Here is a 72,089-nt window from a genome sequence, read left to right on the forward strand (position 1 = left end):
TGTACGGGAGAGGGATGAGGGTATAGGAGTTCAGTCCCAATCGGGTGAGGAGGTCCAGGCGCATTTGACAGAGGTGCAGGTGGTTAAAGGGATAGTGGTGTCTGGGAGTGGGGGAACAAAAGGGAGTACGTGGAGAAGATTAGCAGAGGAGACAAACAAAAACAGAGGCCATCGGGTTAAGGGAAAGGACATGGTGGTATGTGGGGCTAAGAGGAGTAGAGGTCCAGAAGTAGGAGAGGAAGAAAATGTTTTTAAGAAGGCAAACATTATCATAGATGTATGTTCACCTGAGGCGGAGGTTGAGGACTCTCAACCCCGTCGGGCATTATGAATCTTTTGAGCCTTAACTGCAGGGGACTGGCTTGAGGAATTTGCTTCGTTAAGAGGCTGTTAGTATAGTTGTTTTGTGTGAAACTAAGTTAAGTAATAGGGAGATGCAGAAGGTGTGGAATAAGCTTGATGAGTTCGATGGGGTTACGGGGGATAGTGTTGGGAGGTCAAGTGGGTTAGCTTTTCAAAGGTGTAGTTATAATACCCGGATATTTGGGACCCACAAGGACCTCGGAACACGTGAGGGGACCCACGTGTACTCGGAAGTAAGGGATGACTGTTCATTAGATCAAGTAAGACCTAAACTAGACCTAATAGACTTCCAGTGGACGGAGTAGAACCTCCAGCGGATCTAGTGGCTGGCACTCGGTCGAGTAAGACATATACTTGACCGAGTGAGTGACACTCAGTCGAGTGAACCGGCCACTTGGTCGAGTGGCACTGTGCAGTAACGGATAAATGATATTTCGGGATTTCACATTAACCAAAACCTCTTATCCCTTTCATTCTTCTTCTCCTTCCTTCTTACTCTAAACACTCTCCCCTCTCTCTAGATGCTCCATGAACCTTCAAGCTTGGATTGAAGATGGGACATCCCTCCTAATTCCTTATCTACCTTTGTAAGTCGAAATCCCACCTTTCTCCTTTACCTTATGTTAATCTCAATTTGGGGCTTTTACTAGGGGAGATTAATTAGTAATTAACTTATGTAATTTGGGTAATTAGTGACTAATAATAAAGGGTTTCATATTATTATAGTGTAAAATGCATTGTGATAGTATTGTATGATTTGTTTAGGATGAGACGGTTTTATGAGATGGAATCGAGTCAGATTCGAGTAATTTGTGAAGAATGCAAAAAGGTAGGTTAGCCTACTCGGTTTCAATATTTTGTATCCATATTTGTGTGGCTTTCCTCACTATTGCATTTGTGAGTCGGTTGGTATATCATGTTGGTATTTGAGGGATGTTTATTCATAACATGTTGGGATTTAATTCATGATTTGCTCATATGCTTAGTGTTATTCTCCATTTGTCATATGTGGTCATGGTTGTATTGTGTGAAGGTCATTGGTGGTGGTACTTGGTTGTTGAGGAGAAGTAAGACGGTTGAGAAACCGTCTTACGCTCGGGTCGCCCCTTGGAGCTTCCCACTCCAAGGGGGATGTGTACATTAATGGCTTGAGTTAGGAGGGACTCGTGTGGGTGAGACACGATGTCTGGCAGGGGATCCGGTTGGCTTCCGGACCCGGTATGTCTGGGCGTGACCTTGTACCTTATGGTGAGGCGTGGTGTTGTGGGCGTGTCCTTGACACCGATGGATATGGGTATGTCTGGGCGTGTCCCCGTACCGACATGGTATTTGTATCTCATTTACATCTTAGCATGTTGCATAAATTTATTTACTATGTTGTGTCCCATATTAAAGCATTGAAACTGACGTGTTGTGTGTCTGTGTATTTGTCACCTATTTTTGGGATGGTCTGTGTCGATTCATTTGATATTTCCGATCATATGGGGAGCAGGTTGAGTACAGGTTGAGGTGGTGTCACGTGGGAGACGGGTCGAGCTTTGGACTTGGAGCTGAGTGTCATCTCATTAGAGTAGTATAGTAGTCTCGAGTTATATCGTTTATTTCATTTATTCTCTTATGATTATGTGATCCATTAAATACTTTATTTATATTAATTATTTCTTCATTGCAACTTCGAATTCACCGCCTCGGAAAATCAAGATGGTAACATCTCCCAATTACCTCGACGAGGTAAGAAAGGGGAGTTACAATAGTAACATCAAATGTCAGCTTTGATTAGCAACGGTGCATTATATGGATTTTGATGTGAAGTTTGGTGGAGGTAAGTGTCGTTTTACCGGCTTTTATGGATGACCGGCTATACAGGATAAGCATCTTTCGTGGCAGCAGCTCCGTATCCTTCCAGGGCAGTCCAGTGACCCGTGGCTATGTGTGGGTGATTTCTGTTAGAAATGTTAATCTCATTAATTTACATATTCATATATGTGACATTTTAATTTAGTCATAAAATTAAAACTAGATCTTATGCATGCAATCAAAAATAAGATAAGAGAAGAAATCGTCAATCTTACATTGAGGTTTCGGATATTAGGGCACAAATGAGTTCTCCTTCTCACTTGTTCTTGAGCTTTCCTAATAATGGATGAATAAAGGGATCCAAAATAGAATCCCTCCCAAAAGTTTATACCCAAGGTAACCTATTAAAAGACAAATATTATTAGATCTAGAACAATATTAATCTTACTAAAATGACCCAAAATATTTGTTTTGGTCTCTTGTTATTCGGCCAAGAGAGGAAGGAAGAAGGAGTAATTATCTCTCTAAAATTTCTATAAGTTTTAGATGATAAAAGAATGAATAAATCTCACACTAGTAATTGTAGTGTATATTAGAAAAATAGAGTAAAAACCCTTGGCTTTTACCATGCAAAAACCGGTTGGAGGGGAGGAGGATGCCCAATGCATGAGCAAGTTTTTCTACTCAAGAAATCATAGGTATGCATGGCTATATTAGGTTGCAATCATCATGTTTTCCACTTAAAGATAGTTAACACAATTTAAACCTAATACTCCCTCCATTTTCGGCACTTATATAAAATGGGAGGTCCATTTTATATTTGTCATTTGTCAGTTGTCACATGTTACTAGTCATGTGTAATTGTAATGTATTTCTAACATATTAAAAATCAACGTATTAATAAAAATACGTCATGTACAAAATCGACTTAGTAATTCATAATTACTTGTACCAAAACGGTTTATCAATTATAAATCACAACGTCTTGTATTTATAATAAATTATTCATTCAGTTTCAATTGTTTCGTAAACAATAATTTTATCTAAGTAATAAAACAATTTGATTACTTATACCGTATCTTATTTAATCGAATTACAATAAGACACGTCAATAATACTCACAAAATCGTCCGTCAATTTTAAGCAATTTAATTAACCCGCATCGACATACGATCAATTAAATAATCAATTAAGAGTGTCACCCTTTAGGTATGACCTAAGGGGATCAACGATCACCACCATGCCGCACGACAAAGTAATGTCAAACTCTAGTCAGCCAATCATTACCGATATGTGTGGACCAGTTGACTGTAAAATATTACATCCCACATGTATTCTTAAAATGAGATTTAAACATTTGATCATCATGATCAACAGTTGTGATCGCATTATTGTCGGAGGACACATATTCCAACAATCTCCCACTTGTCCTCGACAAGTGTGCGTCACCAATTCTCTTGTCCTATTACTATCTCCCACTCAATGCAAGGTGTCTTTCAGGTCGTACTTGCAAGTGATCATATCGAGAGTGGTTTCCTCGATCTGGAGAATAACTGATTGACCGGAATTATCTACCATAGATACCTTCCGAGCGTGGCCACGCATTTCCAGTTCATTACTCCTCGAGTGGCCCTGAGATATTGTTATAACCCTGACAAGGGGTGGACAATTTCTATCGCACTTATTCCCTTCGACTACCCACAACCATCATAACCCAAAATATGCCCATTTGACCCCATTTACGAAGGTCGTAGTAATATAAATCAAAGTTAATCTGAAACTGTGCCACCTTAGGCGAACAGTCTTTAGTCAAAAGAATCGACTCACTAGAATACTATAGTAGCTCTCGCCACGACCAGGCTATATAAAAATTTGCCAGAACTCTATAAGCGGTCATTAGCCCGACAAAGTGTTCCTAACAGTCTGCCTATGTGATCGACTAGTCATCTCACATGACTCCATGGCACTTGAACTTGCCATCAATCGCATCACACTCTAGTCACTTCCAGACGTCACCTCATGTAAGTGACTATGGGCGAATACAATGCTAATCCATGTTCACTTTAACGGGGTTCAATTGTCTCTACAACCCGTTTGGATGTAACAAGGTACCAGTTGAGTTAATAATAACTCAAACGACAAATGTCGACATCACATTCAGGTAGTCAATACCATATTACAACCTTGTGATGTATATCGTAAGTGTGTAAACACTAGTCGTTTGCAACATGAGTTTAACACACCATGTGTCCATGTGTTCAAACTCTTGAATTGCATTTTCCTTTATTTTCATGTTTGTCTCACATAGCATGAATCATACCAAGTACATATCTAGTTTCCCAAACCAGGTACAGGTTCTTTACTTGAGAGAACTTTCTTGTTGTTTATCACATAACAAACGAATTATGGTGGTCGACATAACTCACATTAGTCAATTGTTCTTCCAACTCATAATGTACCAGGTATATGTTTTGTAGGATCTTGCAATAATTGTCAAGATGATTAGCCTAGTACTTCTCATAAGTCCTAGCAAATTTTGAAAATACTAGTTTTGAGTAACTTCTTACTATAACAAGTATCTTTTCAAACTTCTTATTTCTCTTTTTAGCTTGAATAGCTTAGGATTTTCATAAATCCTTACGCGTTTTCGAACTTCAATATGTGCAACTTCTTGTCACATATCAGAGTATTCTTCTAAACACTAGAATAGCTCATCAGTTCTCCTCGAGAATTCATGACGATTCATATGTGGCTCACCAATGACTCATCTTGCTCTTAAGCATATGATTCATTATAGGACATGTGCATTATTATTCTAATGGTGGAAACATTAGTGATCTTAATCATATAATCAACCATTCTTAGGTTCAATGAATGACCATGACTGCTTATGGAAATTCCATTTTCATCGATATGAATAACCTACGTTTCTCGTTGATTTGATGTGTATATCTCAATACCTATCCAACATCCCATGATGTGATTGGATTCATCATAGTCCATTTTCATCCAGAATTGAAAACTCAAATACTTCTTTGTGAAAGAGTAATGAGTTATAAATTTTACAAGATGATTGCTCCCACTAAATTTCATGTCTTCACATGATAATTTCAAACTCCCACTCAATTCCACATGTTTCGTAATTGACTACTCAATCGAAACATTTCAAGAATTGAAATACATTTTGCTTTGCCAAGTTATTAAGATAAAACCATATATGTTCCCAACATATCTTTTCAAAATACCTATTTTGAAAAGATTTCAATCTTAAACTTATAGAAAGAGATTTTAATCTCTAACTCATTCATTTTTATAATGATGCGTAGCAATGTCATTATTTAAAGGTGAAAACCTTTTTAATATATGTCCTTCTCAAAATACCCTTTTCGGAAGGAGGTTTAACCATTTCATTTTCATAATGAGGTTAAGTAATAACACTAGCGTGGTTAACAATTAACTTGGCTCTTGTAGACATCGGCATATCTTTCTTTGCAACTTTTAGTCATAAATCTCATTTATTTTCAAGGATGCAACTTTGTTTCATTTAGGCTCTTAAGTAAATATCAATATTGAAACTCTATTCTCATAAACTAGCAAAATCTTTTGTTGAGACTTTTCTTTAGTCATATTCTTACAAAACTTTCTTTCAAAACTTTCTTTTGGTCTCCTCGTGTAGTTATCTTAAGAACATATTCTTTTGATTACTTCAGTTGGTCTCTTTTGTCATGTAGATCTCATCTACTCAAGACCATAGATCTCATCTATTCATGTATACTATCTATATTGGTATACAAATCATTCTTCCTTTTGTAGATCACATTTACTTAAGCATACAAATTATTCTTTGTATTATTTGTGTCTTCATTTTTCTTCCACTCTATCTTTAGAATAAATACACTAGATATTCAAAGATAGCTTATGAGACACAAATAATGATTTTGTAGTAGAAGGAGGATTATCTCATAGATTGACTAATAGTATTTAGATTTGATGGGCGTACTTGGTAATTGACATTCCTTTAGGAGAGTTCATCAACTCAACATCACTTTATAATTGATCATACACAAGCCTTAAGCTTGTGGACATATAATGAATCCCATCATTATAGTTGTCTATTGGATCAATCCTCGTGTAATTTTTTGTAAGGCTAAGTCTCAATTGTTTATTTAAGCGAGAGGTCATGTCAATTTATTATCTATCACGTTTTAAATGAACTAAAGCGGCGAACTACGATAATTGTAATTGACACGGTCAATTTACTCGATTTAAAATGCATGTTTAGTTATGGCGATTTAGCGATGCATGCAACATATAAACAAAATGCAAAGCATAAAAATAAAATCCTAGTATGGCCTTCCTAAAATAGTAAATCTAATAAACTATTACAAATTCGGAAACCAACTCCTTTGGTCCCTTGAACTTCGGTCTTGACACGCATTTCAAGGCAACACTTTCTTTGATGGATCGCCATCTCGAGTGGCACCGTCTTCAAGGTACTCCGGAATAAATGAATTACATAATTTCCTATTATACATTTGTAATTAAAATAAAATAAATCTACTAAATTACAAAACGGTGATACGAGATCATAATAATTACAACCGAATCGATATTCCCATACATTTCGGATAATACCAATTAAAAACTAAGGCCATACTAAGTAAAATTACATAATTCAAAAATTACATAAAAATTAAAATATGACAATCATAAATAAAATGCAGCATTATAATATGTATGAACATGCTCGATTTTATGCTAAATCGCCTTTAAAGAGCCAATATCGTATATTAATCGGTTTTTACGGATTTGCGTGATTTAACCTTTTAAAAATCACAATAATTACATAAATTCATATTTATGTACAAGTTAATTACCCTAACCATCTTAGGACTCAAAATTAGTCTCCACTAACATTTTGACAATAATTAAACTTATTTTCTTAATATTATTCATAAATGGACCTAAAATACAAAATTATGCTATAAACTTCAAATTAAATTATAAAAATTTCAAATAAATTCGAAATTTGAAATTTAAACTCATGAACATTCTGGAAAAATACCATGACACTCATAATGTTCAAAACTTAGGTTAAAAATTTCGAAAATTTATCGAGAAAAACAATGTTGCGGTTTATCGATTTTAACAATTATGACCCTAAAAATATGAGAAAAATTATATTCATCAACTTTTCACTTTTAGATCTGAAATATATAATAAAATGCAACATGTGACGTTTTTCCTTAGTCATGAAGTATGTTTTAGCATTATTACTAATTATAGTCACTATTTATGTGATTTTTCATCAAAAATTCATAAATCATGCATAAAGACTTCATTATAGCCAAATATTTTACACAAATCTTGTAAAATTGCATGTGACAACATACTAAATTTCCATGACCATATTCGAAATATAACTCATATTAACCTATTTACCCATTTAAATACGATTTTAACTTGAAAAATCCATATTTCGAGCAATACAACTCATTTTATCATGAAAATTTACAGGCCATCAGTAGATAATATATGTGAAAACATATCCAAAAACCACTGAAAAAATCGAATTTAGCTATTTTTCGTCCAAAAATGACATTTTTATCATAAAAATCACATTTTAATGTCAATATTATATAAAATGAACAATAAAATCCATAAATAAACCAAAATATCCTAAAAATCACTTAGGACCAGAAACTTTTAACATGCAAATTTATTTTAAGGTTTATCTTCATAAATCCAAATTAATTACTTTTGTATGTTAATCATATAACTCGGAAAAACTATAAACCGATTTGCATGCAAATAACCTAAGGCTCTGATACCACTTGTTAGAAATGTTAATCTCATTAATTTACATATTCATATATGTGACATTTTAATTTAGTCATAAAATTAAAACTAGATCTTATGCATGCAAACAAAAATAAGATAAGAGAAGAAATCGTCAATCTTACATTGAGGTTTCGGATATTAGGGCACAAATGAGTTCTCCTTCTCACTTGTTCTTGAGCTTTCCTAATAATGGATGAACAAAAGGATCCAAAATAGAATCCCTCCCAAAAGTTTATACCCAAGGTAACCTCTTAAAAGACTAATATTATTAGATCTAGAACAATGTTAATCTTACTAAAATGACCCAAAATATTTATTTTGGTCTCTTGTTATTCGGCCAAGAGAGGAAGGAAGAAAGAGTAATTATCTCTCTAAAATTTCTATAAGTTTTAGATGATAAAAGAATGAATAAATCTCACACTAGTAATTGTAGTGTATATTAGAAAAATAGAGTAAAAACCCTTGGCTTTTACCATGCAAAAACCGGTTGGAGTGGAGGAGGATGCCCAATGCATGAGCAAGTTTTTCTACCCAAGAAATCATAGGTATGCATGGCTATATTAGGTTGCAATCATCATGTTTTCCACTTAAAGATAGTTAACACAATTTAAACCTAATACTCCCTCCATTTTCGGCACTTATATAAAATGGGAGGTCCATTTTATATTTGTCATTTGTCAGTTGTCACATGTTACTAGTCATGTGTAATTGTAATGTATTTCTAACATATTAAAAATCAACGTATTAATAAAAATACGTCATGTACAAAATCGACTTAGTAATTCATAATTACTTGTACCAAAACGGTTTATCAATTATAAATCACAACGTCTTGTATTTATAATAAATTATTCATTCAGTTTCAATTGTTTCGTAAACAATAATTTTATCTAAGTAATAAAACAATTTGATTATATAGACCGTATCTTATTTAATCGAATTACAATAAGACACGTCAATAATACTCACAAAATCGTCCGTCAATTTTAAGCAATTTAATTAACATGCATCGACATGCGATCAATTAAATAATCAATTAAGAGTGTCACCCTTTAGGTATGACCTAAGGGGATCAACTGATCACCACCGTCGCACGACAGTAATGTCAAATCTAGTCAGCCAATCATTATCGATATGTGTGGACCAGTTGACTGTAAAATATTACATCCCACATGTATTCTTAAAATGAGATTTAAACATGTGATCATCATGATCAACAGTTGTGATCGCATTATTGTCGGAGGACACATATTCCAACAATTTCAACGAGGTTCGTTATTCTAATGAAATGAAGGGTAGGACCATAGCACAGTGGCAGATGAATAACTTCCGGAATGCGGTCGATGAATGTGGGCTAAGGGACTTCCAGTATGATGGATACGAATTTACATTTGATATTGGCCAAGTCGGGGAGGATAATCGGCAAAGCAGGATCGATAGGGCTATGGGTACGGAGGCGTGATTTGATTTGTTCCCTTATGCTAAACTATTCCATTTTGATTGGGAATGGTCGGATGATGCTCCTTTGAAATTGGTGTTTGATAAGAGGGTTGAGACAGTTGAGGGGCAACGGAGGCGGTTTCGTTTAGAGAAAATATGGGTAGGGGAAGAAGGGTGTGAAGATGCAATCCGGAAAGCTTGGGATGATGACGCTGATGATTTGCATGATAATATTTTGAGGTGTGCTACGGAGCTCCAAACATGGAAGGGGCTTAATATTGGAAAAATGTTCGAGATATTGTAAGGAAAAGGCGAAGACTTCACGTCTTAAATGTGGGTGAACGGTCAGACAGAGTAGTTCGGAAGCAACAATTGGTGTGGGATATTGCGAAATTAATTCGGCAAGATCTTTATTGGAGGCAACGATCGTGAGCTATTTGGTTACGTGAGGGGGATAAAAATACAGTGTTTTTTCATCGTAAAGCTACCCGAGGAAGAAGTAAAGGAACGCTATCAAAATATTGGTGGATGAAGAGGGGCAAATACATGATAAAACTCCAGCTATTGTTATTGTTGTGATGTCCTACTTTACGAATTTGTTCACGTCAACAAGGCCGTCAGATTTTGGTGATATTTTACGAGGTGTGGAAGGGAGGATTACATCACAAATGAATGATATTTTGCGTGCCGATTATACGGTAGAAGAAATTATTGCAGCTTTAAATCAGATGAATGTTCTCAAGGCCCCGGGTCCAGACGGAATGAACGCTCTTTTCTTTCAAACCTACTAGCGTATTGTTACACCGTCTGTAATTCGGCAAATGCTGAGCATCCTAAACAGCGCGCCTTTCCCAGTTAATTTTAACCCTACTCATGTGGTTTTAATTCCGAAGAAGAAAGCTCCGGACAAAATGGAAAATTTTCGCCCTATTAGCCTTTGTAATGTGGTGTATAAGATCGTTTTAAAGGTACTGGCAAATAGACTTAAGCTATTCTTAGGGGATATTGTCTTGGTGAACTAAAGTGCCTTTACACCAAGTCGTCTTACCACTGATAATATCCTTATTTCGTTTGAAATGTTCCATTATATGAAGAACTCGAGACATGGTGTGACACCCCCATACTCCAAGTGCCTTACCAGGACCACTCAGGTATAAGAACGTCACCATCTCGGTTTCCCGAGGCAATGATAATCAAATGACAATAACGAAACATAATTTAAATAGTAATAAAGTTTAAGTGATTACAAATCCAAATCCAAACTGATAAAAGGTACAATACATGTTCTCAAAAACCAAATGTCTAAACAACTAAAACATGACAACGGAAGACTCTAATCAGCTCGTGGTGACACATCCCAGCTAGCCCCAAAAGCCTCTAGTCAAACCTGCTCAACAACTGCTCACCATCCCCGAATGGATCACCACAGTTTTTAAAACAATAAACGGGGTCAGTACTAATCACACAATACAATCACAGTAAGACAACTAACAAAACAGCTCAACCGTCACATCAACCCAAACACCATAATCAACTCCTCATCACTGACTACACACTAAAGTGTGTATCCCTGCCAGAGTACCCATCGCAACAGGTACTCCACACCGCCAGTGGGGGACCGCAGCCGTTCCCACCTAAGCCCCGCTCATCTCCATCGAGCGATAAACCCAAGTCCATTAATGTGCACATCCCTTTTGTGGCGGGTTCCATAGAAGGCGAATCATAGGCGTGAAACCACTCCCGCAAGTGACTTGATACGGTCGTTTCTGTACCAAAAATAAATACCTAAATACAACTAACAGAAGCTAGCGATAAGTAGGGTCGATCTCCACAGGGAGGCGGTCACTATCTACTTGTCTATTCAGTCTGCCTGATGTCACTATTGGGGGTTTTGAAATGTTTTGATCTAAACTAATAAGATTAAGGAAAGAGAGATATAAATGAGAGAAATTAATAAGAGAAAGAGGACTAGGATTTCGGGTCATCAATGAACGTCAGTCAATCGTAGTTAAGGTCACAGATCAGTCGATGTGTCGGTCTAAGGGGCAACGAATATCTCCTTTCGGTCTCAATTCTCCCTAAAATGCTATTAGCTTAACTTTCGCCCTCACTAAAGCATCATATTGTTCACTGCAGGTCTCACCCCTTCCAACCTTTCGGTCCAGGTCAAGGCTTACCAATGTTAAAAGTCTAATTGCTTCGAATCAACTAGCAGGATACAGTTAAAGCAGCGATTAACAACATAGATTTAGACAACAACAACGAATTTAACAACCTAATCAGCAATTAACATCCATTCATTCACTTCCCTAATCCTAGCAGAGAATTTAGCTAGACATAATGATAAGGGAAATAAGAACGAGAGATAAAGAGAAGTAAGCATTAAAATAAGAGTAAGGGAAAGAATGAATTACAGCAATAATGATCCGGAAATAGAGAAGAACGAAGTAACAGGAACAATGTATTGGAATAATAAGAGAGGAGAAGCCCCCTAAACATGACGTCCTAACTTCCTATTTATAAGAAAATAGGATTTATTTGACCTAATGACGGAATAAAACTAAAAAGACCAAGCCCATAAGAGAATCCACTCGATCGAGTGATTTAAAAGTACTCGATCGAGCAAATCAGAGCTCAGACCATTCGATCGACCAAAAGAAGTGCTCGATCGACTAAACATTAATATGAAACTGGTCGATCGACCATAAAATCTACTCGATCGACTTATTACTTAATTTAAAACCACTCGATCGACCAGTTAAGTACTCGATCGAGTGCTTCTTGACTTCAGCAGCTCATTAATCTCGTTAGTTTGGCTTTGACTTGTCCTTTTAGCTCCCGAGACAGCTTCACGCATCCCAAGACAGCTATAATTCCGCTCCAAATTTACTCTTCCTCCAAATGCATGCAAAACAGCCGATAAATGGCTCGTTTTCACTACTTTTTGGTTCATTCCTGCAAATGAGACAAAATAACCCAAAGTAGCATATTCGGGGCATTTCGTAGCATAAACTACGATAAAAGCATGGAAATGCGTGCATAAAAAGGCCTAAAAAGACTATATAAAATGCACGTATCAAATCTCACCAAACCAAACATTTACTCGTCCTCGAGTAAACTAAATGCAAACTAATGGAACGGAAAAGATAACTCAGAGCTAGCTACAACTGCCCACTTAAACCAATTTAATGCAAGCAACCTAACACTTATAGCAAACAGTCAAATGCAAACGAGTTGTAAGATGTTTATAATAAAGCTGAACCGTCGACCTTGCAAGACCTTTGATAATGGACTCTCACGGGTCACTCTTCTCCCATGAAGCAAAGGGTAAACATATATATGTAAGAGAGAAAGAAAAATAGTCGCTCACCTAGACTACGACCCACATAAACATGCATGCAACTAATATGATAGACAATTCTAACTACCGTACATACATTCCAACCAAACAAGGTCCTGTCACAGCCGAGGGCTTACAAAAATATGGTAAAGTGAGGCAATGGGTAAGAAAAGGCAAAACATTTATGGGAATGTGGAGGTATAGGTGATCAAGCTAGTACCTAAACAAAACCATATAACAACATCCATTTCCAACTCAATTATGAAATTAAGCATGAGTGCCCTTCATTTGGCATAAAACTCACCAAACCGAACTGAAAATACTCCTCAATAATTGTAAATAAAGCATAGGAGCGAAACCGTCAACCAATCAACATCTTTTTTCTTCTTTTTCTTTCTATTTTTTTTTTCTTTCTATTTTTCGAATTCCCTTTTTCAAATTCCTTTTTTTTCTTTTATTTTTCCTTTTCACGTCTTTTTTCATCAACCTTTTCCTCAATTCATCAAATACCAACTCCAAGTCGATGGAAACAAGCCAAATTTGGCACAATAAATTATATACCGCAAAACAATCTAAACTAGCTTGACAAGGCAGGCTAAATTTGGATGTAGCTAAGGGTCAACAGGCAAATTTGGCTAATGTGGAGTTAAATGGGTAAAAATGAAAGAAAGGGAAATTGTAAGCACCTCCCTGCATGTGACACCAACCACTAATCCAAATGTATGACGGCAAAAAGCAATTGAATTTCATATACGTGCAAATTGATGAACATGTTATGCAAGGAGTAACTACTCACAATCCTACATGAAACCGGTCATAAATGACGCCAGTTTATAAGGCTCTAATTCCTTAGAAATTATAAGTAGGTTGCCAAAAGTTCAGGTCAAATCTATTCGTTCAGCTAAATTTGAACATTAACTCGTAGATATGCAAAAAGACAATGCTAAAAAGATATTAATCTATGCAAGGCTTAAGCAAAAAGACAATTTATAGTGCAATTTCATCATTGAAATCAATCGTTCCGACTCAACCTACATGCTAAAATAAACGTGAAATTTTTGAAATTTTCAATTTTTTTTTTAAATTTTTATGGAATTTTAAAATTTATATGAAAATAAAAAACAATGTAATACATAAATTAAACGTGATAACAGAAATGCAAATAAAAACAAGATGCAGACACAGATATGGATGCATAACCTCCCCAAACCAAACCGTACAATGCCCCCATTGTACCAAAACATGGAAAGGAAATGCAAACTAAAAGAGAAAGAGTGGAAAATGCGGAAAACTCACAAGATTGCGCGAATAAGGGACCTCCCCAAACCAGCCAGCAACGTGGGAGGTCGCTAAACAGCTCAAGTATCGTCACAGGAAGCTAATCCAAGTCATGGGGCATCCAAAACAACTCGATCGAAAGGAATAGTGGTCGATCGAGTTGTTTTCTCTTTGCAGGTACTCGATCGAGTAAAATAAGTCACTCGATCGAATGATTTCAGCGGCAAAAGCTCTCGATCGAGTACAAAAAGTACTCGATCGAGTGATCCTCAATATGTTCCTGCAAAGATGCAATGAAAACAACCCGCAACTAACAAAACAAGCTCAACTGAGATAGTCTATGGTACGGAGACCATTTATTACAACTAAAACTGAAATAAAATGCAAAACAAATAAAAATAAATCTCCGGATTGCCTTCCGGGTAGCGCTAGCTTTAGACAGGTCCCAGCTCGACCTTCTTTTCTTCGAGGCTCTCTAATTAGTCACAATCAAAACAGCTTAAAGCGCGCAGCATGAGATCGTACATCTGCGCATGTGCTACACAAAAATGTAAGTAGCACCATAGTGGAATAAAAGCATAGGAAATAAAAGTATATAAACATTTAAGTCTAACAAATTTCCTATGAGAGCTCCTAAATTTATCCACAAAATAGAGGAGCGCCGGAGCAATTGACAATAAATTAGGGCCCCGTTTCAGATTAACAAGATTGAGATGACAAGTACGGTGATAATTCGTTAATTTATATGTCCACATGGGAGGGGGTATAGCATTAAAAGAAATAGCACGAGTCAAACGAGGTAGCGTACTTTGAATATTAACAATAATAAAATCATCGCTAATTACCTCAAGTAGGTTGCTCTCAATGTCGGAATCACTGACAAAGGAATGTATTACCTCATCCGTGCTAGGAGCAAATACCGACTCAGCTGTCCTTTCGTCGCCCTCAGTGGAATTCGTCCCGTAGATCTCAGCCTCAAGCGCATCCAGCTCGGCCTTGAAAAGGGGAGACTCAACATAACCGTTGTCATCATCAAAATCGTCGTCTAAAACGAACCCAAGTGACGTATCAATGCTCTCACTGGCCAACTCACTCGATCGAGCAGAATTATTACTCGATCGAGTACTTTCCTCCTGCATTTCACTCGATCGAGTAGAATTATCACTCGATCGAGAACTTTCTTCTGGAAATTCACTCGATCGACTAATATAAGTCACTCGATCGAGTGATTCTTCCTGTACAGAGCTGAAATCTTCGTGTAAACTATTGAAATATGATAGAAATTCGTCGTCCGAGTCATAAAAATCATCCTCAGCATTGGGCAACATGGTTTCTTCATGGGAGAAACCGCTCTCAGTAAAGTATACCTCTTCTGGTTGCCAACTATCCGACTCAGCAGCTAACTGAGCAATTTCAGACTCGAGCTTATCAAATCGCGCACAAGTGTGTCTATCATCATCTTGCACTTGGAATGCAAGTGTTTCCAATAAAGACTTCAGCTCCGCAATCTCTTCTTTCTGAATATCAGGAGGGTCTTGTTGCGGTGGCCATTGATAGGGTGGATGTGGCGGCACAACTACAGGGGAATGGCTAACACGACCCCAAAGCTTGAACTCGTAGACCGCGTCATTTTCTGCCATACAAAGAACTGCATTGTGCTCAGCAGCACCACATCTCCCGCAGTAAATCACCTGTTGTGCCATATAATGGGACATAGGTGACGGGTCAAAGGTACTAAAGCCTTCCCTTTGACAATCTTTAACCTAGAACTGTCTAGGTAGAACCTGTAAGGCCTATCAAAACAGCACTAAAGAAAAAGATTAGAACGGCCTCAAGGGAAAAATCTCTTGAGGCTAAAAACAGACAGAATTAAACAAATAAATAAATAGTTGCCTCCCCGGCAACGGCGCCAAAATTTGATACGGTCGTTATGTACCAAAAATAAAATACCTAGATACTACTAACAGAAGTCAGCGGTAAGTAGGGTCGATCTCCACAGGGAGGCGGTCACTATTCACTTGTCTACTTCGGTCTGTCTAATGTCACAATTGGGGGTTTTGATTGTTTTAACTAAACTAAAGAGGCGAAGGCAAGAGCAATAAAGATGAGAGAAATTAACAGTAAGAGAAGGGAACTAGGACTTCGGGTCATCAATGAACATCAGTTAATTGCAGGTAAGGTCATAGATTAGTCGATGTGTCGGTCTAAGGGGCAACGAATATCTCCTTTCGGTCTCAATTCGCCCTAAAATGCTATTAGCTTAACTTTCGCCCTCACTAAAGCATCATATTGTTCACTGTAGGTCTCACTCCTTCCAACCTTTCGGTCCAGGTCAAGGCTTACCAATGTTAAAAGGCTAATTGCTTCGAATCAACTAGCAGGATAGAGTTAAAGCAGGGATTAACAACATAGATTTAGACAACAACAACGAATCTAACAACCTAATAAGCAATTAACATCCATTCATTCACTTCCCTAATCCTAGCAGAGAATTTAGCTAGACATAATGATAAGGGAAATAAGAAAGAGAGATAAAGAAGAAGTAAGCATTAAAATAAGAGTAAGGGAAAGAATGAATTACAGCAATAATGATCCGGAAATAGAGAAGAACGAAGTAACAGGAACAATGTATTGGAATAATAAGAGAGGAGAAGCCCCCTAAACATGACGTCCTAACTTCCTATTTATAAGAAAATAGGATTTATTTGACCTAATGACGGAATAAAACTAAAAAGACCAAGCCCATAAGAGAATCCACTCGATCGAGTGATTTAAAACTACTCGATCGAGCAAATCAGAGCTTAGACCATTCGATCGACCAAAAGAAGTGCTCGATCGACTAAACACTAATATGAAACTGGTCGATCGACCATAAAATCTACTCGATCGACTTATTACTTAATCTAAAACCACTCGATCGACCAGTTAAGTACTCGATCGAGTGCTTCTTGAATTCAGCAGCTCATTAATCTCATTAGTTTGGCTTTGACTTGTCCTTTTAGCTCCCGAGACATCTTCACGCATCCCAAGACAGCTATAATTCCGCTCCAAATTTACTCTTCCTCCAAATGCATGCAAAACGGACGATAAATGGCTCGTTTTCACTACTTTTTGGTTCATTCCTGCAAATGAGACAAAATAACCCAAAGTAGCATATTCGGGGCATTTCGTAGCATAAACTACGATAAAAGCATGGAAATACGTGCATAAAAAGGCCTAAAAAGACTATATAAAATGCACGTATCATGACTCCACTCAGCCAGGGACGCACCCCGAAGATCACAGATAGATACAATCAACAACCATGAACAACAATAATATTCAACAACCGTCACAATACTAACATTATACTTTAACAACAATTACAATCAAATCACCAACCACATCATGTGACTAATACTAAGTAGGAAAAACCCTACCTGGAATGCAAACACACACAGCAGACGATCTTAGCAGCTCTCTCAAAATCTTTCCTCTACGAATCCTCCTCCTATCACATAATCATACAATTACTACATACACAACTAATCATAAAACCCCTAATCCCATAAATTAGGGTTTAAACAATCTTAACCAAATGCTATAAAATGGGTATGTAGGACTTACCCTTGACGCAAGGATCACAAAGACACAAAGAACAATAAAATCCGACCTCTCAAGCTCCGAGATTTGCCAATAATGCGGATGAAGAGAACAACGTAGTTTCAATCTCCCTTATGAGTTTATTAGGAGTGTTTAATAAAGAGGACGACATAATATATATACTAATCCGCATTATTAACAAAACCCGTCAAAACATAACCCGTCAACCGAGCTACTCGGTCGAGTAACTAACGTACTCGATCGAGTGCCACTTACTCGATCGAGTAACTAACGTACTCGATCGAGTGCCAAGGCTACTCGATCGAGTACCCTACAGACAGAATACTGTTTCGTAACTCAAAACACCCTTACTCGACAGAGTAAGGCCCACTCGATAGAGTACCCAGAGACTCATAAAACCGTAGTATTACACGTGGGGGGGGGGGGAGTGGGGGGGGGCACATGGCTTTAAAACTGGATATGTCGAAGGCCTTTGACCGCGTGGAGTAGTTGTTCTTGGAGAATGTCTTACTTCGTATGAGATTTGATACTTAATGGGTAAGCCGCTTGATGGAATCTGTTCGAACCGTTTCGTATGAGGTAGTGTGGTGAATGGTGAGTTATCTAGTCCTGTTATTCCCGAGAGGGGCCTTAGGTAGGGAGATCCGATGTCACTGTACCTCTATATATTATGCGCGGAAGTCTTGTCTAGCCTTCTTCGTCAAGCTGTGGAAGAAAGTTATTTACATGGAATTTGTGTGGCTCCTTTGGCTCCGGTCATTTCTCATCTCCTTTTTGCTGGCAATATTTTCTTTGTGAAAGCATCGGAGACAGACGCGAGGAAAGTAAAGTCTATTCTACGTGTTTACGAGGAGGCTTTTGGGCAGGTTGTGAATTTGACAAGACGACTGTTTCGTTTAGTAAGGGCACGCGGAGGGAGAGGAGAGATAGGGTTGCGGCTGTTTTGGGTGTCCGGGGTGTTGATGTAACACCCCCATACTCCAAGTGCCTTACCAGGACCACTCAGGTATGAAGACATTACCATCTCGATTACCCGAGGCAATGATAATCAAACAACAATGAAGAAACAACGTTTAATATAAATAGTTTAGCGAATAGTTACAATCCTCAAAACCAAACCAAAAGTACGATACATGATTTCAAACTGACTGTTCTAACTGAAATGTAAATAAACTAAAGGCTACAGCGGAAGACTCCTATCATCATGTCGTGGCATCCCGGCTATCCCAGTACTCATCTCAATACCTGCTCAATATCTGCTCACCATCCCCGAATGGATCACCGCAGGTTTACAAAACAACACCGGGGTCAGTACTAATCACACAATCAATATAAACAACAATGATAAGATAAACAGACAGCTTAACTGTCACACACACACAACCCATCGATTCCAATCATCTCAATACTGACTGTCCACTGGACCAGCCCTGCCAGTGGGGGACCGCAGCCGTACCCACCAAATCCCCGCTCCACATAGTGAGCGATAAACCCTGTCCATTAATGTGCACATCCCTTCTGTGGCGGGATCCACAGAAGGCGAAACTAGGGCGTGAAGCCACTCCCGCAAGTGACCCCACTCAGCCGAGGCCACGCCTCGCGAACCATCAACAACGATCACAACCACAATCACAATACAATTATTATAGCAAACAACCAAATACAATGCATCAACCAATATCCCATTATGGGACTAATGCGAGTAGGAAATCCTACCCGGTATGCACACAATCGACGGTCTCTCTACTTTGAGTCAAAAAGCCTCTTCTATGAACCCTCCTCCTATCATACAACACATAGAGACTACCACATCACATACTACACATAAAACCCCCAATCTCTAAATTAGGGTTTAACCAAATCGAAGGAAACACAATAAAAAGGGTGCATAGATCTTACCCTCGACGCAAGGAACTCAACGGTACGAACAACGACAAGAACTGACCGTCTGAACTCCGGGAATTGCTAAGAATGCGATTAAGAAGATGAACTTGTTTGCTTTCTCTCTTAAACAGGAATTTAGGTTTTGTAAAAGTGATTTAGAATAATGACGATGAAGCTTAAATACCTTAATCGCATAATTAACAAAACCCGAGAAAACTCCCCGTAAAAATAGGACACTCGATCGAGTACCCAAGGTACTCGATCGAGTACCCCCTTACTCGATCGAGTGCCCCAGCTACTCGATCGAGTACCCAACAGGTCAGAAACTATTTTATTTCGCAACTTACCCTTACTCGACAGAGTAAGGCCTACTCGATAGAGTACCCCAAGACTTATAAATACGGAGTATTACAGTCTTCCCTCCTTAAAAGGAACTTCGTCCCCGAAGTTCAAACCACTACTAAACAAAGGTACTCCCACAACATTCCCGACTCAAAAGTCAAACAAAATTCAACATAAAACATGACACTAACCCAACTCATCCCGACCAACACACCGACACAACATATAAAAGGGGTATAAAACTCTTAAAAACTGCTCGCGATCATCTCCTACCCCCCTAAAAGAAACAAGGTTACGTCCCCGTAACCATACATACCTGATCAAAAAGGAAAGGGTAACGCTCTTTCATAGCTTCCTCTGGCTCCCATGTAGCTTCCTCGGTCTCGTGGTTAGACCACAGGATCTTAAGTAAAACTGTCTCACCTCCCCTAGTCTTTCTAACCTTTCGGTCTAGAATTTGCTTAGGCACCTCAAGATATGATAAGGACTCATCTAGCTCTAAGCTCTCTGCCTCCAACACATGTGACGGGTCACTCACATACTTCCGCAGCTGCGATACATGAAACACATTATGCACTCTCTCTAACGTAGCTGGTAAAGCCAGACGATAAGCAACTTCCCCAACTCGCTCTAAGATCTCATAAGGCCCTATAAACTTCTGACTTAGCTAGCCTTTCTTCCCAAATCTCATAACCCCGCGCATAGGAGAAACTTTCAAAAGAACCGTGTCCCCAACTTGAAACTCTATGTCCCGACGATGTAGATCTGCATAACTCTTTTGTCGATCTTGGGCCGCTCTCATCCGTTCCCGATCATCTTAACTGTTCCACCATCTCATGCACCATCTCTGGGTCCTAAAACCACCGCCAAAGACTATCGTCCCAACAGATTGGACTCCTACATCTCCTCCCATACAAAGCCTCAAACGGTGCCATACCTATACTTTGGTGTGATAACCGTTATTGTAAGAAAATTCTATCAAGTCCAACCTCGCTCCCGCCTACCACCAAAATCCATCACACAAGCTCGCAACATATCCTCAAGAGTCTTGATCGTTCTCTCGGTCCGCCTGTCGTCGCAGGATGAAATGTTGTACTCATCTTCAAAGTTGTTCCCAACGATTCCCGCAACTCCTTCCAAAACCTCGATATAAACCTCGCATCTCTGTCAGACACTATGTCCTTAGGGACTCCATGTAACTTAAGCACGTTCTTTCGATAGGCCATAGCCAATTGTGCCTTAGTCCATGTATCTTTCATTGGAACAAAGTGAGCTGACTTGGTCAGACGATCCACTATCACCCAAATCATGTTGTTACCTTGTTGACTCTTTGGCAAACCCACAATGAAATCCATGGAAATGGATTCCCACTTCCACTCAGGTACCTCTAAAGACTGAATCTTACCTTGTGGTCGTCTCTGTTCCCCTTTAACTCTCTGGCATGTCAAACAACGGGGCACAAACTCATTGTCTCTTTCTTCATCCAGTGCCACCAAAACGTTTTCTTCAAATCCTTGTATAGCTTGTCTCCACCTGGATGAACTGAATATGGTGTGCAATGTGCCTCTGTCATGATAGTCTTTTTCAACTCCTCATCATTAGGAACACACCACCTACCATCAAACCTCAAACTACCATCTGTATGAATAGAAAATCGGGACATTGTCCCTTTCTCTACCCCGACTCTCCACTCCACTATCTTAGGATCCAAAGCCCGCTTACCTCGAATATCATCATAAAACTCCGGATGTCTTTGTCATATCACCCATGGCATCTCCTTTCGCATCATATGTATCCCAAAACTCGCTACCTCATCCCTCGGCCCTCATCAAAGATAGAGCCGTACATAGGGAATGTACACTCTTCCTACTCAAAGCATCGGCTACAACATTGGCTTTCCCTTCATGGTAGATGATTTCCATGTCATAATCGCCAATCGGCTCCATCCACCTCCTCTGTCTCATGTTCAACTCCTTCTGCGTGAAGATGTACTTGAGACTCTTGTGATCGGAAAATACCTTAAAGATTGCTCCATAAAGGTAATGTCTCCAAATCTTGAGAGCAAACACCACCGCACCCAACTCCGGATCATGAGTAGGGTAGTTCTCCTCATAAGGCTTCAATTGCCTAGAAGCATAGGCAATCACTTTACCATTCTCGCATCAACACACCTCCCGACCCATTCTTCGAGGCATCCGTATAAACCTCAAAGTTCTCGCTCCCTTCAGGCAATGCTAAGACAGGAGCTGTGGTCAAACGCTCCTTTAATGTTTGGAACGCCGTCTCACAACTCTCATCCCAACGAAACCTGTTCTCTTTCCTCATCAACGCTGTCATCGGTCTAGCTATCTTGGAGAAATCCTTCACAAACCGTCCGTAGTATCCGGCCTAAACCCAAGAAACTCCTAACCTCGCAACGTTCTTCGGTGCTTCCCACTTTGTCACCGCCTCAATCTTCGCCGGATCCACGGCTACACCATCTTTAGAGATCACATGCCCTTAAAAGCAACTTTCTCTAACCGAACTCACACTTGGACAAACTTAGCATACAACTCATGATCCTCAAAGTCCGCAACACGATCCTCGGATGCTCCTCATGCTCCTCCTTAGTCTTAGAGTAGACTAAGATATCATCGATAAACACCACTACAAACTGGTCCAAGAACTGTCTAAAAATTTCGTTCATCAAATCCATAAACACGCCGGCGCATTAGACAACCCAAACGGCATCACCACATACTCATAATGGCCATACCTCGACGTGAAAGTTGTCTTTGGTATGTCCACCTCTCTAATCTTCACCGGATGGTACCCCGACCTCAAATCAATCTTAGAAAAGACATTTGCACAGCACCGCCACCGATCAAACAGGTCATCTATCCTTGGCAAAGGATACTTGTTCTTTATCGTCACACGGTTCGGCTCCCTGTAATCTATGCATAGCCTCAAACTCCCATCTTTCTTCTTCACGAAAAGAACTGGTGCTCCCCACGGCGATACACTTGGTCTAATGTATCCCTTCTCTATTAGATCATCCAACTGCTTCCTAAGTTCCTCCATCTCCTTAGGACCCATACGGTACGGTGCCTTAGAGATTGGCCCCGTCCCTGGCTTCAACTCAACAGTGAAATCTATCTCCCTCTTCGGTGGCAACCCCGGAATCTCCTCCGGAAAAACATCCGCAAACTTTCCCACCACCGGTATCTCATCAACCGTCGGACTCTCTATCCGGTCATCTCTCACATGGCACAAGATCGAAGGACATCCCTTCCTCAGATAAGACTTCAAGGTAACAATGTTTGCAATCAACTTAACTTTGGGTTTGACTAGAAACCCACGATAAGACACACTAACGCCCTTAGGACCTCTTAAAGACACTTTCTTTTGATGACAGTCTATCTTAGCTTTATACTTTCCTAACCAATCCATCCCGACTATCATCTCAAAACCGTTAAAAGGAAACTCTAGTAAGTCTACCGGGAAATCAACTTGCCCAACTATCAAAGATACATCTCTGAACAATCTCCCACACGATACAGACTCACCCGAAGGTATGAAAACTTGCTCACTAACAGACTCATATACTCTCAAACCCAACTGTTTGACATGACTCGAAGACACAAACGACTGAGAAGCCCCCGAATCAAACAAAACAAAGGTAGGAATACCATTAACAAGGAATGTACCGGTGATAACGTGCGCATCTTCCTCAGCTGCTTTCTTCTCCATCATGAATAACTTGCCACTGGTCTTCTGCCCACCTCCCTGGACAGTACTGGCCGAGGTGGTCGGCTTAGCACCCGACCCTTGATTGTTGTTGTTGTTCGCTGGTGGTTTCTGATAAGAATTACCGCCGTTGCGGTTGCCTCCACTCGACTTCCCGGTTTGGCCATGATCCGGCCGGTCCATTTGCTCGCGAAGCTGCGCAGTCTCCGGAAAGATCCTGGTGCACTTGTGCACTCATGTCTCTTGTGGCCTACACCACCACAAACCTATAGCAGTCACTCCCCAACTATTACTCACACTTCCACGGCCACGCCCAAAGGAAGCCCCAAAGATCGAACCCGGACCCAGGAAGAAAATCCCTTAGATCGATTGTGGTTGCCTTTCTTGTGATTCGATTGGCCACCACCCTCGCTCTCGAACTTCCTCTTCTCACCACCTGACCTCTCCTGAGCCATCTCCACCAACCTCTCGGCCTCTCCCTCGCTCTCTCATAAGCTTCCTTAACATCTGTAAGGATTCCCACGGGTAACTTATCCATAATCTTAGGGGTCAACCCCCTCTCAAACCTCAATGCCAGATTCTCCTCACTCAAACCCATATCCTCAAAGATACCTAGACTTCTCATTGAACAAACTGTAGTACTCACCCACGGACATTTCAAATGAGTCATCTTAAAACCATCAAACTCTTCTCTCATCTTACTCCTCACATGTTCCGGTACAAACTCCTTCCTCACAACCCTACGAAACTCCTCCCAAGGTATAGCAGGTAAGCCTTGGTTTGTATATATTTCCTTAGCACTCACTTTCACTGAATCCCCCCACTTGCCTGCGCCTCCCTCGATAGAACGCACTGTTCCACCTCATCTCATCGGACGGTGAACCAAATCTAATATGTTCTCCATCTCTCTCAGCCAACTATCAAGAAGGTTAGGTTCCCCAACTCCCTTGTACTCTTTCGGGTTAAACCTCGCTATGTAAAGGCTGATTTTTGAATGGTCAACCTCCTTCTCCTTATCCTTATTCTTATCCTCATTCACTTTCTTTAGGGTCTCAATAAGAGCATCCTGGTGCTCTAACATCTTAACGATGTCATCCACGGTCATAAGCTCAGCTCTCGCATACAAAGCAGTTCTCTTGGGCGGCATCTTGAAACTATACATATATAAGAAATGGTAGATATGAACATACGTACTAAACTTCAAAACACGAAGACACGACACCCAGAACCTACTCGATCGAGTTCCCAAACCCACTCGATCGAGTAACTGGCTACTCGATCGAGTGCCCAACATACTCGATCGAGTACCCAAACATCGGACTTTAACAGACCTTTGATCTCTTACCTACTCGATCGAGTATCTAGGCTACTCGATCGAGTGATTTCTACTCGATCGAGTACCCCTAGTTACTCGATCGAGTGCCCAAAAACACGATTCGGGACTCAAAATCGTCAAAAACCCACCCGATCGAGTCAGTCCCACTCGATCGAGTCACGCTAATACATAAAAGCTACCCGCATGTTACGTCATATGCTAACATGCTAAACTTATAAACCACATTATATCATAATACACATGCTACGCATCTTTTCTACCATCTACGAGATCATTTTATCATGTTATTAAATGCCACATTGTAAATCATCCAACATGTTATCATCTCATCAACAAATTCCCACATATCACCATTTTCTTTCACATGCTCAACTTTCTACTCCAACACCCAACAATTAACACATTTCACCACATTCTTACACAAGTTAACCAAACGCACATACGACTCGACAAACACTTCCCCCATGTGACCGGTTCAAAGTTGTAGGGCGACCCTGCGACTTCGTGGACGTCTCCCAAGCCTTTGCACTAGCTCCTACAACTTTCACCCCGGGTTCATTTTAATTGACTCCCTATGTTCATTAGGTTCATTGGTTACAGGTTTCAGGATCGTCGCTCTGATACCATTTGTAACACCCCCATACTCCAAGTGCCTTACCAGGACCACTCGGGTATGAAGACATTACCATCTCGCTTCCGAGGCAATGATAATCAAACAACAATGAAGAAACAACGTTTAATATAAATAGTTTAGCGAATAGTTACAATCCTCAAAACCAAACCAAAAGTACGATACATGATTTCAAACCGACTGTTCTAATCGAAATGTAAATAAACTAAAGGCTACAAACGGAAGACTCCTATCATCATGTCGTGGCATCCCGCCTATCCCAAAGACTCATCTCAATACTCGCTCAATATCCGCTCACCATCCCCGAATGGATCACCGCAGTTTACAAAACAACACCGGTCGACTAATCACACAATCAATATAAACAACAATGATAAGATAAACAGACAGCTTAACTGTCACACACACACACAACCCATCGATTCCAATCATCTCAATACTGACTGTCCACTGGACCAGCCCTGCCAGTGGGGGACCGCAGCCGTACCCATCGATATTTATGTTTGTAGTTCTTTTTATGAAGTTGTTGGGGTTTCTTATGTTAGGAGATCATTTAATAGAGTTGCTCATGAGCTTACCCATGTTGGGTTTTCTTATGTTAGGAGATCATTTAATAGAGTTGCTCATGAGCTTACCCATGTTAGACCATGGCAAATAGGTAGTTGTAGTTGGGTCGATGTACCTCCTTCAAACATTGACGCTCTAGCGTCGTTTGATCGTATTAATGCTATTTAAAAACCCTTACGGGTTTTCTTAAAAAAAAGAATTGGGTTGATAAAGTCGGTGTAACTGTCACATCATACGTAAACTACATGTTTACAATTAGAATTGTAGAAAATAAACATTTGTAAAAGATTTTAATTACCCGTTTTTAACCTTGACCCGATCCAAAACACGTATAATCTCAACTCCTATCCATTCGAATTAAATTCAACCCCTATTTTACCCGAACCCAAAATAAACGAACTCGAAACCTGTTCGTCAGGTAGACGGGGTCGCAAGTAGCAACGAATAGAATACGCTACGTCTTCCTCAAACAACTAGACCTTTGCTTGCCACACCGTCTCTTCTCCCTCCACTCAACCCATACAATTCACACCATATATTATATATACACACATGACACATACACCTTCACTTTAACAACAATCCGCCGGAATTCCCTTTTGTTCTTCCCCAATTTAATTTAAAATCAATCAATCAATCAATTTCCAAATACCCAGATAATTTAATTTAAATAATTTAATTTGTAATTGTACAATTCATATTAACTGAAGAATCGGAGTGATTGCAATCAATCAAAATAATGGGGAAAAAGAGAAAGTCGATTGCTAGTAGTTTAGATGAGGTTGATCGAACCATGTATACAACGTTTTGTAGCGCCGCGAGTTCGTTATCGCAGCTTTATACGCAGGCTATGAATCATCAGAAATTGTCTTTTCAAGCCGGTGAACGTCATGGCCTTGTATATATACCTCTTTTCATTTTTCTCTTAAGTTTTAATTATTCTTGTTTTTTTTTTTTTAATTTGTTTTGTTGTTTGATTATGTGTTATGTTGGAAATGAGGGTTTGATTGCGTCGGCCGTGTTGAAATTTGTAGAATTAGGGTGTTGTTTGATGAGTTATTTTCGCCAAGTGTCGATTTTGATGGGCTTTTGGTTATCAGGTTGGATTGAATGATTAAAAAGTAATGTTTGAAATGAGGGTTTTGAGGAATGAGGGTTTCGATTTTCGATTATTTATGATTTAAGTGTGAAGGAAGGAGGTCTTTGTTTAGTGGGCCTGGTAAATGTTATGCTAATTTCGATTCGAGGTCTTGGTTTTCCTCTTGGATTAGTGTTTATCAGTCAAATTGTGGATTTTTTTGCTTTGTGGGTGTGATTATTTGTGGGACATTGGCATACTAAAGGACAGAAAGTTATGTATTGTGGAAAGAAAGGATTTTTATGGATTTCGAGAGGGAAGAAAGAAAATGCTTCGCCGAGCTGCTCGTGAAGTATACTTTCGTCAAGTGTTATGTGTTGTGGTTATTTTTCCAAGTTTGGGATGATGTAGTTCTGGTTATGTCTCTTTCTGTTGGGAGTGAACAGGTGAATTGAGGTTCCTGATAAGAATAGTAAAGAGTGGATGTGCAGGGTTTGGATGTTTGGTACTCGAGAAACTGTTTTGGTTTCATATGATCAATCTTAGCAATTGTTTGACCCCTTGTTCTTTTGTGTCATAGACATTGCCTCTGATGTTAGTAGATGTCATGTGTTCCATAGATGAAATTTATGTATGCCACATTTTGTATCAATTATTTGTTCTTATTTCGGCTGAGTGACTAGGTCTGTTAGAAGGAATGATAGTCAGGGCAAGAACCCCATAGAGTATAGATTATAGATATATAGTAAAGGAGTCTAGGTTAATATCTGCTATATGTTCACTGCTGTGTCTCCCGTGGTTGCATCATACTCCGTAGTTGAGAACGACAACATGTATCTTTGTAAACTGCTTTTGAGCTCTAAAAATTTTCGATTTTTCTTTATTTCTATGGCAATGTTTTGCATTCTACAAAATTGTGCCCACAGATGCAGTTGAATAATTAGAAGAATGCATTATTTTGTTTGCATATAGTATTGGATCCACATTCTGCATGCCAAGAGTCTTATCATTATTTTGCCACTTTTGGTTTCAGGAAAAACTTTATCAATGGATGTTGAGACAACAAGAGGAAGGAGCAAGAGTAGCGACAGTTGATATATTAACTTATCTTCAGGTTTCTAATCTTTCTATTTCTATTTTGCACTGTTTAGTTCATTTTTTGTTTTCCACGTGAAATTATGTAAAGCAAAATGGATTTGTAACTATGGGAAAGGAATACTAATGTTGGTTGGTGTGAGTGGTAAGGGCTCTCGTCTCTTAAACAAGTCTTTAGGAGTTAGATTTTTGACTCTTGCTAATGAAAAAACCAAACTTGAGAGAGTCTACCTATTAAGTTGCCTTCATGCTCCTGAAGGAGGTTGCCCAAACTATGGGAAAGGAATACCAAAGTTGGTTGGTGTGAGTGGCAAGGTTCTCGTCTTTTAAACAAGTGGTTATGAATTTGATTCTCGACTCTTGCAAATAAAAAAACCAAACTTGAGAGGGTCTACCTATTAAGTTGTCTTCAGGCTCCCGAAGGAGGTTGCCCAAACTGTCGATAGGGGATACTCTTTGTCAACAACCAAAGGAATTTTCGACTGACCACAAAATTCACTGTTCAAAACTGTCAATTGCCAGTGGGATGCCTGAGCTATTTCCGCGGTGAGAGTAGTTGCTGTTAACACGATTACGGACTGAGAGAGGCTCCTAGGAATCTTTCTTGAGCGGCAAAATCTTTATTGAGTGATGAACAACCAGCTCAAATAGGTCCACAGAAGGGTACCCAATTGTAATTCAAGCAAGGCATTGGATGTTCCATGCGTATTTTTAGTGCAATTTTCATTTTGGATCACTGGGAAGCAACTTCTTTGAAGAGGTTTAAGTTGCATAGATTGGACTTCGTTACCTTGCCAGAAACTTTAGGCTTTGAGGCATTGTGGTGATGATTTACTTCACACTGTAATGCTAATTTTGGGTGGAAATATTCTAAGTTCAAGAATGCTAATGTGCGACTTTAGACAGAACATTCAAGTTAGGGAATCTAGTTTTGGGAACCCTAAAGTCTGTTCTAGAATGTGCACCAACTGTTTTGGGGTATTTGAGTTTTAAGATGTTATCCTTGTTGAAATTTCCATTTTATTTGCAGCAACCGTCTGAACATTCTGCTGATGCAGCGTCTGGTCTTTCTTTAGGCTGTAGGTATTAGAGACGATTATTTTCTACTCTGTCACATGATAATGGCAACCACCTATCAACAATTTAGATAATTTTGTGAGCTTATGAGCTGGAGTGGAATTTTGGTTTTCTTAAATTATTCTTGTGAAGAAGTATGGCAATAATGGTATCATATTTATAGAAAGCCTCTATTTTGGAGTTGCTTGATCTGGCGACTGTGAGAAATATCAGTATTGGGTTGAACCAAGCATAATTCATTAGTATGGGAAAATGCTCCATATATACCATCATGGAAGTGAGGCGAGGGGAGGAAACTTGGTATACGTTAGTACTTTGGTGATTTGATCGGAGACTTGTGTGAGTGAATATTATCTTGAGAATTGAGATTGGTAAGAAAATACCTATCGTAGTTTGGTCCTTATGCATCATAGACTCTTTCTAGCCTATATGCTATATGTGACTGTTAATGATTTGTGGGCAGAAGTGGAAATGGAAATACTCGGCTTTGCCTGCCCTCTTCTTGGGTTCTTAATGTTAGAAACTGTTGAGTTATTTGATCACGACGATATTTTCACTAAAAGATTGACCAGTAGAGCTATAATGTATTCTGCTTGTGGATATACGGAGTAATAGACAAGAAGATATATTGGTAACCTGGTATTTTGCATTGACTTTTGGTACGAGGATGTCGAGGAACTTTACTTGCATCACGCCAACACCTAATATAATACATTTTATTTTATTTTTTGGGCTAAACTATCGGATATTACACTTCGATTAGTGATTGGTATGCACAGTGCAATAATAAAGTTCTCTGTAGTCTGGAACTATATTTAGTCATTGACAGGAGTTACAAAATCAAGTGGTAATTTTCAATTTGTTTTTGTGAAAGATACAATAGATGTTGTAACATTTACCATGTTGCAATCGTTGTTTAGCTTTATTCATTGTTTAGTGAAAGTGTTTTGATTCTGTAAATCCATCGTCACTTTAATACATCAATCTGGTGCTCCCCTTGCTTTTGAACATTTGCTACCCAATTAAAGGAGGAGGGTTCTTGTTACATGGCTTGGGTTTATTGCTGTTGCATGCAATTAATGTTATGTAAAGCATGGAAGTACATTGGATTGTGCTCGTGTAAAAGATGAATGGTTGAATCATGAATGGCCCTTGATACTGACCCATCCCGTTTGATTTATTCTGTTAACTGTATTGATCTGTTTAATAAATACATCAAGAAATCTTGTATCAATTCACGACTCTATTTCTTATTTCGAAAAACTTTGAATTGACTATTACAAACATGGGGAAGGTCTCTTAGGTTATCCAGCTTTTACGGTGTCCAGTTCATGTCTTGCTGTCTTATCAGATTGTGTATTGAAAGTTTAAACTGAATTTGTATGTTGAAATCCCAAGTATATCGACTGGTTATATATGTCATGTTTGTGCTGAAAATCTCTATGCCAATCTGGACTTCAGTCACTTAACTTAACTGATCATACATGTTAGTTAACTTATACTCCGTATTAAACCCATCTCATGGTTAAAAATGATCAAAACCTACCTGCTTATTTCATCTCTGGGTTTTATTGCACGGTGTCAGCTTTTGCCACCTAATTCAATGGTTAAGTATTTGCACTTTTGCAGTATGTTAGTCGTCTGCAGCTTCTCTTCTCTGAATAACCAGAGTCTTTATTTTAGATTTGCTATACCATACCACCTATTAACTACTGAATTATTATGCATAGTGAAAACTGACAAGTTTAAAAGAAGATACCACAAAGGATTAAAGAATGACTTTCATGTATTAGGCTATATTTTATTTTATTGGGAGTTCAGCGCAAAAGGGACATGCTAAAACTCATAACTGATTGTCATGCAGAGGGAGCTTGATTGCCTTGGAGACGAGCCATCTATGTCCCCTCGGGCCCCTGTCCAGAATCACAGCCCTCAAACACCGACCCATTTCACAAGTAGCGGTCTCCTTGTTTCAGGGTCATCAGCCCAAACACCAGCAACTCAGCTGCCTAGAACTGAGCAAGAAAATCAGGCGAAGAATTCAGTCTTCTCCAATGCTTTATTAAGCCCAGTACGCCAGAATCTTCAGCATTATCATCTGGCTCAAGGAGGGTATCACCCTAATGGTTCCACCCCCACCTCTCATCAAAACAGGGAGTCAAATTCCAATGACTCGTCGTCAATGGATATGCATCAAGATAGTCCAGGTCCTGAATCTAACTACTGATTGCGGTTCGAGTCTCTTTCGGATGGTCCTTGGTGTCTTTTGGCGGTCTGAAGTAACACTGATCGGCTGTGAAGAGAGCACCAGATGGGTATGGTTCAGAAATGGAAAATAAACTAGTGTGTGCTGTTCACCTGCTTGCAGGGAGGTGATTAAGGTGGAATGGGACGGTCAGGTATGTGGATCAGTGGGGTGCATGTCCTAGACCATTATTCAGTCAAATGAAGCTCGTGTTTTTGTTTTGTTTAATGGTGGTGTCAAAGACTCGAATAGTGTACTTGTGTCTTTTTTTTTCTCAATTTGGTAACATATCTTTGTGATTAATCAAAGGTGGGGATTGGATTGGATTGGATTGGATTGGATTGACCTGGTGTATTCTTTTTAGTTTGCGAGTCTCTTGTGTAATTGTGTTTATTGATCTAAGGTATAGTTCCAAGCAAAGAATTGATGGTTTTTCCTGGGTCATTCTCATTCTCCTAATTGTAGTTAGCACATGGTGTCTGGTTGCGGTATAATGACTATAATGGGAGGGTGGTGATTCAGAGGAGGGAGAGTAGAAGCTCAAGCGCATACACTACGTTAGGAAGGCTCGATTGGAAAGCTGGATGTAAATTAGAAAAAGGCAGGAAATTAACCGTGTTTAAACCAAACAACCATATCATTATATCCTGGTGGTTCGTGTACTCCCTATTCCCTCCCTATCGTGTTATGTCAAGAAATATATCTCCTACGATCGTCAACACTGTCACACGATGCTTCCACGCAATCAACTATTTTCCGTTTTAGTTACAGCACAAGTGTACGAGTATCATTGCACTATTTAGAGGATGAATCCATGACAGAATCCGACTGTACCTATTCTTGTGTATCATTTGCTCTAATTCAACTCAAGGATGTTTATGTGATTTTCAAATCAATTATATACTGTAGATTACTAGTACCGTTCAATTTTAGCAGTTATTTTACTTGTGACGAAAAGTAACTTCTGACATCTTATAACCACCTCCTCTTTTTAACATTATATTATCCGGTTGTGACACATCACAAATGAGAATTTGTGAAATTTTAGAGATGTAAAACAAGCAAATAGAAAGCTGAAGAATGCAATGAAGCTTAAGATGGATATACCCGTGTCTTAAATGAGAATTTGCCTTAATTGTTTGATTCAAAGTCCAAGTTTTTTTTTTTTTTTTAATCAAAGTTGTATGACTTGTACTTGCAATGTTTCCTCAAGTAGGGAATAGCCACTTGACAGAAAAAGGCAGTTTACCCAAAAATTCCAACAAAAACTTGGCCACATCTCATCCACCCAACACTACTGATTCTGATAACTCTATAGTCTACCAATCACCTGCCTTTCACCAGTGTTTCTCCCCATAACATTCTGACTTGAATAAAAAAATAGAAGAGAAATTAAACTAACATTGAGATTATGTCAGTAGCAACATCAATCCCATGTATGAGACTGCCAACATCATCTTCAGCATCATCATCAAGTTGCACTTCTTCATCAACTGTCTTAAGGTTGTCTCACAGTAGTAAGCCATGTATGTCATTCACTACTATCAGGAGTTCACAGACTGAAGGTCCTATCAGAAGACCTGTGGCTCCTCCTACTTCTCCTGCACCGCCGCTTCAGCCTCCTTTGCCACCGTCTGCCTCGGCTCCTCCAGCGCCGCCTAAGCCCGCCGTGATGGTTGAGGATAAGAGTGTGGTTACCTTGGAGTTTCAGAGGGCTAAGGCTAGGGAACTCCAAGAGTATTTTAAGCAGAAGAAGCTTGAACAGGCTTCTCAGGGTCCTGTTTTTGGATGGGTTGCCAAAAATGAGATTGGCAATGGCAGGTTTGTTCTCTTGTTTTACCTTTATTATTTTCTTTAATGGTTGTTTTTCGGAAAATAATGTCAATCTCACACGTGCAACGGAAACAAAGAGGCAAGAAAATACATGTATATTTAGATGCCTGGTTATGGAATTGCTAGGATAGGAGATAAGTGTCTGATTGCCTGAGATTATGATTGTGGACCTGCTATTCATACGATTTGCTTGATGCCAATTGAAGTTTGAGCAGTGCAGTAGCCTTGAATTCCTTATGTAGTTATTGTTCTTTGAATTTGATGGTGAAGTAGCGGCTAATCGACAAACTGTTCATTATAGATCAACCATATAAGCAGCCTCTATGTGTGACAGTAGAATGAAACCACGGTATAAATCCGTTGATAGAGAGTAAGACTGTAGCAGCATAGCTCTATTCAGCTGTTTTTCTGAAATAGTGTTTCTTTTGAACATGATACAACAGATGGGCAATGTTCGGGTTTGCTGTTGGGATGCTCACAGAGTATGCAACTGGCTCCGACTTTGTGGATCAAGTAAAACTCATCCTCTCAAATTTGGGAATTGTAGATTTAGACTAATTTTATATTGTTACATTGTATTTCCTTATTCTACATCTACAGTTTATACCTGCTCCACCTCTGTAATTTCTGTAATCACTAATCACAGATCAAAATTTTTCCCCATCACTTGATATATGATTTAATCTTTCTTATTCTTCTTACCTTGAGAATTATTGATCGCCATTACCTGTATCTATTATATACTCCTGTATCTATATACTCTATATATATTGTGCATTCGAAAAAATAGAAGAGAGAGTTTCACTTTGCCTTGTGCGCGTCTCTAAGGGCCTTCTTTTCTTGCATTGTTCAAAACATGTCATTGTCTATTATGCGACCAACATGAGTAATCTTTTTATGCACGGATAATCTTCCAACAACGAATCTTTGCTTCTTACTGAATTCCGATATAAATTCCACAGTGGCTGTAGTTATTACCATTCATCTTGCTGTTCTTTAATGAGTATAATGACAAAGTGAAGTTCTTAAACATGTCAGTAAAAGGTCAATTTTCATTAATGAATTACTTGTACCCAAAAAAAAACAAAAAAAAAAAAACAAAGTAAAGAGTATCTCGAAAACCGTCAATATACAAACTAGAACTTAGTTCTACAAGGAATTAGCAGCTTCTTCAACAAGTTGGCACCAATTTTCCTGTTGTGTCTTCTGCAATCCCCCACTTTAGGTTTGGGAATTTCCTCTGCAGGGATGACATTCTCTACTCATCCCTTTTTTATTCGCATTTTGAGGCGTGCGTGCACCCATGGACGGTTCGAAAGGATGATTCATGTCAGCCGACCCCAAATCTTTTTGGGATTAAGGCTCTGATGTTGTTGTTGTTGGATGACATTCTCTACTCTCTTGCTGATGCTCTCCGCAGGGATGACGACATTCTCTACTCTCTTACTGATGCTCTTCGAATAATACGGTTTTACCTCTGTCTGATTACTCTTAGAGCATCGTCCTCTAAGTCCGGCAATCACACCTTCCATGAGCTCACTTATCACTTCACAATCTTCAGATGATATCTCTACCTCCTTGCCCATCTCTTCCATCACCGAATTAATTGTATCACTTTCAAGATAATACAAATACTCTATTTTGCTCGAGTTAGCCATCTCAAGCGTCATTGAAATCGCGTCACTCACCTCCATCATTTTCCCACGTAATCTCACCTTTTTATCCCCATTAACCTTGACCTTCTCGAGCTCACCCGGGGTAGCTGGCATGTCGTCATCAAAGAAGGGATCGTTGAGGAGGTCGATAGCAGCAGGTCTCTCTGACACCGGAGCCAGACACTTGTCGATGAAGTCCCTCACCTGTGGGTCCTTGACCTTGGCCAGACCAGCAGGCTTGATTCCCTTCCTAGTCTTGTTGTATATCTGAGCATGGTTTTCACATTCATGATACGGTTCTTCCCGAATGACCATCTGAAGCATACACATCCCAAAAGCATACACGTCCACAAGCTCGTTATACTCTTCCTCGTAAAGCTCGGGTGCCATAAACCCTGGTGTACCCGTCACACTCTTGCATGCACTCGCTCTGTCCAGTTCCACTGCAAACCCGAGATCCCCGATTTTAATCCTTCCCGAATTTCCATTCACAAAAATATTTTCACACTTGAGATCTCTATGGATAATTGGTGGGTTATGAGAGTGCAGGTAACTTAAGGCTTTCAAGATCTGTCTAGCCCAATTCTTGATCGGTTTTCGGTCAAGATGAGTGTGTTTCTTGCAGTAATGTTGGAGATCCCCTGACGTAAAAAGCTCTGTGATCATATTAATCCTCTTGTTTTTAAGATCAACCCAAGAATGGTAGCATCTCATAACATTCTCATGTTTCAAAGACTTCAAAATTTTGGCTTCGTCACACAAACTTTTCAACAGTTTGGGACAATCCATAATTTGAGAAGATAAGTCAACCTGACTCCAAGCAACTTCAATCCCATCAACCTCATCAAAACCCCTGTACACTTTTTTCCATGTCCCTTCTCCAAGAACATCATCGTATCTCACGTACCTTCCCGTCGGGTCTTTCTCGACAATTTCAGGATCGTCAACGTCGTCACAAGTATAATCCATATTTCTTTTTGGTGATTCTTTGAAAATCTTGCTGTTTCTTTTTGTTGACAATTTCAGGATCGTCAACGTCGTCACTAGTAGTATACTATTGTTCGAAATAGGACTCACAAGCAACAGAAAAGGAGTCGAAAGCGGGTTTGAGAGAAAAGCGAGAGAAAGCATGATGAAGGGTAATAGTTGGGAGTTTGATGTGGTTGGAATCCATGGTTGATAACATAACAATTAAGAAAGTACTTCAAGAAAGGGTTGGATGGTATAAGGAGTTAATGAGGTATTACTTCTGGTGTATTTATAGGTGGTGTTGGAATATGATGGGTAAACAGTAGACTTGTAATACAAGGATACGTAACCCTCTTCTTTTCCTTCTCGTATTAGGAGTTTGTGAGAAGGAATGCTAACAACTTTGAATTTTTGAAACACATTCCATCCAGGCAGTAATATATTTTAGTAGGAAATTAAAGGAAGTCAAAGACGTATGATTGGTCTGCAAGTCAAAATTCTGCAACTAATAACTTGGAAAACAAACGTATCCTAGTAGTATTCTGATAGTAGTATTCTTGTGTCCTCCGGGAGGACCGTCCTCCTTACACCTAAAAGCAATCCAGCAAATGGAATATTATAAAAGGTTAGGTGTAAGGAGTATGGTCCTTCCGGAGGACACAAGAAATTTTCTTAATCAACAATAAATAATACTCCCTCCAATTCTAAATAACTCTCCCTATTTCCTTTTTCGTTTATTCACAATACTCTCCCTATTTCCTTATTTGGCAAACTTTTATACTTATTTTAATCACCTCACCTCACAACAATACCCCCACAATACTCATATTTTATCTTATTTTAATCACCTTACCCAACAACAATACTTATTTTAATCACCTTACCCCACAACAATACTTATTTTAATCACACAATACCTCCCCTCTCTCCAATCTCCTACCCCACTACAATACTTTACCATATAATACTCCCCTCTCTTAATTCCCGTGCCCTCCATGAAAGGGGAGGATTATTAAGAATAGGAGGGAGTACCAACAATATTCTCAAAAATGCAAGAAGCTAACTTTAACTTAGATAGGCTAAACATAGAAACAGTTGATTTATGTTGACAATTTAATTGTCTTTTCGAGAATAACGTAACAACACTTATTCAAGCCTTATTTGGTCAATGTTTTCACATGAAAGACTTGGGTGTTTTATATTTCCTCGGGATTGAGGTTGCTCGGGGGCTAGTGCGCTTTTGGAAATCATTGGCGAGGCAGGTCTCTTGGGCGGACTCTCCAATCGAGGAGAACCATAAATTAGCACTTCCTACGCTTGCATTCCTTCAACAACCCGAATAGTATAGACATCTAGGGTGTGTTTGGATTGAGAGATTTGGAGGAAAAAGAAAGGGAGGGGAAGTAGGGGATTTAATCCTTTGTTTGGATATCAAATAAGGATGGAGGGAAATAGAGAGAGAGATTTGTAGGGATCCATTTTCCCTCCTACAAAGCAAATCAAATCAAAATCTCTCCACATTCCATTTACCCTCCCCTTCACTTACCTCTCTTTCTCTTCCCTCTTTCCCCCTCCCCTCCCTTTCCCTCCACTTTTACTTTCCAAACACACCCCTAGTCGGAAGTCTTATTTACTTAGCTTAGTTGTGGACGGTCTGATCTTGCGCATTCCCATCATATTTTGTCCCAATTTATGTAAGCACCACGTTTGGAGCCGCACTCCGTTTTGTGGTGCGCTACTTAAAAGGAACCCAGGCCAAGGCGTTTTGTTACAATCTAACTGTACTTGTGTATTCGGGGTTGGTGCGACTCAAATTGGGGCTTCTCACACATTGTTCTTTGATGAGGTGGTTTATCTGCCTTTATTTGGACATCACCGATTTCTCAGAAAACCATAAAGCAACCAATGGTATCGCGGTCATCAGATCACTCACTAGAAACGCTTCTAGTGACCGATATTCAGCCTCGGCTGATAACCGCGATACCATTGGAAGTATTTGTGACATTGAGGTATGCCAAGATGAAAGTATGGAAGTATTTGTGACATTCAGTCCGTACTCCATATGACCATATCGTCAACAACCGTGTTTTCGACGAGCGTATAAAACACTTATACATCGAAGTTGATTGTCATTTCGTTGGTGCGGCTATGAAGCAATGCAAAGATTAGATGTCCTTATGATCCGACAATTAAATTAGTTTGATACTTCTACAAAGATTTTGGGCAAGCTCAGTCGACTCCCATAGTAGGTAGAGTCTTCATATTAGGAATCTTCTTCTTAGCTGATATTATCCGCCATAAGAATGAGAAGGTAGGTAATTCCATAAAGGCATATAAAGACGATTATTGAGAAATGAATAATAGAGTACAAGCTAGTATTATTTTAACGGGCCACGACAATTAGCAACAGTATTCGTACTATATTGAAATCAATTTTGTTGACGAAACGAGGTCTTGATTTTATTTTCTCCATGGTAATAGTAATATGCGGCCACAAGTAAAGACCCGATCAAACACATGGTACGATATCAAATCCACACACAACATATATAGTAGCAACTTACATACGGAGTACTACATAGACATTACATTATAGGAGTATTATCTTGTATCTTGTCCTCTTTGTGATGACTTAACTCCTTCATCCTCATTCTCGTCTACCACAGACCACAATCCCATACCACCAAAGATTCGAGGAGCGAGCAATTTGCGGATTTCGCCTTGCGTACCCGTCAATACATTAAGCTGACCCATCTTTAACATCCCTATTATAAACTTCTCAAAGAAAAGGGATTGATTTAATGCAAAGCTAATGACAATATTCTTAGTCCTTGAATCGGTAAATAATGTCTGATCCGACGTAAATAAACCTTGTCGATTCATAAGGTCGATATAGTACTTGTTGTCGAAAAAGTTAGGGGTGCGAATATCCAATACAGTCGTGTTAGTGGTGTTTGCAAATTTGGACAGGTGAGTTTGAGGTTTTTAGCGAATGTTTGGTCCATGTTGGGGTCTTGTGTAGGGTAGAGTCGATTGGTGAAAGACGTCTGATGGCCTTTACCGATTGTGTGGCCTCGAGAGGGCCACAAGATCGGTGGCATCGAGGTTCTTGGTGGCGAGTGAGTGAGTTGAGGAATTTGTGTTGTGTTGGATGTAGGTGGTGGAAGATTTGCTAAGGTTACACTTGTAGATGCAAAGTTTAGACCATCCCTTCTTCCTAAGGGTATAGCGTAAAACGGTCCGCCTGCCTGTCAATTCATAATAACAAGTTGTTAGAAATTCAGCTAAAAAATTACTCTAGATAGATACAAGGTGTACAAGTCGTTAACATTACCAGCAAGACAGATTCACGAGCTGCAAGTGCGGTGATGTCAGCACAAGACACAACCCTTTGGCCACAATTAGCTTGCACAAGGGCTTGAAGGTCATTTATGATCTTAAAGGCTTCGGGCCTCAACGTTAAGTTCGGAGGTGCATTCTTCTCGCTTGGTCCGCTAGCTGATCCATCCAAAAGCACCGATCCATCGCATCCCTAATAACATATTCGCACAGATTTGTTACCTACGATTGCTACTACTAAAAATAAAATAATATGACTTGGGACAAAGTCGATATATAAGAATATGATACCTGAACAAAGCAATCGTGAAAATGAAGACGGAGCAAGCAGTGACTTGGGTAATATCATTCATAAAAACTTGGAACAGATGGTTTCTAATAATGAACTCCAAATTAGGACAAGACGACCAAGAAATGAGAAAGACAACCCGGTGTAACCGGTACATCTACTTGAGGCTTTGATATTACTCCTACTAAGGATGACATTACTAGGAGAAGAGCAATAATAGAGCCCATTTTTGTTTATTCTTCTCCTTTTTGGTTCCTACTCCACTCAAGTGTTTCGTTTGTGTTTGGTATTATTTCCTTAGTTGAAGCCAATTTATAAGGTAAAATAGTACAGTAAATTATTGAAATTTCTTTGGAATTCCCTGATTTTCTTAATGGTTAGTTGATGACTTGATGTTGAGGATGTCACCTAGGATGGACTATTGGTTTATCTATTTCTCTTTGTATACATGTGTTCAGATGTATGTAATTCCACATTTTCATTTCGCGGCATCTCACCATTAGCGTAAAACTCTTTATGACACAATTTAAAACAAGTAGTTTTATATATGCAAATTTTTATAGGAGACGATCTCAAATCAATTAGTCCTAAATCTTTCAGACTCGGACTTATGTCCTAACTTTTTCAGACTCGGACTTATTGTCAATAGTCATATATTTACAGTATAGTCGTATACTTATTTAAAGTTATGCACGTTTACTAAGGACTAGTCACGTTGCATGAGAAAAAGGATTACGCATCTGAGGTAGTACCTCAGACTTTGTAGTTTTTGAGCATATACACAATTTTTTCTGAGCATATTATCATTTATAAATATAGTTTTTGAGCAATATTATATTTTTTTAGTGTAATGTTTTAGTAAATGTGCTCAAAAACTTTATACTAAAGCAGAACTCAAAAACTTTAAAATAAAACTCAGAAAATAAACAATAAGAGGTACTACCTCAGATGTATAGTCTATGAACTGAACGTTGCATATCCAACCCTTAATACAACTTTACTTTAACTATTAGGAGTATATCTCAATGATTTGTGAAACGCCAAAATTATATAAGAGCAATAAATTTGGAACAAAGGATGTACAATTGTAGATAAGTACGTACACGACATGTTAGTTTATATGTAGTACTCCCGGCCTTATTTACCTCTATTCAAATTTAAATTTGCCGTTTTCGTATTTGGTTGCCACTTTAAAAACGGGTGTATTACAAATTTCTATAAATTAAGAAAATGGAGTTGTTTGGTTACTCAAAATTATGTGAGTTATCTTTTTCCACGAATTGTCAACTCCTTCATGAATTGTATTACCTAGTCTTGTCGGCCAGGTAATTGAAAACTCCAGCATGCATTTAATTCTAGGATGTCAATCAGACGTTTTTTGAGCAATTCATAATTCATGTGTTTTCTAAACTAATGGAACTTTTATTCTCCGATGACAATTAAACGAGCACTAAAACATTAAAGGGTACATGATTTGAAGAAGTAGATCATGTGTTATTTTCCATCAAAACTTCACTACAATTTGTTACACATGCATGTAGTCCAATAATTTTGTAGCATTAAATCTTTCATAGAACAAATATATACGCCGTAATATTTTAAGAAGTTAAACTAAAATTTTAGAAAGAAAGGGGATAAACGAACATGGTATATAATATGGAAGAAAGAAAGCGGTGTAAAATCTGGAAGTTGTTGAAAGATTACTCCCTATTGATTTGCCGACTACTACGCAAAAGCAAAGACTTGTAACGTAATTAAAAGTTTAAACAAGTGTTTAAAATGTTCATTTTACATGGAACTGTGTCGTTTTGTAGGATGTGTTATGTAACCATGTAAGAAACCATATATCTTTGTCCATTACTGTGATCATAACACTGTCAACTATACACGTTACACGCAGACTTACTGGACTAATATCGTCTTATTAATTTTGTAGGCATTTTGCAACCTGATTTTTAGGGATATCACTAGTAAGTCTATTAACTTTGTTCTTATTTTCTTGTGCATCTTGGAAATAAAGTCCCAACTGCTACAACAACTTAGATGACTTGCTATGTATATCAATCAACTCAAGCTTCCACCTCTAATCGACACTGTTCTTGTACATTTTCTCATAAACGGGTCATTCGTACTCCATCTTATTATGTTTCGATGTCGCATGTTTAGGTCGGGTCAGCCCAAATGTGCGGTTAATTGAATAATCGATATTGCCTTGTGCCATCAGATAGTGCTCAATTTGATATTGAGAAAGTCCAACTAAGTTATAGTTATTCGATTATGATTATGTTTTGGTTTTAGTATAACTAAATATAGCCCATGTTTTTTTTAGCGAATTTTCATCAATAAAAAATCTTACGATACCAGCAAAATATGTCAAATCGAGATAATAAAAAGTATAACTTTGGTCATTAAGTGGTTTTCAAACTTATCACTTATTAATTGTAAATATGAAGGATGTGACTCACAAACATAAAACATGATACATCCCACTCCATTCAAAATTAATCCATAAAGGGGAAGAAACTTATTTAATTTGATTTCTACTTCTGACTCAAACTTGTGGTGATAGATCAAATCTTGTTCTCCAATGGAACAAAGATTATGGATAAGTGAAACTAACCAATAGCATAAGAGACACGACAGTACGTAGAGTGACTAAAAATATTTTTGAAAGTATTGTTCAATCTTCTTGCACTCAATTATCGAAATGAAAAGCGAATTCATTATCGCAAGCAGGTAGACTAGTTCTGGTAAATGCTAATTTAGCCGCGAAGGGAACTTTTCAAATGTAAAGCTTCCTTCTTCCTTCATCAATCCATAATAGATTAGATAAAATTAATCGAGACTTTCTCTGGAATAAGAATCCTTTTCAGCGCTCCCCTAAGTTGATTGGTTGGTATAAAGTTTGTTTACCGAAATCAGTTGGTGGATTGGAGATAAAATCTTCTGAAGCAGCTAATAAAGCTCTTCAAATGAAACTCTTATGGAAAATTCTTAAGGATAAGGAAAGCATATTGTGGACACAGGGTCTCACGGGGGCGCTTGGAAAACAAGCGTTTGCATATGTGGAGTCGCCAACAATTTATTGTGGAAAATTGGAAACCGTTCGAATACCTCGTGTCATGTCAAGACACAAAGTAATGACATGAACACTAAGAACTCGTTACCCTTAGCATTCTATGTCTAGAATGACTCTCGTGGATGCCAATGAATACAGATGTTCACAGAGATCTTGAGTAAGGGGTGATGGTACGTATTAGGAAGTTCTTTTAATGAACACCTAATTCCGCCCGCCTCGATAGCGGCCTCTACTAATGATTAGGGAAATCGTTTGTACTTGATATGTTGTCGATTATATGCATGTAATTCAACATCCAACGTTTTAATCTTAGCATGTGAATTAAACTAAGTCGGTGAATAATTAATTAGCACTCATTAATGTCGAAATAGGGTTTAGAGTTAATTACATGTGAAAACAAGTAAACATCCATGATAACATACAATAAGTAAATAAAGAAATAAATTACAATGATTTTACTGATTTACGTCATAAACATGTTCAAAAGAGTTTTAGAAATAAAAGAAAAAAATAAATGAAATAAGGAAAATTAGACAATTGGAAAAAATAAGGAAATTGAAAAATAAGGAAAATTAAAAATAAGTAAATTTGGAAAATAAGAAAAATTGGAAAACAAAAATAAAGATATAAAATAGAAAATAGAAAATATGGAAAATATGAATTATATGGAAAATATGTCGAATTATGGCGATAATAAGAACAATAGTTAATTAAAATCCTAATTAGAAACCCTACGTCAAAACGAGAAGAGTTCAGAGGCAGAAGCCAACTTAGAACAGGCGCAGCATCTGCTGCGTCCTCTGGAAGAGGCGCAACACTTCCTGCGTCTGTTCTCCAGTTGGATTCTGATTGTGAAAGTCATACTCGTGGGTTGTAATGTTCGTTAGTAATTTTAAGGCCAATTATTGATATTAGAACTCGAGTAGAAGTGATTTAGCAGATTACATACATACTAATGTTGTCATAAAATGATAAAAATGGATTTGAAACGATTTATTACAGGTTAGATATTATTTACGATGCCGGAATTGATTTATATACAAAACTTGAATTTAAGTTGAAATTTTTTGAAAAGGATTCATAAAAACTAATTTGAAAATTATTAAGTGAAATAAGGTAAAGAACGAAGAAAGAAAAATAAAAGACGAAAGGAACAAAAACCCGAGGAAGAAGAAGAAGTGCAGCAACAGAAAGCAACCCCTCGAAGAGGCGCAGCAGATGCTGCGCCCTTTCCAAAAGGCGCATCAGTTGATGCGATACGCCAGATCTGTGTTATTTTCGTTAAAAGGTTTTAGAAAAGGTGATTTCAAAAGACGCTTTCGAGCATGCTTATGACATAAATTCCTACATTAATTATAATACAGAAAATAAATACAGAATTAAAATGGGATTTTACACCCTCAGACTTACATGTTAGCATCGCGAGATTTAACTAAATCAGTTTTTTAGTGGTAACTCGACTCGAACTTTAATGCAAATATGAAAGTGCCCTTGAAAAAGGATTTTAATAAATTGAATTATTGATTATGGTCTAGTGGTCAAATTGGTCGGTCATGCAAACGTGACTGGTTGTAACACCCCGTATTTTATAATAATATTTTATTATAAAAGTATTTTATTAAATTAATTATTTCGAAGTGTATGTATGTATTTTGGAAATATTTATATTTATCGTCTTCGTTCTCTATTTTATTATTTCTCGTTTTAATCTACTTTTGATTGAGTTAAAATGTATGTGGACGATTTTACTATTTTAATTTAATAAATACTTTTGTATTATAAGGCCTCCTTGCGTTTTAATATGGTCCAATCCATCTTGGAATCAGATAATCCATTGCATGAGTTAATAGACCCAAAGCCCATTAGTTAATCCTCTTACAAATACAAAACCCTAAGCTAGCAACTAGGTTGCTCTCCATATTTCTTACATGAGACGTGCGTAGACCTGGCAAAATCAACCCGACCCGATTGACCTGACCCTAAAAAGTTGACCCGAGACCCGAAGTGACCCGAACTACATCACCCGAATATGTCCCGAAAACCCGAATTGACCCGACCCGACCCGACCCGAACATGACCCGAGCTTTCTTGACCCGTGCTGGCCCACCCCGAAAATGACCCGATCCGAAACCACTAAACCCGAAAATGTCCCGACAAAATATAACTCAAATTGAACCGAAAAGACTTGAAATGACTATTTCTCTATTATTCATTGACCCGAAAATGACCCGACCCGAAACAATCCGACCCGCTTGACTCGAAATAGACCCGACAACAAACCCGAAACACGAAAAGACCCGTCCCGTCCCGAATTAACTCGAACTTAACGAGAGACCCGAATTGGCCCGACCTGAACCCGACCCGTTGACCCGTTTTGCCAGGTCTAGACGTGCGACGCCTCTTCCTCCTTTTCTCTCTTTTGTTCTTGTTTTCTCCCTTTGATTCCATTGTTGAATATCTTTTCTTCTTTCAAACTCATACACAAATTATATTTTCATAATCCTTGTTCTTATCTTTACAACATATTCATCTCCAAATAATTTTATGGGGATTATTTGTATGGACCTTTTGACCTACCTTAAGGTCTCTTATTTTAATGGATAAAGAAGAAGAATAGTCTTTCATGGCGTTTTCAAGGGTTTCGATTTGTGCCTTTCTTTAAAGTCAATTTTTCGGACATGGACACGTGTTGGAGACAAGTTTTGATGATCGTGTCTTTCATGGAGGTTTTCTTTATTGCGGTCTTTAATTGCTAAAAAAGTAACTAGGTATTTTCCTTTAATTGTGTTTATGCCAATTGATGTAATTAATGTGATTTAATGATTGATTTGTATGATTAGTACATGTTTGGTTGTTTATTGTCATGTTAATTATGTCTTTCACATGTTCGTACATGATTTAATGCTTTAATTATGTCTCGTATATTGTTTACATGTTTATTATGGGTGTCATAAACGCAATTAGGGTTTACGAATCAAACCCTAGTGGCGGCATGATAGGCGGCCAAGAGTTCTCTCCAAAGTTATAGCTAAAGCTAGTATAACCTTGATGATGATTCAAGTGTTATAGCTGAAGTTAGTACAACTTTGGGTTGTTGCTCTAGTTATGGCTGTTTGAGGTATACCTTGGAAACATGCTTCAAGTTTATAGCTGAAGCTACTATAACGTTGAAGTATGAGTTAAGGTTATAGCTGGAACTAACGTACCCTGAGATTATGGCTCAAGGTTATGGTTGGAACTAGTATAACTTTAAGTTTTGTGTCAAGGTTATAGTTGAGGTAAGTATAACTTCAAGTCGTATATGTTGAAGTTATAGTCGATGTTACAATAACCTCGCATCTAGAGTTTTATGTTATGGTTCGGGTTACTATAACATTGAATGGTGAATGTTAAAGTTATAGCTAAAGTTACTATAACAATAGTTGCTTATACTTGTTTCATATGTTGTATTGTGTTCAACGTTTTATGTCCTTGTGTTGCATATATCTTTGGTTACTCTTGTTCGTATGATAAGTAGGATGGTCAGTTATACTATCCTATGAGTTGAGTCGTGATGTTGTTCACGCATGTTAGTACAGTCGGTTATACTGTGCATTTGTTTGTTGGCTAGTTTGAATAGATTACGGTAGTTACGGTTATGTGCTATCGGAATGAACCAAAGCCACCCGTTGATGCGGGGTTTATTTGGTTTATGTTCGGGATTGGGCAGAGGCAATGGTTATACGCTCTGTTCCCCGAGTATCGTTCGGTGTACAATTATTGCACCGAGAGCCTAGCCAGGTCTTAGACATATAGGCAGTGGTTATACGCTATACATAGTACCGTGGAGGCAGTGGTTATACGCTCCACACCGATGGAGGCAGTGGTTATACGCTCTGTCAGCTAGAGGCAGTGGTCACTACTACAAATCCAGGCAACTACAACGCCCCTTTAACAACGATTATTCACGAAAATCACAATAGACGTTGTAGAATGTATGGCGCGAATTTTACTAAAATAAATTACAACGGGTATGGTTATAAAAACCGTTGTTATTAGTTTTAACAACGGGTCACACATGCACAACCGTTGTTAATAATTTGGCGCAAAATTGGCGCAAAGTTAGTGAAAAGTAATCACAATGGTTATTGTTTACAACCGTTGTTAAAACATATTTCACAACGGTTGTTGTTTAATAACCGTTGTCAATACCTTCCATACTATAAACCACACAAACAGAAGTCTGCTGCAGCCACAAAACATAATAACCCTTAATACACAAACACAAACACAAATACAAACACAGCAGACAAACAAACACAAAACACATACACACTCTCTTTCTCTCTTTCTCTCTTTCTCTCTTTCTCTCTTTCTCATCGTCGCTTTATCTTCTCGCCGTCACTTTTGATTTCATCGTCTATTACGTTCTGTATTTATCAGGTAAATCTCGCAAATCCTTTGTTAGTTTCATCGTCATTATTTTCTTTTTCTATTTATTTCTTTTGCATGTATGTGTTTGTATCGACCATTATGTTATTTGTTTAAGTATTGTTCGCATAATTAGTTAGTAAAACAATGAAGAAGCAAGATGAAGAAGTAAGATAAACATAATTAATATATATATATATATATATATATATATATATATATATATATATATATATATATATATATATATATATATATATATATATATATATATTTATAAATACATAAATTAAAAAAAAAAATTACATATGTAAAAATGCAATTCTTATATTTTCATTGAGGATCTTATTCTGCTCTATCGTATCCGTCCTCTCCTCCTTGGCTATTTGGAGGTTAGTTCGGCGATTCTATATCGTCATATAGCCGCAACTGCTCTTTGCTCCGTCAAGCCATCTTCTTTGGCGTGCTTGGTGCGGATCGAGCATCCGCAAGGTAGCTCCTGAAACTTTCCTCAATATGGAGGAACCGGCGGATGAAGTTGTTGTTGTTCTCGATCATGGTAAGAGTCTTAAGGATGAAATCATTCATTTTGTTGGAGTTTTTTGAGTTTGTTTTGAAAGATTAAGTAGAGTTTGTTTTAGCAGTTAGGGTTTGTAGATGAATATATTGAGATAATGGAAATGTTAGTTGAGATATGCAATGTATTTATACTAAGCAATGTGTGGGTTGAGTTGCTTTTTAATTAATATATATGTTAGGAAGTTGTGCCATAATCATCATCATATCTCTCAATAATGCTGCTTCAAATCTTATTACTAACCCTTCTCATTCCATATTATCCGTTCATATGTACAGTGATGTCAGTAATAATGCATGCATCGGAATTCTAACAGGCCGTAATTATGCATGCATCTAGTAATATTTAATTTAATTTTTTTTATTTTTTAAGAACAAACAACAACGGTTATTTTAAAACAACCCGTTGTCTTTAGTTATAACAACGGTTTTGTATATTAAAACCCGTTGTTATAACTTTCCCCCCAAAATTGAGTCACACTTTCCACAACGGGTTTTTATACATAAAACCGTTGTTAATAGTTTTAACAACGGTTTCCTTAAGAAAACTAACCGTTGTTAAAACCTTCTACAACGGACGCTTTAACAACGTCCGCTTTTTTATATAACAACGGTTTTTGACCGTTGTTATAGCCTGTATCTGTAGTAGTGGGTTATACGCTCTGGCAAGTTAGAGGCAGTGGTTATACGCTCTAACGGGCGTTCGTTCTATTCGCTATGCTTGATTGTTAGCTTTGTGCCTTCTGTTGCTGTGGATTGTGTGTTACCGTATTCGCTATGCTTGATTGCTAGCTTTGTGCCTTCTGTTGCTGTGGATTGTGTGTTACTGTATTCGCTATGCTTTAATGCTAACTTTGTGCCTTAAGTTATTGTGGGTCGTTTGTCGCTATTAGTCTTGTAAGTGTTCATGGTCTAGTGGTTGCATATGGTCTAGGTTTGCATGATTACATTCGTCTAAGGTTGTTTGAGTCATGGTAAGCTGAGTTGGGTTTTCATGAGAATAGATGGTCTCGCATGTTTACTGATTTTACATTTTAATTGTTAATGATTGTTGATTATATTCAATTGTTGTAAACATGACTGGGAGAGCATCTAGTTACTCCCGACTGATTGTCGACCCCCATTCTCAGGTTGCTCAGATGTTGCTGGTTGGTTGATGCTTGCTTGGGGAATGTGCAAAGCGAGCTTAATAATAAATAAGAGTTTGCTTTTAAGTTTTAAGAACCTTTTGAATAATGTATTAGTTTGGTTTTAGATTTAGTAGCGAACCGGATTGGTCAGGTGTTTCCGCCACCTTGACCCTTTTATCAGTATCGTACTCTGATATTCATTTAATATAGGTTTTCCCTTTGTTTTATAATCCGGGTTGTTACAGTTGGTATCAGAGCGAACACGCTCCCAACTCTCGCTTAGTTGATGACTAAAATAAATTGACTTAGTAAATGAGTGAGAATAAATGGGGTAGAAACAATTAAGGGCTTGTTTGTTTATGCGTTAAATGTTTCTTATAATTATTAGTTGTGTTACATGTGTTGTTTATGCACATGTTTATTTATGCCATAATGTTTCATATCTTTATTAATTGTATTACATTTGTTGTTTGTGTACTTACTTTTCATGCCCTAACGTTTCGCATCGTTATTAATTATATTACATGCTTGTTCATGTACTTGTTTGTTTATACTTTATTGTTCTTCCTATCGTTATTAAGTGAAGTGTTATTCATGTACTTACTTGCTTATGCCATAACATTCCACATTGTTATTAATTGCATCACATGTTTTGTTCACGTATTTGTTTGTTTTTGTCTTAATGTATATCGTCATTAATTGTATTAAATGTATAATTTATGTATTGTGATGTTTATGACTTAATGTTTTGTTTCGTCATTAATTGTATAAAATGTGTTTTCATGAACGGCTTTTCGAGCATGTTTTGTTGATTTGAAAGGTGGTCGAATTTGAAAAATGTCCTTTCCATTTTATGTGTCATGCGTTTTGGTTATATGTCGGTCAAAACTTTTAATCCTTGGTAACCCGAGCTTTACTCTTATCGTACTTTCATCCTTTTGGATCTTTTGGTGATGTTGTCCTTGTTTGAGGTGATTTCGAGGTTGATTCCCTTGTGGTTTCTTGAGGAAACAAGTTATGATTGATGGTAGTTATTTGGATGTTGAGGTATGAAAGAAAAGAACGTTTATATTATGAATTTATTAACGAAGAGTTTACTTTGGGATTAGAGGTTTTTGAGATGAAGTTTCCTTTGGGATTAGTGGTTTTTAAGTCCTTTTATGTGATTGAGAAAATCCTTTTGATGATAAAGGTTGGCGATATTTGGCATAAGATGTATGATTGTGGTTTGACAGTTTCATTAGAAGTGAGAGACATGAAAGGTTTATTTATCTTGTGATATTATTTGGGAATGTTGAGGCTTATGCTCTTAACTGTTGGAAATGTTGGATTTTTGTCTGATGTTAAGGAAAAATTTATGCGAGTTATTTATGGATCGAGAGTAGAATAATGGAAATGAATTGAATGTTATTGTGGAGAGAATGAGCTTGTTGGGAATATTGGAGATTTTGCTTATCTTTTAAATGGAATACCATATTTGAGGAATAAGAATCGTTAATGACTATTAGTGAGTTATGAATGATTTTATGATTTATCCGTTAAGGAGTTATTGATTGATCATACGTTTTTAAGGATGGGTTGAAAGAGACAAACTGTAATTTATGGATTTGGGAGATGTTAATGTTAAGGTGTTCTCGCGTTGACTTAGTGAATGGCCTTGTCGACGATGGTTATAATGAATCGTGGTGTTCATCTTTTGAGGGTATGGAGATTGCTATGGATTAATTCATTAAGTGTGATTAGATGGAGTTCTTGAGAGTGGAAGGACTTGAGGGTTGATGTCGTACGAGTTTATAATTTTGAGAGTTGATGATCTAAGGAATGTAGGGATTGTTAAGGGGCAATTATATAGAGGTTGTTGGTCCCGAGGTTTTATGGAGATATGATGAAATGATGTTACGAGATGTTGTTACCTTAAAAGATGATTGTACGATATTTGTAAGACCTTGGTCATCGTGCCTTATTTATTTTACCTTATGTTAAGGTGTCATATTCGGGTAAATAGAATTGTTTTTGATTCGTCTATTCTTGTCATCCTTGCACGTGTTAACCATACCTCTTCTATTTGAGTTTTCAGACCAAAGGTTTCTTTCATCTTTGTCCCATCTCTGTTTTATATATCGCTACTCTTTATTTGTTCTTTATTTCAACTCCAACTCCTTCTTCTTTGAACTTTTGAAATTTCCCTTTTCACATTGATTTCTCTCTGAGCTTATACATCCTAAAGTTATGTGTTCTTTTGCCTTGTGGTATTGCACGAAAATGTTTTGTTTTGGTCTGCAAGTTATTTATTCTTTCATGGTAACTTGAAAATGTTTGAAATCTCTTTAGAGCTACTTGTGATCATCTCGTAGTGGGAGCTTGGATCCTTTGGCGAGTGATATGGATACTTCGAGTTTGATGTTTGGTTATTCGAGGTGGAGATCATAGTAACATAGTTGTATGCGAGTGTGATTTGGGATAATATATAGAGTTTTGGAGAAGGTGTATTAAAGGTCTTATACTGACCTAAGAAAGTATAAGGGTGTTTTTATATTGATGGTATATATATGTTTGTTTGTTCTATCTGGGTTAAAGATATTTCATTTAAGAGTACGAGGGATTAGTTGAAGGACATAGGTTTTACGCAGTCTTTTGGTGGACTCTTATGTTAAGATAATGCTCATGGATAGTAGACTGTAACAGCAAATTGATGTTATAAGTTTGGTAATTTTATGAGCACAAGTGATGAGAGTTGTATGGTGATATTATTATGTTTTGGTGGAAATGTGTTATTAATGGCAAGTGTGTTGTGGTACAATAGGTACTAGCTTAACAAAAAGTGTATGGTTCCTTGGGTGCTTAGGAATGTTGTGATCATAAGTGTTCAAAGGAAATGATTAAGTCTTGCGAGTGCGACTGACGATGTCGCCATGAGTTTGAGGTTGAATAGGATTTTGACAGTTTAGTCAGAGTTTGAGGTTTGAGATTGATGATTTTAGAAAGTAGATATATATCGAGAATCATCGAGATTTATTAAAGGCTTTTGAGCTTAAGAGTTGTAAAGAGTAGTGAGCATTACCGATTTTGGAGATGTTAAGGTAGCAATAATTGTAATGACACTCGTGAATGAAAGATTTTTCTCATTCGAAATATTTTCCTTGTTTAAAGATTATCTATTTTGAGGTTTTGGTCAATGTCAGATCCTGTGGTGAATGATGAGCTGGAATTGAAGTGGTTGTTGAAAGTTATCTGACTTGGAGTAATAGTAATAAGTTCTCACGAAGTATGAGAGAGCATATATGTTTGGAATGATGGTTAATGGTAGTGGGATGAATGTTTGAAATATGAGGACATTTTATGACATCCTAACCTTAGGTAGACAAGCAGATTGCTTTTGACTCGGGATTTGACGGTTTTAGGAAATGAAGACGGTTTTTGACCCAGACTCCAAATGAACTGTAATTACTGCCAAAACGACCGTAATGACACCTAGACGACAACTATGAGTTAGACACAAGTATATGAGTTACCTTTTATTAACCGATTTACGAAATGTCATAAAATCGCGACATATGCTAAACATGCGGCCCAATCATCACTGGGTGTTTGGCGGGAGGTGCAGAAACGAGGTATCTACAGAGCCCCCACTTTGACTGAGGCTTGGACAAGGCGAAAGTTAAAGTATATCCCTCAGGTCAATCGAAGATTACAACCTGAAGACTATGGCGACGCGAGGCGGCTCAAGGGGTCTGAACCAAGGACCTGTCATCGGGAACATTTTAGAGCCTGTAGACTATCGGAGAGGGTCGTTTAAAGTCCACAAGACTACGTAAGGAGGCTCGCCAGCCATAAGAAGAAACCATACCTGAGACTTTTTTCTTGAAACAAACGGAGGGCAGCAGGACGTCGGTACAAACTGCTGGGGGAATCTGCTTGCGTCGGTCTCAAGCGAACTCTCGTCGGAGAATAATAGGATATTGATAAAGGTGTGTCGAAACACCGTCGAAAATACACTCGTTGTTGCAAGCGAAGTTTCGATGAAATATCCTTGCTGGGCTTAATAAAGTACTGCGAAATTCACGGTCTGCTCGAAGATAAAGTACTGCGATAATTCACAGTCTGCTTGAAGATAAAGTACTGCGACAGTTCACAGTCTGCTCAAAGATAAAGTGCTGCGACAGTTCACAATCTTCTCGATAAAATACAGGTCTTGAGTGAGTAATGCTGCAAAATACTGGAACATATATATTGACGACTAGGAACATCTTGATCGTCGCTGGGGAGAATGAAGACTCGGGCGAAACCTTCAGTTGGAGCGAGCACTGCTTTTGATACTTACCTGCATGGTTAGTAGCCACACAAGAACGCAATCTAATAGGAAAATAGCACATAGACACATATGCACGTAAGCAATCAGCACATGGACCTCGAATGAGGAAACATATAGGTTTTGCAAAATTTATTTCTTTATAAAATTGTTTAAAACTTTGATTACAGAAATTTGTCGTTTTTAATGCGTTATGCATATTCAAATGGGCTTTAGACATAGGACTTGACACGACATCGACTCACTAGGACGCAAGACGATAGATTGACACAACACTGACTTAGATTTGATGCGGCACAAGGATGACTGTGACAGACTTTGCCTAAGTATGCGCAACCCCTAGCCAAGTATGGGTGACAACGCGTATCATTCCCAAGGTGCAAGAATGATGAGGACATATAAAGGCAAGGCATGAGCCGAGGGTCAGCTGTCTACTCAGACATCTTTTGCTGCCGCTTGCTGTAAAAAGACCCCTCTTGAGACACGATAACTTAAATAATCGATCTAAGACCTTTGTCATTATCCAGACCAAGCTGTGACACCCTCATTCATTGCGGAAAAGTAAACACGTAAATTCTAGAATAAAACTGCATGGATATGTTTGTAATAGGTTCATTTGGGTAAAAACCTGTAATTTTTAAAACCTGAACCTGTTATAAAGATATCCAAATTGAAAGGTGTCAAAACATACAAGGTCTAAATAGAAGTTTCATATCATAACCATCGTTAAAGTCGCGAATAGCAAAGTTATACAACCAAATGTAAAGAGGGAGACATATGTCCCTAAAATGTATGTGACATAAAAACTCGTATAAGAGTCTCTACAAATAAAACCAAATCTAAGTAAGTCCCAAGGTTACTTTGCTCGCTAGCTCGTCCATGAACCCCATATAAGCATCACCATACCTGTCGATCGCATTTTATACAAATACGAAAGCCACAGTCAGTGGGGAGTAACTCCGAGTTCTCCCAGCCACGAAATGTCATAATTAAGATTAGGGTTGAGCAAAACCGGTTACCCGGCCCGGTTTTGCAAACCGGTTCGGTCCCCGGTTTTAAAAACCCGGCCCGGTTTTGCAAACCGGTTCGGTCCCCGGTTTTAAAAACCTTAAATTTCTTAAACCTCACTCGCACCTCTTTTAATCCGGGTAACCAGTTTTTGTGAAATTTTCAAACCGGATTTGAAAACCGGTTACCCGAACCGGTTTTCGAACCCGGTTTTTGGTTGAATGCTCTTGAATGGCACAATAAACATGCTGCCAATTTGACTTTTGAAGACATTGGTTGTCAAATGTTAAAATTACTTCATAAAAAAGTCATACATATTAAAGTTCAAAGAGTCATAGACATGTAAATGATGTTCAAAACTACAATTAAAGAGTCACACATCTAAAATTACTTCATAAAGAAATAGCGTTTTGATGTTTTAGGCTTAAGTCTTGGCTTGGGTGTGTTTAATTCATAGATGAAATTATAATTTTGAGAAAAACGTCAATCCGGTTTTAAAAGCGGTCTCCGGTTTGATTTTATTTAGACCCGCACCCGCACCTCATTATATTTATGCTTTAAAATTCGGTTCGGGCCCCGCACCGGAAAAAACCCGAATTTTTCGGTCTCCATTATTCGGGTTTCGGTTTAAAAATGCGTTTCGGTTTTTTGTGCTCAACCCTAATTAATATAACATGTAAACATAAGAATATGAATATGATGACACATAGCCATAACATATAGATGCTAGACAATCGTTCTTATCATGTGAATAACAATATAACAACACATAGTCCTAGCATATGAATACTAGACCGACTTATACTACACTATCATGTGAATCACATAACATTCAGGAATCCAAACTCTATCAACCATAGCCAGCTTGCATCTTACCTTCTATGATTCATAGAATCATCAACAACAAAGGACAATATATCTAGAGACAGGCATAAGTTCCTAGTACAGTCAATAGTCACTCTGTAACTCGAGTCTATACCACGAGGTAAGGTAAACACCCTAGTCCTAAACCTGCGCAGACCTAGCGACATGCGGAAAACTACCGCATCCAAGACCCATGATAACACCACATGAGTACCCCTAAGGAGTCCACCAAAGGGTTGGCTAGTACTTAAGCTGACCACATACTTCTAAGAGTACGTCAGGAGGTCATGCCCTAACTTGGATATAAGCCCACCAAGCTAAGATATAAAGGCTATTAAGCTGTGAACATACACACATCAAAGAATATAAGGGCCTATCTATGACGAAGGCCGAAATACTCACCTAGGACCTAGTCCCAGCTTGAATACTTTAGCCCACACCACACAAGACAAGTAGGACACCCAATTAACCATAAGAGGGGCAAAGAGTCCAAACTTGCACAAACAAATGATCATACACACCCTAGCATATGAAAGACTACGCAAGAGCATATTCAGCTGACAATCCAACAATATCTCCAATATCAATAATAATCCAAATTCCAGCTAACCAACGGTACCATAATCCATGAGAACAAGCTAAAATGGCAAAGAGACAACAAGACTCAAGTATAAGGCAACCAATTCATCCAACAACCAACATATGAAAAGACAATCACACTCAAAGACAAATCCTCGACCCTAGTCCCGCGACGGGTCATCGGTCAAATCGAGGCTGACCGGTTTAAACCTAGCTTGACCAAACTCGTTCGGTCAATCTGGCCCAGCTCAGAGTTTTGCCTACTGATACCCGTCGTTGTGAGTACCAAAGATAAAATTTGTAATTCCTATTAAGACTAACCTAGGCTAGTGGTAACAGGGTCGAACCACAAGGAGGCAGATGTAAATTCTAGTTGATTTATATTTAGTCTAAGGTAACAATTGTGGGGGTTGAATTGAGACGGTCTATAGCTAAGAACAAATAAAGATAATAAACTAAAAGACGGTTTAACAGATAAAGAAAGGGGTACTAGGATGATCGGTTCATTATAGCTTCGGCGGCAGCAAACTAAGTCGGTCTGAGTCAACACAGGTGAGGTGGGAAATAAAGAGGTCCTCTCGGTCCACTCTTAACAGATAGCATCTTTCGATCTCGCTATAGGTCCCTAATATCACTAATACTAACTTTCGTTCTGAAAAGTGACTAATGGCCTAAACTATACCTCTCTTTCGATCTTAGCACAGTTTAGTCGATTCAATTGATGGTCTAACAACTTTCCCTATCTTTCGATCTATTGGGTCAGTCATAAAAGGGTATCTAACTGGTCGCATGCATTCGATTCGTTAAATACAACAATTAAAATCAATTAAAACGAAATAGGCTCACGAGGTCAGTCGATCGACCGGGTAAGGTGGTCGATCGACCAACACACGGGTCAGTCCGTGTGTAATCTATTGCCGCCTATGCCATAAATCGCCTACATCCTAGCACTATAGAATTAGCTACTCATGCTAAGGGTAGAAACAACAACATGAACGATAAAGCTAACTACTGAATTCATGCTTAAAACAGTAAAATAAACAATTAACATAAACAATGATAACGGTTATGGAATCTACTTAGCAATTCTAAACTATTGATAAAATAAAGATGAACTATAATTAGGGCAGAAGAATACCGAATTGCAGAGGAAAGATTAGTTATTAAGAACCGAAAATCCAATGCTCAATAATCCCAAACCCTAACTATCAAGAACCGTATGCGAAAACTTAATCTAAATTACTGAATAAAACTTTGAATGAAAACTGAATAATAACTTCATGATGATTGAATGTTTCTAGGTTACGTTATATAGCAACTAACGTAACTTTATTTCCTAAACCTAGCATAACTTTGGGCTTCAAGATTCACGGTCTTTTAATTCTAAATGCGGAATAGCATCCTGGTCGATCAACTAAGGTAGGTGGTCGATCGACCACTCAAACAATGAACAAAGTGGCTTCGGAACCGAACATTGGTCGATCGATCGAGGGTGATGGTCGATCGACTACTTGAGCTGCTACTTGACTTCTTAAAACTCGTGGACTTGTCTTTTGGGCCTTGGATTGCGCACCAAGCTCGTTCCTTAAGTGATTCCTTTACGTCATTTGCAATGCAGATTACTCGGGGACGGATTTGGCTTGATTTCCCGTTGAATTCTTCACATTTCTGCAATAATGTACAAAATACGGAAGTAGACGGAAATAGGGAGAAATGTAGCATACTCTACAAGAATGAGCTCTGAAATGCGTGTAAAATGGGATGTAAAACATCATATAAAAGACACGCATCAAACTTCCCCAAACCGAACCCTTGCTTGTCCCCAAGCAAGAACTAGACTCGATCTAATAACCTAATGGAACGAGTTCAATCTCAGAGCGAATTGCAAACTGTTAAGCCTAAACCAATTTAATGCATAACCAACAATCAATTAGTAATGCGAATCATGCAAACGAATTATAAAGTCGTTAAAGACTGCTGAACCGTCAATTGTAGAGACTTATCAAATTGGACTCTCACGGGTCGCTCAAATCACTCAATAAGTATAGGTGAATATATGTAAGATAGAAAGAATTAATTTTGTAGTGACTCTCACCTAACTACGACCTATGAAGACATGCCAGCAATAAAACATGAAAGAAATCTCTATGACCGTACATATGCATTCCAACCAAACAGATGACCAAAGACACATGCCGAGGTATATATGGGATATGTGAGGTATGGGTAAGAAGAGGCAAAACATTTTGTGGAAAAGTGGAGGTACAGGTGATCAAGCTAGTACCAAAACGGAACCAAATGGCAACATCCAACTTCTTGCTCATAATCAAACGAAACGGTGCTATAGCAAGCACAAAACTCACAATCTCCAAACTAACAAATCAATAAACTCCCCATAGGATATAAATGAAACATGGGAGCAAAAATCGCCAAAAGATAAGGATTAAATTATGCGAATTGACTTCTTTCTCGGATCTTCAGTCGATCGACCCAATTGTGCAGTCGATCGACTGCCTTGAACAGTACAGAATTCTTTTTTCTTTTTTTTCTCTTCTTTTGTTTCTCTCTTTCCTTTTTTTATTTTCCAATCATCATCTCAACAGAGCATATGCCACAAAAAACGAGTAACAATCCCAAAAACTAAACTACTAGCTTGACAAAGGACATGCTAAATGTAGGATGTAGTAAATGGGACAAAAAGGGATATTTTTGGCAGTGTGGAGCTTATGGGCCTAATAAGAAAAGGGAAACCTCTACCACATGTGTCAACAAACCACAAACCGAATGCATATAGGTATTAAGTAGATCAAGTTCATATTTATGAAAATTAAGGAAACATGTCTCATAAGGAGTACTACTCACATTCCTAGATGAACTGGTCATGAATGTCACCAGTTATAGGCTCTAAATCTCAGAAAGTATGATGTAGGTTGCCAATTTTCTAAGTCAGGTCTCAAGTCCAGCAAGTAATTCAACGAAAACTCGTAGGTATGCATAAACGATTCTACTAATAACATGTTAATCTAGCAAGGCTCAGGCAAAATAGGTGCAAATGCAAAATCATCATAGAAATACTACCGTTCCGACTCGACCTATATGCTAAAATAAACGTGCATTTTATGGGAATTTTTTTGAAATTGTTCAATTTTTTTTTTTTTTTTTTGAATTTTTGTATACATATGAAATGAAATGAACAATGCAAAACAGAATGTAAACGTGAATGCAAGCAAATGATATGCGACGCAAAACCCTTCCCCAAACCAAATCACACAATGTCCCCATTGTGCAAAATCATGTAATGAAGAAAAGAGAAATGGGAATTTGCGAGAAAATAAATAAATAGGACACAAAGGAAAGATATGGAACTCACAAGACTTTAAGCGCAGCAAAAGGAAACCTCCCCAAACCAGCGTGAGCTAGGAGGTTTCAGTAGCTAGCAGTGCTACTGACAAAAGTGCCTAAAAGACAGAAAATACCACGCATAAGACTGAGAAAACAATTTTGAAGCGGTAAAATCGTGCATAATTGAGAAAATAGAAGAAATAAGGAAAGAGATGGAAAGTAAAGTGGAGTAGAAAACTCCCTTAAGTCCGCATATCGACCAAACACAGCAGGGGAGAGGTCGTGAATAAGTACAGCAGCCTCAGCGGTCGATCGACCACTTAACCCGGATCGATCGACGGTATACATGAACAAATTGTCGCCGGAACTCGCAGATCGTCGATCGACCTCGGAACCAGTCGATCGATCGAAAAGCACCTTCTTTGCAACCTCATATTTCTTCGTAATTGCTCAATGATTGGAGCTAACAAGGTCTAGAAACCTGCAAATGCACAATAATACGTGCCCAAAATTGCGCAAAACCCAGAATAAAGTCTAAAGTACTTAAGAATCCTAAACAAGCGAAATAAAATGCGAAGTTTTCGCGCACACAAAAAGCAATAAAAAAACAAAATAGTTCGAAAGCAATAAAATGTTTGTAAAGCTTTTGATCAACTAGTAGTTGATCAAGAAAGGCCAAGGTATGGCCCACTTCGGGTCGGCTACTAGAGGTAGCCTCAATGGTGCTCAGTTTATCAGCTGCACCCTTCTTAGCTTCAACAGTTGGAGAGCTCAATGGATCAACCTCGTCATCTCCCCAATCAAGGGTCTCTTTGGGTTCGTCGGACTCCAAATCAGACCATCTTACCTTGGCTGGCTCATCTTCCACTTCCTCATCAATCCCATAGCTTAGGCATCCAAGGCCTCCTCTTTGAATGATAGGCTTTGTTGCAGCTAGAGTGACCTGCAGCTCATCCTTCCCCAAACCGGCTCCTGCAATGTCTAAAACAACAGATTCTTCCTCCTTTTTGCTCCCAATCTGGGGCGGAGGGGTTAGCACAGGAGTAGTAATAGAGACAGGCAATTTAGGAAGCACAAAGTACGATTTCTTTTCAGAGACCGTATTACAAGTAACAGGCCACATGGGGTCCTTCTTTTTAGCAGGTTGGGCAAAAATGATAGAATGCTTCCCAACTTTGAAGGTCAAAGTTCCAGAGCCTACGTCAATAACTGCACCAGCAGTGTGCAGAAACGGTCTACCTAGGATGATCGGTATATGGGCATCCTCAGGCATGTCAAGGACAACAAAGTCAACAGGGAAGAAAAACTTCCCTATTTGGACGGGTATGTCCTCTAGGACTCCTATAGGCTCGACCGCAGATCGGTCGGCCATCTGAACTGTCATGTCTGTGATAGCAAACCAGGTCAACTTGAGCTTCCTAGCTAAACTTAAGGGCATGACGCTTATACTAGCCCCTAAATCACACAATGCCTTCTCAATAGAGAAGGTACCTATTTTGCAAGGAACAGAAAAGCTACCCGGGTCCTCTAACGTATGGGAAATGTGTGAGACAGATAGGAGCAAGACTCCTTAGTAAGTGCGACAGTGTGCACTGTTTCAAGTGACCGCTTTTTGGACAAAAGTTGTTTCATAAATTTAGTATAAGCGGGCACTTGGTTTACTAGCTCAAGGAAGGGGACTTGTACATTCAGACTACGGATAACTTTTTCAAATTTGCTGAAAGATACCTGTTCCTTGGTCGGCACTAGCCTCTCCGGATATGGGGCTGTAAGAAGGACCTTAGCCCTCTCCTCCAAATCACGCGCGCCGGCATCCTTGGACTTAGGCTGAAAGTCCGTCACCTTCTCTTTGTTGAAGCTAGACCCATCTTCAGATCGTCTCAAATGTGAGCCATTAACCGTCATTGGGTCGAACTTTGGGACCGGGACTGGCCCATCAGCACTCGGGTCTTGTCCTAAAGTCTTGGATGTGGTACCCGAAACAAGTGGTCTCGCAGATTATTTGGCATTAAAGGACGAAATTCCTCAAGATCATCAGCCGATCTCGGTCGATCGACCATTGTCCTCGATCGATCGATCGAGATGTCGATTCGAAGCTTCAGAACCCGTGCTTGATCGATCGACTAGGTATATCGATCGATCGATCGATATACCTGGTAGACTGTTTCTTTGATTTATTCGTTGAAGCTTTCTTTTGACTTGTTTCCGGCTCATCTTTTTCAACAGCGTCCTCGACCATGGCAGGACCATCAAGGGTGGACCCGCTCCTCAAAGTGATGGCATTTAGGGTCTCCTTTTGTTCAGGTTGAGTCGGCAAGTGTCCGGGAGCTCGAGTGTTACTTTTGCTAGCCAATTGAGCAATTTGGCTTTCTAGTAACTTCATCCCGGCCTCTCTTGCTTGGGACTCCTTCAGCAACAAGTTCTTCAGCTCGGAGAATTGAGTCTGTGATTGTTCTTTGCTGCGGCACATAAGGAGGTTTACGATATTGTTGTTGCTTTTGATGAGGGGGCACATAGGGTTCTTCTTGCGGGCGGAGCTTGAGTTGGGTTCAGGACATTTTGGCTCCTCCAACTCAAGTTCGGATGGGTATTCGACTCATAGTAGGTGTTGGTCTGCCTATAGTGTTGAAAGGCCGCACAAGATTCAAAGGGGCTAGGGCAGTTTTTCGAGACATGGCCCTCACCTCCACACCTTTCACAGACGAAGGGACCGTCTGACACAGCATTGACTTGGTATATCCCACCTTTAGAGGCTCCTCCTAGCTCATACTTGTCAAATCTCGCAGTGAGAGCCTCAAGCGCAGCGACAGAGGAAGATTTAGCAGCTCTCCTCTGGTTCCCCCTAGAATTCCCATACTCGGCCTTGTGGGTAGCTAGATCGTCAATGATCTTCCACCCCTTGGTTGCTCCCAAATTTTCAGCGAATCGTCCATTGGCTGCAGCATCCAAAATGGCCCTCTGATCGTCGTACAACCCATTGTAGAAATGATTGCACAAGCTCCACTTTTCGAACCCATGGTGCGGTATGGTTCGCACCAACTTCTTAAATCGGACCCATGCTTCGTGGAAATTCTCATTTGTCCCTTGTTTAAAGCCCGTGATTTGAGCTCTAATAGAAATCGTCCTTGAAGCAGAAAAGTACTTCTTGTAGAATGCCAATGCCAATGTATTCCAATCAGTGATCCCCTGAACGGTCCGGTCCAAATCTCTATACCACTCCCTTGCAGCATCACGAAGGGAGAAGATGAACATGGTCTCCTTGATCTGGTCTTGGGTCACGCCAGCTGGTGGGGGTATGGGAATGATGAGTCAATAAAGGTCTCCATATGCTTAGCTGCATCTTCATTTGCAGCTCCCCCGAACTGGTTCTTTTCAACCATGCTAATGTATGAAGGCTTTGGTTCGAACTTCCTGGCATCTCCTGGTAATTCGAACCCCTTATATAAGTTTTCAGTTGTCGGCTCAGAATGACTAGCTATACTTGCTTCCTCGGCCATGACTGGAATTTCCGGAGAAGTAACTGTCTCGGCTGAAGAAGTGGAAACGGGTGAAAACTGTGGGTCTTCTTCGAACAGATTTTTCTCGTAATAGCTTGACAGAGTACTCAGCTCTTCCTCTGTTGGTAGTACTCTTTGTGTCCGTCTCAACTCGCGCAAGGATTTCTCTATCTCAGGGTCAAATGGCACTAGTTCACCATCCTGTGACCTGCGCATAAGAGGAAACTACAAAAAGAATATAAGAAAAGTTTAAGAAACAGAAGTCCCTTAAATTAAGAAAGACTAAAAAATAAAAACAACTAAAATTAGGACTATTGCCTCCCCGGCAACGGCGCCAAAATTTGATACCCGTCGTTGTGAGTACCAAAGATAAAATTTGTAATTCCTATTAAGACTAACCTAGGCTAGTGGTAACAGGGTCGAACCACAAGGAGGCAGATGTAAATTCTAGTTGATTTATATTTAGTCTAAGGTAACAATTGTGGGGGTTGAATTGAGATGGTCTATAGCTAAGAACAAATAAAGATAATAAACTAAAAGACGGTTTAATGAGATAAAGAAAAGGGGTACTAGGATGATCGGTTCATTATAGCTTGGCGGCAAGCAAACTAAGTCTGGATCGAGTCAACACAGGTGAGGTGGGAAATAAAGAGGTCCTCTCGGTCCACTCTTAACAGATAGCATCTTTCGATCTCGCTATAGGTCCCTAATATCACTAATACTAACTTTCGTTCTGAAAAGTGACTAATGGCCTAAACTATACCTCTCTTTCGATCTTAGCACAGTTTAGTCGATTCAATTGATGGTCTAACAACTTTCCCTATCTTTCGATCTATTGGGTCAGTCATAAAAGGGTATCTAACTGGTCGCATGCATTCGATTCGTTAAATACAACAATTAAAATCAATTAAAACGAAATAGGCTCACGAGGTCGATCGATCGAGGGTAAGGTGGTCGATCGACCAACACAGTCGGTCAGTCCGTGTGTAATCTATTGCCGCCTATGCCATAAATCGCCTACATCCTAGCACTATAGAATTAGCTACTCATGCTAAGGGTAGAAACAACAACATGAACGATAAAGCTAACTACTGAATTCATGCTTAAAACAGTAAAATAAACAATTAACATAAACAATGATAACGGTTGCGGGAATCTACTTAGCAATTCTAAACTATTGATAAAATAAAGATGAACTATAATTAGGGCAGAAGAATACCGAATTGCAGAGGAAAGATTAGTTATTAAGAACCGAAAATCCAATGCTCAATAATCCCAAACCCTAACTATCAAGAACCGTATGCGAAAACTTAATCTAAATTACTGAATAAAACTTTGAATGAAAACTGAATAATAACTTCATGATGATTGAATGTTTCTAGGTTACGTTATATAGCAACTAACGTAACTTTATTTCCTAAACCTAGCATAACTTTGGGCTTCAAGATTCACGGTCTTTTAATTCTCGTCTGGAATAGCATCCTGGTCGATCGACTAAGGTAGGTGGTCGATCGACCACTCAGCAATGAACAGTGGCTTCTGGAACCCGAACATTGGTCGATCGACTGAGGGTGATGGTCGATCGACTACTTGAGCTGCTACTTGACTTCTTAAAACTCGTGGACTTGTCTTTTGGGCCTTGGATTGCGCACCAAGCTCGTTCCTTAAGTGATTCCTTTACGTCATTTGCAATGCAGATTACTCGGGGACGGATTTGGCTTGATTTCCCGTTGAATTCTTCACATTTCTGCAATAATGTACAAAATACGGAAGTAGACGGAAATAGGGAGAAATGTAGCATAAACTACAAGAATGAGCTCTGAAATGCGTGTAAAATGGGATGTAAAACATCATATAAAAGACACGCATCACCTACTTTGGCCCAAATCACAAAATTCATTACAATATCATTCTCATGCAATATTCCAATTTCTATCATGTGAACACTATCAACATAAAGAAAACATTCCAACTTACAAAATAACTAATTCCACAAAATTCTCGCATAATAAAATAGCATAAATAACCGTCTCACACAAGGGTAAACTTTTCTATAAATTTTTAATCGATAAAACGACGCCATTTACTCATACGGACTCCGAATTGAGTGATTCAAGTGGCTAAACCACCTAATTTTTCGATGCCGTTCAATCTGTCATATTTTTGGAAACATTGAAACTGTCTCGGTCCGGTATCGACGCGTTCCAGCCAAAACACGGACTTGTCACAACACATAATTCCTCATCCAAATTTGTTCCAAACAATAATATACAAATGGGTAACATAAATTAAACATAAGCATACTCATCTTACTCCATTCATTCATTTATCAACAAGATCGTCTTAAACAACAACAAACAACAACAAACAACAACAACAAACGACAACAAACAACAACAAACAACAAATACAACTACTAATGTGACATTAATTCGTCGAGTGACTCGGAATAGTTACCTTAAGCTAGAAAAAGAGAACAATAACACTTAAGAAAGAGCCCTAGAAACCGAAATCACTCATCATCTTCTACAATATATGAGTCACCTAACTCATCTTCAAATTCTTCACCTATAAGAACAACAAAAACACAATTATTAAGCTTAAATTCGAAACCCTAAAAAGATGAGTCTTAAAACAAAATTGGGGGAAATGAAAATAAAGCTTACTAGGAGATGAGGATTGAAGAGAGGATTCCAAATATATAATTTTTATGAGATTTGGTGGAGAAATGAAGGATTTATGGTGGATTTAGGGATTGTAAGGAGGATTTTTGAGATGAATTTGGTGTTTGATGAAAGGAAGAGAGAGAGTGAATTATGGAGGAAATGAGAATTGAAAGAGGGGACAAATGGAGGTAGGTGGTCGATCCAAATGGTGTGGGAAGGTGGTCAATTGTTTACGTTTTGGGTTCGCTTCGACGATAATTAGAAATATTCGTGAACGCGATTTAAAGAATATTAAAGTTCTTAAACACGATTTTACTAAAAGATTAAGTACTCATATGCCCAGTATCCAAACTCGTTTACCCAACGACCGTAAGAAATGGGAAAACCCCAATTTTACGACTTTTATCTGAAACCTATTTTATCAAAGGAAAAGGTTTAAATATAGTTTAAATCACTTTTAAACATTTCTAAACTATCAAAAATAATTACATTTCTTCAAAATAAAATAAGATTATATTTTATCAAATAAATTTTATTTCAAATAAATTAATATAAAATTAAAATAGATTAAAATATTACTTTTAAAATATAATAAAGGTCTTCAAATTTACGGGGTGTTACAAAGCACTATCTTGACTCAAATAAGAATCGAGAGTAAGAGGGAGAAATAAATGAAGGGTGGCATCTCGGAAGAGAAGCCCCCAGGATGGGAAGATGACTCTAGACTTTGGTAAAAAAGAGACTGGGCGACAAGAAGGAGCCCCTAGTGAAGAAGTAAAATGGAAATGTGGTTGGAAGGTTATGAAATGGAGGTCGAAAGTTGACGTTTGAGGTGGTTAGTGGTTGTGTCCTTGACGACTGCCTACGTATTTGCGTGAAGTGAAATCAAACCACATCGTAGTTCTGAGGTTTGGCTTTGGTTAATTTTGTTTGAGTGTTGTGGTTGTATCCTTCTTGTGTAAGAAAGGACTGCCTACGTATGCACCTGAAGAGGTGAAATCAAACCATGCTCGTAGTTCAAGTGTGTGCCTAAGCTTATGTTGTCAGGGCCTTAAAGTGCATGGGTCACAAGGGTATATTTCTTTAGTGACTCGAAGAACTAATTTGAGATAACTCCCTCTGATCATAGACCAAAGAGATATAATTAAGTTTGTAAAAATTTTTTGTCGTGTGAGCACACCTAAAAGTGGACCCTAAGGATTAATTGGGTACGTCCCGTCCTAAGTAGCAAAGTATTTGATGACTCCGTGTATGGGTCAAGGTGAAACTGGTTAGATATTTGGAACGTGGAGCTCGGAAATAAGAGCTTTGATGAACAAATCTCTGGTGCTTTGATTTTGTGGAATTAATGCTCGATGGGATTATGGCCTGTAATGTGTCTTGGAAATGGAGTCTCTTGGCTTAATGTAGCCTGAGCACATAAAGGTAGGTTAATTGATGTGGGTTCAAGTTTCCATGTCTTGGCCCTAAAGGATGGGTATACTTGACGAGCTTGAGAGGATTCTCAAAATTCCTAACTACCTCCCTGCAATGGTCTCAGGAAGAACTTAGGATGTGTGATGTGTGAAAGGCTAAGTGAGGGTGCTAGATGACCATCTTCATTGATGTCTTGAATCTATAGACTTCAGCAGTATTCCATTCAGCATTTATTTCATACTCGTTCTTGATTCAGACTCAGATTCTTGGTCTGTAATATATCTCGGCTTTTGCTCATTTTTTTGATTCAGGTTTTTGAAGATAGTTTTGACATGACATTGGCTTGCTTGATTGATCTTCTTCTTTGTCTCGGATTACGGGCGTAACTACGGCCTCAGATATTGACCTCAGTTTCTCTTAATTGAGCCTTTTGTCTTTGATCATGGCTCGTATCATCTTGGATTTGCTTGCTACCATGGATTTGGGTCATACTAGCACCTTTGGTGGGAAACGGGTTGTTCTTTAGTAAACAGGTTGTTTATTGTGGGGAATGGGCTTGCCTTCCGTCATGGATCGTTAACAAGGGAGATGGTCTAGATTCGTCCTAGAATTTCTTGAGATATGCTCGTACTAATCTAGGGTTATAGCAAGGTTTTTATTGCCAGACATGGAATAGGTAAGGAAAATGAACACGGAGTTTCAGGTCCTTTACAACTTAGAATGGAACATCATTTAAGTGCACTCACATCGACTGACATGTGTTTTTGTTCATCTTAAAATATCTCAAATCAATTCTTGTTGTCACAGGAAAAGGGTAAAGAAAAAGATGGAAGAATATGTGGATTAAAAATTGTACTTTTATTAAAATGAATAATAAATATATAGACTCGAGAAGACATGTGACTCGTGGGACTGCCCCCAGGTTGTCACTAGAAATAGAAATGGACACGAAGAAAGACACTTAAAAATGGGAAAGAAAGCCTAAGACTCAGACTCGGACTTTGACTCGATCTCAGATCTAGACTCCTAATCACCATTGTTATCTTCGGGGAATCCTCTTTCAGCATCTGGTAGATTGAATGTCCGATCTTGATCGTTTCAACGATTTGAACACCCTGTCCTCGTTGTTTGGGGTACTAAAAGGGTAAAGGCCCAGGAGACCTTACTATGTTTGAAGAGTAAGACACCCATGAGGATTATTCTTTTCTCTTAAAGAGTCGAGGGTCGATAAAGATATCTTGCCGCAATTGAGCATATAGTGGATGGTATATTTGAGTTTGGAACATTCTTCAGTGTCGTGTCCATTACCCCTGTGGAATAAGCAATATTGAGAACCGTCCCAGAAGCAACCTCTCCTTTCTTACTTAGTGTCTGGGGTTGGACCGATAGGTTGGATCAGTCCTTGGCAAAGAGTCTTTCAAAGGCGATCGTATAAGGCACGCCTAAATTGGAGAATAAACTTGGAGGATGAGTTCCTCTTTCTGGTGAAGGTTCTATAAACTTTACGTCGGTAATGTAGATTGTTTGATTGTTGGGTGTAGATGCAGACGGTGAACCTCCTTGGATGACTTTATTGATACGAACAATCTCTGCTGGTAAGTTTTCGACGGTTTTGATGCCACCTTCCAAATGGGAGGTGTAAACTGGGTGCAGACAGTTAATGACGTCCCCAACCATGTTGCCTCCTTTAACTGGTCGGGTATTTGTGAATCTGTTTTTCTCCTTTTCACCAAATGAATGGTGGGTCGTTCATCTTTTTGATCATCTACGATGTTAAACTCCCTATAAGGTCGCTTAGTTTCTATATCCGAACTAGTTAGGAGCGAGACACAAATCCTACCATCCTCAATCCCATCTTGTATAACATGCTTGAGTTTATAGCGATTCTCGGTATCATGGCCCTTACCCCTATGGTATTGACAATACGAGTTGCCATCCCAAAATTTAGATTTCCTTTCTGAGTCTGGGCTAGGCCCTATTGGTTGAAGAAGACCTTGAGAGGATAATTTGTTCAAGGCTAGGGCAGAAGGTATGCGTAGACTTGTGAATGACCCGGGAGAGTTGTTAGGTTTCTTTGACGAAGGCTCCATGAGGTTGCCTTTATTGATTTTGACTCTTGGATGAGAAGAACTAGGAATAGATCACTCACTTTTTGCTTTCTCCTCGAGACCATGAGGTTGAGGGTTTGTCTGGACACTTTTCATCTTGAAAGGTTGGGTCTCGAGCTTCTTACCCATTTCAGCATATTGATTCCCCATGTTGGAAAGCCAAGAGTTTAGATTATCAATGGCTCCCTCTATCTTGGAAAGCATAAGCATTCCACTTTGGACATCATCCTCCTTCAGTGCTTTGATCTCTTCGTCATCACGAGGATCAAGGAGATGAAAAAAGTCTAGGATGATTCTTCATCATGTTTAGTGCTGTTAGACCCAAGAGGGTCGGTCCCATCAAATTGATCAACAAATGGTGGCATTGGAAGCTTGCCATCCTCGATCATATCCAGAATAATATGCTTTAGACAAAAGCATTCCTCCGTATCGTGTCCCCTATCCCGATGGTACTGACAATATGAATTTCCCTTCCACCTAGGCAATATCTTTTCATGGTCCGGGGTTGGACCAATTGGATGAAGCTTTCCCTGGGAAACCAGTCTTTGTAGAGCTACTTCATATGTGGTCCGGAGGTCAATGAATTCCCTGGGAGCTCGTCTCGGCCTTCTGAGTGGAGTTTCCAAGAGGTTGACTCCCTTGTCTTCATTGGCCTTCTTAGGTGGGTGAGTTGTGTCGAAGCCATGACCTGGCCTTGAGGTACGAGAAGATGGTAAAGGTTTCATCATGCTCATTTGGTTTTATATATTGATGACACGAGCGCTCAAGTCTTCGACGGTGACCTGAAGCTTAACGACTGCAATACTTAGTTCTTCGACGACGACAGATAAACGTTCTTGAACACTTTCATTGAAAATCGCAGAATTCCCACCGTGAAGAAAATGACGCGCATTACAACTTGATTTGACATGGGATCACGCATACGAAGGCAACAAACAAAGGATACACGAAGGAAAATATAGGAAGACGAGACGGGATAACTTGACTCTTGACTTGTGAAATCATGAAATGTCGTGAATGACTTCTCGTGTTTGGACTCATGGTGTTTGACTTTGACCTTAGACTCGAGTATTAACTTTGACAGAGTGACATTTATGTGGTTGACCTTATTGACGGGATTGAAGACACGTGTTGATTCTAGGACGTATGTTCAGGACAGACTTGACTCGAGGTTTGGGTATGTGTGTACCCGCATGTGACACTAGGAGAATTCGGTGTGTTGATTCGAGTGTTTGACTGGTGGTGTCGGAAATGTTTAGGTCCTAATTAAATTGGGGTAGGTGGTCCAAAATGATGGCGTGAAGCCTTAGGACTTGACTTGAACTTGAAAAGACCCAAAATGTAAAGGAAGACGGGTTTATGACTCGACAGAGTTCCGACTAGGACATAGTCGGTTTAAATTTTGACTTTAACTTAGGCCAATTGAATTTACATATTTACATTTAAATGGTTTGAAAATATTTTGATTAAAACATTTTGGGTTTTTTTTTTGAACTTTTTTTTTAGGTTTCTTTTTGTTTTTTTTTTTAAAATGGGTTTAAGGCCCGAAGTTTGACTCGACATTTGGACAGAGTTTCGGCTTATTTTGCGTTGTTTTGAAATTTTTTACAGTTTGAAATGGATTTTATTTTACAAAATTTCGTCATGGTTTTGTTTGCAAAATGGTGAACACGTATATGATACAAATATACATATGGCCATTATAACGGTATGTTGAGTGCATTCAAAGGGTTTTGGCTTAAAAGGTGGGTTGCCATACCAAGCAATCAAATCCTGGTCTGTGGAGAGGTCCGTGTCAAACATGAGTAAGGTCGGTTCCTAGTCCATTTCCTCGAGTAGTGAAAGCCCTTGATACAAACATGAGTAAGCATCATGGTATGGTTGACGTCAATCGCTATCCATCCTTAGGCCCATATAAGAATTTGGACCGTCCGGGCGGGACGATTGGTCGAATGGGTTGAGTTGGGCTTAGGAAGGCCGAATAAAACGACCTAGGAAGGTCGAGTAATGAAAACCGACAACTGTCTCATATAAACTATTCCCTAACCTTGTTCAAGTTTCACCCTTGGCAACACATAAGTATATTACTCCCCAGCGGAGTCGCCAAACTGTGGACACGGGGGGCGCTTGGGAAACAAGCGTTTCCATTTGTGGAGTCGCCACCAATTTATTGTGGAAAATTGGAAACCGTTCGAATATCTCGTATCATGTCAAGACACAAAGTAGTGACATGAACACTAAGAACTCGTTACCCTTAGCATTCTATGTCTAGAATGACTCTCGTGGAGGCCAATGAACACGGATGTTCACAGAAATTTGGAGTAAGGGGTGAGGGTATGTATTAGGAAATCCTTTTAATGAACACCTAACCCCGCCCACCTCGATAGCGGCATCTACTAATGATTAGGGAAATCGTTTGTACTTGATATGTTGTCGATTATATGCATGCAATTCAACATCCAACGTTTTAATCTTAGCATGCGAATTAAACTAAGTCGGTGAATAATTAATTAGCACTCATTAATGTCGAAGTAGGGTTTACAGTTAATTACATGTGAAAACAAGTAAACATCCATGATAAAATACAATAAGTAAATAAACAAATAAATTACAATGATTTTACTGATTTACGTCATAAACATGTTCAAAAGAGTTTTAGAAATAAAAGAAAAGAATAAATGAAATAAGGAAAATTGGAAAATTGGAAAAAATAAGGAAATTGAAAAATAAGGAAAATTAAAAATAAGAAAATTTTGAAAATAAGAAAAATTGGAAAACAAAAATAAAGAAATAAAATAGAAAATAGAAAATATGGAAATATAAATTATATGGAAAATATGTCGAATTATGGTGATAGTAAGAATAATAGTTAATTAAAATCCTAATTAGAAACCCTACGTCAAAACGAGAAGATTTCAGAGGCAGAAGCCAACTTAGAACAGGCGCAGCATCTGCTGCGTCCTCTGGAAGAGGCGCAACACTTCCTGCGTCTGTTCTCCAGTTGGATTCTGATTGTGAAAGTCATACTCGTGGGTTGTAATGTTCGTTAGTAATTTTAAGGCCGATTATTGATATTAGAACTCGAGTAGAAGTGATTTAGCAGATTACATACATACTAATATTGTCATAAAACGATAAAAATGGATTGAAACGATTTATTACAGGTTAGATATTATTTACGATGCCGGAATTGATTTATATACAAAACTTGAATTAAAGACGGTTGAAAATAAAAGAAAACAAAATATGAAAAATAAAGAGAAATATGTACAAAGACGAATTCAAGGGACTTGATACGGATAAATCGAGTCTCTAAAATCCGGGTTTGAATTTATGACGAAAACCCGCAAATATTAATTATAAGGGATTTAAGTCGA

The 72,089-nt window shown here is 38.7% G+C and overlaps 3 protein-coding genes and 1 pseudogene across 3 annotated transcripts; 2 read left to right on the forward strand and 2 right to left on the reverse strand.

Moving 5' to 3' along the window:
- Window positions 1-26,623: 26,623 nt before the first annotated feature.
- Window positions 26,624-32,086, forward strand: LOC141586921 (uncharacterized). The gene is made up of 3 exons (XM_074408330.1): window positions 26,624-27,046; window positions 28,260-28,340; window positions 31,263-32,086. The coding sequence occupies exons 1-3, from the start codon at window positions 26,888-26,890 to the stop codon at window positions 31,623-31,625; spliced, it is 603 nt and encodes a 200-aa protein (XP_074264431.1). The 5' UTR covers window positions 26,624-26,887; the 3' UTR covers window positions 31,626-32,086.
- A 794-nt stretch (window positions 32,087-32,880) lies between these two features.
- Window positions 32,881-34,174, forward strand: LOC141586922 (light-harvesting complex-like protein OHP2, chloroplastic). Its single transcript, XM_074408331.1, has 2 exons — window positions 32,881-33,464; window positions 33,920-34,174. The coding sequence occupies exons 1-2, from the start codon at window positions 33,055-33,057 to the stop codon at window positions 34,032-34,034; spliced, it is 525 nt and encodes a 174-aa protein (XP_074264432.1). The 5' UTR covers window positions 32,881-33,054; the 3' UTR covers window positions 34,035-34,174.
- A 567-nt stretch (window positions 34,175-34,741) lies between these two features.
- On the reverse strand, window positions 34,742-36,335 carry LOC141586920 (putative serine/threonine-protein kinase WNK11). The gene has a single exon (XM_074408329.1). The coding sequence runs from the start codon at window positions 36,260-36,262 to the stop codon at window positions 34,802-34,804; it is 1,461 nt and encodes a 486-aa protein (XP_074264430.1). The 5' UTR covers window positions 36,263-36,335; the 3' UTR covers window positions 34,742-34,801.
- A 2,366-nt stretch (window positions 36,336-38,701) lies between these two features.
- Window positions 38,702-40,050, reverse strand: LOC141588269 (peroxidase 12-like; annotated as a pseudogene).
- Window positions 40,051-72,089: the final 32,039 nt, after the last annotated feature.

This window comes from Silene latifolia, chromosome 6 (assembly GCF_048544455.1).
Source record: "Silene latifolia isolate original U9 population chromosome 6, ASM4854445v1, whole genome shotgun sequence".
In the NCBI taxonomy this organism is placed as follows: domain Eukaryota; kingdom Viridiplantae; phylum Streptophyta; class Magnoliopsida; order Caryophyllales; family Caryophyllaceae; genus Silene; species Silene latifolia.

Bases quoted from the DNA above. Each gene is read 5' to 3' on its own strand.
- LOC141586921 (XM_074408330.1), top strand. From the start codon at position 26,888: ATGGGGAAAAAGAGAAAGTCGATTGCTAGTAGTTTAGATGAGGTTGAT. The intron at 27,047-28,259 runs GTATATATACCT...TTTTGGTTTCAG, and splicing joins CCGGTGAACGTCATGGCCTT to GAAAAACTTTATCAATGGAT. The intron at 28,341-31,262 runs GTTTCTAATCTT...ATTGTCATGCAG, and splicing joins ATATATTAACTTATCTTCAG to AGGGAGCTTGATTGCCTTGG.
- LOC141586922 (XM_074408331.1), top strand. From the start codon at position 33,055: ATGTCAGTAGCAACATCAATCCCATGTATGAGACTGCCAACATCATCT. The intron at 33,465-33,919 runs GTTTGTTCTCTT...ATGATACAACAG, and splicing joins AATGAGATTGGCAATGGCAG to ATGGGCAATGTTCGGGTTTG.
- LOC141586920 (XM_074408329.1), bottom strand. From the start codon at position 36,262: ATGCTTTCTCTCGCTTTTCTCTCAAACCCGCTTTCGACTCCTTTTCTG.